This window comes from Trematomus bernacchii, unplaced genomic scaffold (genome assembly GCF_902827165.1).
Source record: "Trematomus bernacchii unplaced genomic scaffold, fTreBer1.1, whole genome shotgun sequence".
Lineage (NCBI taxonomy): Eukaryota > Metazoa > Chordata > Actinopteri > Perciformes > Nototheniidae > Trematomus > Trematomus bernacchii.
The window spans coordinates 9,740-81,828 of NW_022987725.1; the positions used below are offsets into that span (position 1 = coordinate 9,740).

A 72,089-nucleotide genomic window follows, 5' to 3' on the forward strand; every position below is an offset into this window, starting at 1 on the left:
TTATAGCCCAACATTAGCCACCTTTACCTTAGCGGTGGTGACGTGAAGTCATGTGACCGTGCTGTAGTTCCTTTATAGCCCAACATTAGCCTCCTTTAGCTTAGCGGTGGTAACGTGAAGTCATGTGACCGTGCTGTAGTTCCTTTATAGCCCAACATTAGCCACCTTTAGCTTAGCGGTGGTAACGTGAAGTCATGTGACCGTGCTGTAGCTCCTTTATAGCCCAACATTAGCCACCTTTAGCTTAGCGGTGGTGACGTGAAGTCATGTGACCGTGCTGTAGTTCCTTTATAGCCCAACATTAGCCGCCTTTAGCTTAGCGGTGGTGACGTGAAGTCATGTGACCGTGCTGTAGTTCCTTTATAGCCCAACATTAGCCACCTTTAGCTTAGCGGTGGTAACGTGAAGTCATGTGACCGTGCTGTAGCTCCTTTATAGCCCAACATTAGCCACCTTTAGCTTAGCGGTGGTGACGTGAAGTCATGTGACCGTCCTGTAGTTCCTTTATAGCCCAACATTAGCCGCCTTTAGCTTAGTGGTGGTGACGTGAAGTCATGTGACCGTGCTGTAGCTCCTTTGTAGCCCAACATTAGCCACCTTTAGCTTAGCGGTGGTGACGTGAAGTCATGTGACCGTGCTGTAGTTCCTTTATAGCCCAACATTAGCCGCCTTTAGCTTAGCGGTGGTGACGTGAAGTCATGTGACCGTGCTGTAGTTCCTTTATAGCCCAACATTAGCCGCCTTTAGCTTAGCGGTGGTGACGTGAAGTCATGTGACCGTGCTGTAGTTTCTTTATAGCCCAACATTAGCCGCCTTTAGCTTAGCGGTGGTGACGTGATGTAAAGTGGTGTTAATATGTGGTGATTTTTTATCCAAAATCATATGGAGGAATCCCATTGGACCAGGGAGATGCTGCCTTCAGGGACCAACACAGAAATACATACGTCCACTTTTCTGGCACACCAACTGGCAAATTAGTGGGTATACTGCATGAAACAGTATATGCTTTGTAAGGGCAGCTGCAGTACATACTGAAAGTAAAAGTAAGTGTGTGTGTGTGTGTGTGTGTGTGTGTACCTCTGAGGGAATGTCCCAGGTGTGTGTGTGTGTGTGTGTGTGTGTGTGTGTGTGTGTACCTCTGAGGGAATGTCCCAGGTGTGTGTGTGTGTGTGTGTGTGTGTGTGTGTGTGTACCTCTGAGGGAATGTCCCAGGTGTGTGTGTGGTTGTGTGTGTGTGTGTGTGTGTGTGTGTGTGTGTGTGTGTTTACCTCCGAGGGAATGTCCCAGGTGTGTGTGTGTGTGTGTGTGTGTGTGTGTGTGTGTGTGTTTACCTCTGAGGGAATGTCCCAGGTGTGTGTGTGTGTGTGTGTGTGTGTGTGTGTGTGTTTACCTCTGAGGGAATGTCCCAGGTCAGTTTCTGAGGGAGGGGAAGTGACCGGTCCACGTCTCCTTTACAGTGTCCGTCCTCAGTGTATCCCAGCTGGAAGGCATCGGTGGCCAGAGTGTACTGCAACACACACACACACACACACACACACACACACACACACATTATCACACACAATTAACATTAAGCTGTTTTTGGCTCTTTTTTTGCTGTAACAAATGTAAATGTCCCCTCTGTGGGACGAATAAAGGTATTCTGATTCTGATAATACAGGCTAGAAACCAGGCAGAAATGGGCATTTATGACACACACACACACACACACAACTCACTTTAATTTGCTTCCTATTGTTTGTACAGCGAGGTCAAACAAAATCATGCATTTCTGCACTTCAGAGCACATTTTCTGTTGTTCAGAAGGAAGCTACTTAATTCATTTCGTATTTTAAAGTTACTAACTATACATCATTTTAATTGCATCTTTGATTTTATCTTTGATTGTATTAATCTCTAATCTGTGTCGTCCTGTTTTTCATTCTCACCCTGTTGCTGTTTATTTAATTTCCCCACAGGGATTAACAAAGGTCCATCTTATCTTATCTTACACAACCTTACATTAGTTTGTGCATAAGCTATCTATGATGGGAAGTGATTCAATATGTATAGAGGTTTCCTGGCTTCAAAATGTTCTCAGACAGAAGGTTGTCGCCCTGACCAGTCTCATGAAATTATCCTATGGATTTTATGGTTTGTAATTAACATGCTGCACTTCCCCTTCTGTCTGCCCCCCTTGGACTGTAATGTGGGTTGCCTTCCTTCCTGTGACTCATCTCTCTAATGGCGCATTTCCACTGCCAAACCCGGCCCGTTTTTGGTTGCGTTTTCACTAGGGGTAGTTCCGGCTAACGGGGACTTTTACAGTTTTTCTGGCCCTCCAAAATCCAGGTTTTTTCTGGGCCAACAACCGGGCTGAGTCGGGCTGAGTTTGCTAAACTAGAGAGAGAATCGCTGGCAAGGGGGCTACAACTACAACTGTGATGAATGAACATATTTGACCGTGATTTAATTGTAATACACGTTTCAAAATGATGCCGAAGTAACAACATACTGATACAGGTTAGTAAAAACCATGAATTAATGCTTTGTCAAGTCTGCAGACAGACGGCAGGCGAAAAACCTTTTAAAATGCGTGTTTTCTGAATGGAGATCGGCTAAGCTAACGCAGTATATGCTCCGACCGTCCACACTCACAACAACGGTGTCAAAAGCTCCCTCACACACCAAGCCGATAGATGTCGGGCCGTCGGTGAGCGTCCTATCGCCCTACTCAGATTGGTGTGTCCCGCACCGTCTTGTCTTTTCGGCCGTGCTGACACCTTCCGCCACCGATTCGACTTGTTGAATCGGGAGGCCGTCTTCCAAAGAAATCACTCTGATTGGCTGTTCAGCTTAGCGAATCAGAGCATGAGAAGCGAAAGGGAAGTGAGGGACCCAAACAAACTATTAAGAAGGCAAATCTGAGACTTCATTTAACTCCAGCTCTCGACACAGGTTCGGGAAAGCCCCGTGAGCTTCTGGCTGTAGAGTGAACATGGAACGCACGCTATTTGTTGTTTGTTTATATCACGCAGTCTGTTCTTCTTCTCTCGGTGTACCACGCAGTCTGTCTTCCGGTTGCCTCTTTTGAATGACGCATACACACTACCGCCGCCTGCTGGTAAGGAGAGTTATTGCCACTCACGCATGCGCAGTTCGTACATGCTACTTGGACGTCGGCTGAAGTCTTTGCGGTGTGTTCCAGTGCGACACATGGCCAAGACGCAGGAGACGTGAGGACGTGTTCTTTGGTGTCAGTTTGGTGTCAGTTTGGTGTCCGTTTGGTGTCAGTCTGGTGTCAGTCTGGTGTCAGTCTGGTGTCAGTCTGGTGTCAGTGTGGTGTCAGTTTGGTGTCAGTTTGGTGTCAGTGTGGTGTCAGTTTGGTGTCAGTGTGGTGTCAGTCTGGTGTCAGTTTGGTGTGTCAGTCTGGTGTCAGTTTGGTGTCAGTTTGGTGTGTCAGTCTGGTGTCAGTCTGGTGTCAGTGTGGTGTCAGTGTGGTGTCAGTTTGGTGTCAGTGTGGTGTCAGTGTGGTGTCAGTCTGGTGTCAGTGTGGTGTCAGTGTGGTGTCAGTCTGGTGTCAGTCTGGTGTCAGTTTGGTGTCAGTGTGGTGTCAGTGTGGTGTCAGTCTGGTGTCAGTCTGGTGTCAGTCTGGTGTCAGTCTGGTGTCAGTCTGGTGTCAGTCTGGTGTCAGTTTGGTGTCAGTTTGGTGTGTAAGAGGCTAAACTCAAGGGCGCAACTTCATTTGATGTGCTTGCAAAGAATATAATACGTTTATTATACGGTTACATGCCGCTTTACTAAAGCACGTAGCCCATAAACTACATGTCCCACAATGCATCTCATTTTGTGACATGAAGAGTCTTGCAATTATTTGCCCTAGACTTCTGCTTTCAGACTAAGTTAATTATGAAGTTATTACCCTATCAGATAATAATCCAATGCAGAGGCAATCATGTGATATAATACATTATTTTATATATGTATATTTATATAGTCTAAAAGTTACAACCGGCCCTTTGAGTGCAACCTTAATGCTGATGTGGCCCGCCATGAAATTGAGTTTGACCCCCCTGCTGTAGATGATCTATATGTGATGAGTGCATAAGGGCTAATGTGCAGCGAGGCGGTCATTAAGGGCAAACGAACACCCGCCAGGCGGACCAGGAGCCCGACGCAGATCACGGCCACATTCACAACAGAGTAACGATATGACTCCCAATATTAATTGAAATGTTTTTATTGATTTAAAAAACTGAATACAGTTCAATCGATCGGACTTCTTTCTGCAGATGTGAGCGTCCTTAACAACGGTCAATAGGTGCTGGACAGCGGTCTGTCTGTTCTGGATTAACAACGTGTCACGTGTTCTGAATCGGCCAATCAGAATCGAGTATTCAACTAAGCCATGTAATAAGTAGAGTGTAAAGTATGTTCGAATGCACTCTGAGAACCACATGGTGCTCTGGTGTCTTCTCACACTCAGCGACTAACATCTGGGCGACGAAACGCAGCTTAGAGTGATTTGGGTTTCTCTAGTGAACAAAGCACTAAATAAATAAATATATTTAACCAAACTGAGGATGAAAGAGGACTTTTATTTGGACAATTGAGCAGTCTTTGATGATTTTGTATTGAGAACAATTACATGGCCTGCCTGCCTGCTAGCTATCAGCCCCTCTGACTACTTTTAAATCCAGGCTGAAGACTTTTAATTGAACTATTCATATCTTACACGGCACTGTAACTTTTCTCCGGGAGGCTTAAAGACATTTCTATAAGTTTAACGTCCAGATTCTGGGAGTCTCAAAGAAATATGTTTAAATATCCTCATCCAAAAAAGAAAGGGTGTTTTTGGGAAAGGCAAAAAGGTCTCTGGGAGGATTTAAGAGAGAGAGGTTCATTCATGTATTTTAAACAGTGTTTCAGCGGCACTAGTTCCCAATGTCTTTGGCGTTTGTAAAGCACTTTGAGTTGGCTTGTGGTGATGGCTTCTATACATAAATAAACTCGCCTCTAAACACAGCCATGTGTTTGGAAAGGCAAGAATCAGCTTTACATTTGGTTTGAATGATCATTGTTTACGCGACAAACAGGCAGAACTACTCCATCCTGACTGTGTAGTTCACTTTCACAAACATGACACACACACTAGGGCTGTGCAATTAATCGTATTTTAATCTCGATTACGATTTTGGCTTGCAACGATTACGAAAACAATGTAATCGAAATAAAACGATTATTATTTTTATAAAAAAATTTTTTTTTTAAAAATTAATTTTTTTTTTTATTGGTTTTTCAGTTTAATTATACTTAAAGTTCAGGGTACTCAACTGTTAAAAACATACTGTTTTTTCAATATATGGATGTTTTCAAAGTAAATGGATAATCGTTTTTAATAATCGTGATATCAATTATTGACCAAAATAATCGTGATTATGATTTTTGCCATAATCGCACAGCCCACACACACACACACACACACACACACACACACACACACACACACACACACACACACACACACACACACACACACACCACACACACACACACACACACCACACACACACAACACACACACACGACACACACACACACACACACACACACACACACACACACACACACACACACACACACACACACACACACACACACACACACACACACATCACACACACACACACACACACACACACACACACACACACACACACACACACACACACACACACACACACACACACACACACACACACACCACACACACACACACACACACACACACCTCCCACAGGTGAGCCACAGTAGGTGCGTCGGCCCAGGAGTGTTCTGCGTTGAGGCCACTCTTCCCGTTCTTGTAGATCACGATGGAGAAAGACTTATCGAACCACCTGAGCGGAGGAAGATGGAGAAAATATTTCATGCATTTACAAATACAAAAACCCTCAGAAATGTAAGAGGTTAATGATTTAAACATGCAGATATCATCCAACAATTACATCACTCTGTGGTCTCAACCACAGACCAAACGTTTCCTCCTCCCTCCGTTCGTCAGTAAATGGCGGTTTAAAGGTAAGACTTTAATCTCTGAAGTCTTAGAAAATAACACTTAACGGTTCATTCAGACATTTTCACGTGCTTTAACGTTACCAAATAATGTGTTGAATGCCATTTAAATATTGCACAATTACCGTTTACTTCGGATTTCAAAGCAGCTAAAAAGTTAACGTGTTGTGCTTTTTCTGGGTTCAGTGAGAGATATTGATCCCTGTTTGCGACCCCTTCTAGACGCCAATTTGTTTTATTTCTCGTGTGTCATTCCTCACCGATCGCAGCACTTTCCGTAAGAATACTTAAATCAGAATTCCAACTTATTTTCAAATAAATCTGTCTTTTTTAGTTAAATTTGACTTTTTCCAAAAAATTCTGACTTTTTCTTACATTTGATTTATTTTCCCAGAATTCAAGATTTTCTCTCAAAATTACGACTTTTTCTCAGAAATGTTTGGGAAAAAGCACTTTAGGTCGATATTTTCACATATTTTTAACAGTGGACCTATCATGCTATATTATAATAATATAGTGTAGGACCATACCTATATAAGGCATATTTATACTTTTTTCTTTTCAAAATACCAAACAGATCATGCATTTTAGCCATGCCTCATTTTGCTCAATTTGACATTTTTTAGCTCTGTTTTAGCAAGGGCTGATTCAGTGAGAACAGCACCACCTACAGGCCTGGCATATGTACTACAGCGTCTCCAGCGCTTTCTAACGGCAATGGCCGTGGCTGTCTCCTCCTGATTGGTGGAGTTGGCCCAATAGCCGTAGCGCCACCGTCCTGACGTCAGGACAGTGTTCAAATCTGGATCAGTTTTTATCAGATCCGTTGCAGCCCCTTTTTTAGAGATTTGGGTATGGAGGAAAATAGAGAGGGTTGTGTTTTCTGACACTTGGTGAGTTCCCTGGAACACCGGGGACACATATTCATGTAGAAAAGACGTACACAAGTGCATTTTGCATGATAGGTCCCCTTTAACAAATAATGTATTTAATGCGATTTAAATATTTCACAATTCCCGGTTAACTCGGATTTCAAAGCAGCTAAAAAGTTACGTGTTCTGCTTTTTCTGGGTTTGTGACGAAGGTAACTTTGTCACTGTGGACTGACGGCTTCGGGCCTTGTAATATTGCACATGTGGTTTAGTTTGAAAGTGTTCCCCCTCCCGTTTTGTCTGTGGCTGGTGATTGTGTTCACCTGGTGCCCTGTGTTGTCTCCTCCCCCACCTGTGTCTTATTGGCCTGATTAGTGTGTGTGTATTTAGGCTGTTTTCCCTGTCAGTGGACAGGTAGTGTGTGTGAGATCCTTGTGGCTGCTGACTGTGTTCAGGTGGACAGCAATATTGAGGCTGGATGAATAAATGCCCACACCGGGTTGTATTTGAATTCTCTGCCTCTGCCTCCTTGCTTGGTCGGGCTGCTCAACGGTCAGCTTCACAGGGTTCAATGAGAGATATTGATCCCTGTTTGCGACCCCTTCTCTAGACGCCAATTTGTTTTATTTCCCACGTGTCGTTCCTCACCGATCGTAGCACTTTCCGTAAGAACACTTAAATCAGAATTCCAACTTATTTTCAAAATATTTTTTTGTTAAATTTGACTTTTTTTGTTAAATCTGACTTTTTCTTACATTTTATTTATTTTCCCAGAATTCAAGATTTTTTTCTCAGAATTCCGACTTTTTCTCAGAAATCTTAGGGAAAAAGCACTTTAAGTCGATATTTTCACATATTTTTAACTTTAACAAATAATGTGTTTAATGCGATTTAAATATTTCACAATTCCCGGTTAATTCGGATTTCAAAAAGTTTACTACTATTTAGCTTTTTCTGGGTTCAATGAGAGATATTGATCCCTGGTTTGCGATCCATTCTCTAGACGCCAATTTGTTTCATTTCCTCACCGATCGTAGCACTTCCCGTGCAGAATAGATTTGGCGTATCGGTCCAGATTTCCCACGGGATCGTCTCCCTTCATGCCTTGTTCTTCATCGTCCAGCGTCACGAAGAAGGCCGACCTCTCGATGATATCCAGAGATCGCTTATTGATCCCAGAGCTGAAATACTGCTTTCTGATCTTAGCCCAAGGAACCCTGAGAGAAACACAAAGGAACACTATTAGATATCAAACACATTATCAGACACACAGATGTGAATTTGTTACCAACTCAAACAAGATCTGTCAAAAAGTTCAAACTTAACTCAAGTGTGTGAGTGTGTTTTCTGCTTCATGCTTTGTGTATCTCCCCTGTCCATCAGCATGAACACACTCCAAGTTAAACAGCACAACTGTTGGGGAATAATTTACTTAGGTATTCAACCTTTGACACAGTTCATCATTTTCTCCTCTCACTGTCTCCTTTCCCACGGCATAGGTCTACGGCCTGGGGCTCTCTTAAGGACAAGCTGACATGAGGTAGTTTACTGTTCAGGGACGTAGGTTCCCTGGCGCACATTCTTTTCTATGGACGACAGCTCTAGTTAGATTCAGGGTCCATATTGCTTTAGTCTCACTGATGAAGAATGCTGATTATTACACTCTGAACTAGTTCAAACCTGGAGCTACAGAAAGAGTTCTTCAGAATTGATTTGGCATCTCAACCTGTGTCAACTCGTGACACACCACATGTCTTGTGAATTCTCCGGCCGTAACTTCAAATAAACCGTCAGTGTTTGCCATCCAGCTCTCCTTGTGTCTATCTGAGTCCTGTTTCCAATTGCTTCAGAAGTTTCCCCCACAACACCCACCCACACAAACACACCCTCATTTCCTCCTCCCGGTGGCTCTTTGTTACAGAAGCATATCTGTCATTATTTCCTGATACGAGTTTCCTTTTTATCCCTGACCTTCTTCATTTTGTCTCCATTTCTAACTCTGTGAAAAACAACTTGCAAAATTCCAAAAAGTCAAAATTCCAAGGAAAAAAAAGGTTACAGTATTTGAGTACTGAGAACGTTTTCAGAAATTATTTTCACTGAATTCCGACTTTTTCTCAAAACTTTTTTTCTAAAAATTCTGACTTTTCCTCAGAATTCTTAGGGACATTTATTTTTAGATCTGACCAAAAGTCATATATCCAATCTGACATTTAAAGTCAAAATCCTGACTGTAATCTCAGAAAAATCCACTATTGTTTAGATCTGAATTTGGGATCCCGTGTGGGTCAAGACGTCAAAAAGCTTCCAACGTCTTCCGTTAAAAGATAAGTTATACTTCAGTGAACAATGCACAGCGTCCTCCAAACACCCCTTGAGATGAAGTGACACATTCGACAGTATTTGAACATCCGAGAGCTTTCCAGAGCTTATCGGAGTTTCCTGGCTTTTAACCTTTGAGCCCATTTGTTCTTTAGATTGCGCAATATCCTGAACCCAGGGCTCAGATAGGGAAGTGTGGTTCAGAACATGACCAGGGTGTCAGGCTGTGTGTGTGTGGTCATTATACTGAAGAGGAAGTGTGTACTCTGCTGCCCCCCAGTGGTTACAGTCTATAATCCTACAACATGCTGAGGAGTGGGGAGAAGATTTATTCTGTTGTGTTGAAAAAAAATGTAAACGTATTATTTTTTTCACATATTCTGATTTTTTTTTCTCAAATTCTGACTTATTTCTTATATATTTGACTTTTTCTCAGATTTCTGACTTTTTTCACAAATGTCTATCTTTTCTCAAATTTAAATGTTTTCTCAAATTTGACTTTTAGCAGCAGTGTGTCCTCTTGCTGCCCCCTAGTGGTCCCAGTCTATAATCCTTCATGCTGCTGAAGATTGGGGATGGTGGCATGTCTCTGTACAGATTGATACTGTTGTATTGAAATGTGACTTTTGTTATACAATACTTTTTTTTAACAAATTATGACTTTCTCTTTTACAAGTTCTGACTTTTTTCTCAAATGTCACTTTGTTCACTAAATTATTAAATGTATTTCACATTTCTGCATTTCTTTCACAAATTTCACTCTTTTCTCAAATTTCCCTGTTTGCTCAGATTTCTGACTTTTTTCACAAATTCTGACTTTTTTCTCAAATGTCACTTTTACTCAGAGACTCATTCCTGCACCTCTCCATGTTTCCCACCTGTCTCCCGCAAATCTCAATTTTTCTCAGATTTCTGAATATTTTCACAAATTCCCACCTGTCTCCTGCAGAGTTTAGAGACTCATTCCCACCTGTCTCCAGCAGTTTAGAGACTCATTCCCACCTGTCTCCAGCAGAGTTTAGAGACTCATTCCCACCTGTCTCCTGCAGAGTTTAGAGACTCATTCCCACCTGTCTCCAGCAGTTTAGAGACTCATTCCCACCTGTCTCCAGCAGTTTAGAGACTCATTCCCACCTGTCTCCTGCAGAGTTTAGAGACTCATTCCCACCTGTCTCCAGCAGTTTAGAGACTCATTCCCACCTGTCTCCAGCAGAGTTTAGAGACTCATTCCCACCTGTCTCCAGCAGAGTTTAGAGACTCATTCCCACCTGTCTCCTGCAGAGTTTAGAGACTCATTCCCACCTGTCTCCAGCAGTTTAGAGACTCATTCCCACCTGTCTCCTGCAGTTTAGAGACTCATTCCCACCTGTCTCCAGCAGTTTAGAGACTCATTCCCACCTGTCTCCAGCAGTTTAGAGACTCATTCCCACCTGTCTCCAGCAGAGTTTAGACTCATTCCCACCTGTCTCCTGCAGAGTTTAGAGACTCATTCCCACCTGTCTCCAGCAGAGTTTAGAGACTCATTCCCACCTGTCTCCTGCAGAGTTTAGAGACTCATTCCCACCTGTCTCCTGCAGAGTTTAGAGACACATTCCCACCTGTCTCCTGCAGAGTTTAGAGACTCATTCCCACCTGTCTCCAGCAGTTTAGAGACTCATTCCCACCTGTCTCCAGCAGAGTTTAGAGACTCATTCCCACCTGTCTCCTGCAGAGTTTAGAGACTCATTCCCACCTGTCTCCAGCAGAGTTTAGAGACTCATTCCCACCTGTCTCCTGCAGAGTTTAGAGACTCATTCCCACCTGTCTCCTGCAGAGTTTAGAGACTCATTCCCACCTGTCTCCTGCAGAGTTTAGAGACTCATTCCCACCTGTCTCCTGCAGAGTTTAGAGACTCATTCCCACCTGTCTCCTGCAGAGTTTAGAGACTCATTCCCACCTGTCTCCAGCAGAGTTTAGAGACTCATTCCCACCTGTCTCCAGCAGAGTTTAGAGACTCATTCCCACCTGTCTCCTGCAGAGTTTAGAGACTCATTCCCACCTGTCTCCTGCAGAGTTTAGAGACTCATTCCCACCTGTCTCCTGCAGTCAGCGCTCCCAGCTTCTCCTCTCCAGGCAGAGGGACAGATTGATCCTCCAGGATTCTCTGGATCTGAAGCTCTATTTCTCGGGGGGAAAGCAGACGACCCGCTCGATAAACCCAGAGGCGGAAGTAGCGCCCCCGGTGGTAGACGGCGATAAACTCACTGTCCTGCCAGTGCTGCAGAACATCTGAGGAGAGAGGAGGCCAGGTTATATATCTGTTTTTATTACATGACTTAGTTGAATACTCGATTCTGATTGGTCGATTCAGAACACGTGACACGTTGTTAATCCAGAACAGACAGACCGCTGTCCAGCACTTATTGACCGTTGTTAAGGACGCTCACATCTGCAGAAAGAAGTCCGGTCGATTGAACTGTATTCAGTTTGGCCGAAAAGCAAACTGCATACAGATTGCTTTTCAAACTGGGACAAGAAAACAGCGGAGAAGTAACGGGGCAGAAACCCTCCTTTTTACGCAACGGTCCAGACATAGACATCAAACGGCAAAACATATTGAGTTGCCAGTTCCTTTGGCATTAGGGCAGGGGTATCTAGATACTTCCCAAGGTTTGACATCATGAAGTGTGCTACTTTTAAAGCAAGCAACGATGTTTTCAAATCTGTAATCAAACGCTATCGAAGCAGTTCCTGCCGTTGCTACGTAGTTCAAACGGTAACAACGGACTATTTTTCTTAGCGGATGCATGTCATTTAAAATCAATAATAGCCTACTATTTTTTAAATCAATAATACTATTTTTTAAATCAATAAAAGCATTTAAATTAATATTGGGATATCGTTACTTTGTTGAGAATGTGGCCGTGTAATAAGCGGGAAAATGTGCAGCGACTTGGTCGTTATGGGGAAAACCCTTCATGCAGATCAAGATCCCTCCGCTTCGCCTTGGGCTCCTGATCAGCCTGTCGAGTGTTCCCATAATGACCGCCTCGCTGCACATTATCCCTTACGTATTCTATCGTACCTATACTAAACCAATATTCAGACTGACTGATACATGCTTTGGTGTTTAGGGTTGGATTAGTTTTAGTAGATTAGTGTTATAGACTACTTGCCAACAGTGGGTTCCCAGACATTTTGAGTACCTCAAGTTTAAATGTTTCTCAAAATGTTACTTTTTTCTCAAATTTAGATTTTTTCACAAATTCTGACTTTTTTCAAATGTCACTTTTGTCAACATTTTAAACCAATATTCAGACTTATTGATAAATGCTTTAGTGTTTAGGCTTAGATTAGCATTTAGAAACTGAAGGGTGCTAACTTATGTTGGGTAATTAGCACGATTAGCACAATTAGCATAATCACTCCTATGGACCATATAGGCAGATTTTGGAAAGGTTTTTCGGGGTTATGGGGGAAGCTGAATCCATTTCTAAACTTTGAGGATCCAAGATTAAACTTTAATCAATGGAGTGGCGAGACTCTCAGTCCACCTATTTTTTGATTTTCAGGTTTAAAGATGGACTGGATTGGGCAGATAGCTCACTTATTTGAAATGGTTGTAATTATGTCAGTCCATAAAGGTGATTATGCAAATTTGCTTGTGAATGTTTCCGTATAATGCATTTAAAATACGGGACTCATTGTGGCAATGAAATGTGTGTGTGTGTGAGCATGTGTGTGTGTGTGTGTGTGTGTGTGTGTGTGTGTGTGAGCGTGTGTGTGTGTGTGTGTGAGCGTGTGTGTGTGTGTGTGTGTGTGTGTGTGTGTGTGAGCGTGTGTGTGAGTGTGAGTGTGAGGCGCCGTTTACACGAGGACAAAACTGCTTGTATCTGCATAGTTTCGCGTGCGTATAGCCCTATTATTTACACGAGGCCGATAGAAACTGACCCCACAAACGATAACGGGTCCCAAGGTGGATAGATTTGCAAACGAAACGCTCTGGGGGGTCAACCGAGTCCGTGTAATCACCTCTATACGAATATTTCCTGAAAAAATAACCTCTCCTGCTCACTGCTGTAGCAACTATCAAAAATAGCTGTGTTAATTAAACGCACAAGGGGTTCTTGAATGAAATAATATTATAAAAGGCAAACCAGAATTGTTAACGCCCAATATACTCCTTAAACAAAATAAACAGAGTCAGATTTCATCAATTGATCCATTATATTGACAAAGGTGCATCTCACCCGGTGTTTGTAGAGAATATCTCTCTTTCTGAGCCGTCCTCTCCATAGAGACGTGCTTCTTGGTCGGTCGATGCAATATCCACAGATTCGGTTTCTTTCAGTTAACTTCCCCGTTGCATTTATCCATATATTTACATGCTGAGGAAATGACTATATCCCGCTGAATACCAGCAATCGCCACACACACTTCCTCCTGTCAGTAGCTACTGCTAGTGCTACTGCTACTGACCATGCTACAGATATTAGTGCAAAATCTACAGCTCCTCTACCACAACCATCAGCAACAAGTGGACATGGAGAATTACATGAACTACATGTTGCTAAATACACCGCGGGGCTTAAACAGAAGGGTAGCCATGGCAACATTGTGGCGGGGCTGCTCGGACTGCTCTTCTGCTCTTCTTCGCGGCTTTTGGTGTATTTTGGCGGAAGTTACAGCGCTACTTACAGTCCCGGCATATGTACTACAGCGTTTCCAGCGGTCTCGTTTGAACAGACACGTTAAATGAAACGAATGCATGTGAACGGAAGACTTTTTTGAATACGCATACTGTGCATAAACGCAAACGGTCCCGTGTGAGCGGGGCCTGAGTGTGAGTGTGAGTGTGAGTGTGAGTGTGAGTGTGAGTGTGAGTGTGTGTGTGAGTGTGTGTGTGTGAGCATGTGTGTGTGTGTGTGAGAGCATGTGTGTGAGCGTGCGTGCGTGTGTGTGTGTTACCCGTCTCCTCTCCAGGTGTTCTTGTTGTGTTGAACATCCTCTCACACTGGGCGGCACACAGAGGGATGACGGTGCCTGGAACTCGACTCTGAAACACAAAGAGAAACACTTCTATTATTAATATCATTTCATATTTATTTTCTTTATTAAACCAGTCATTTTTCAAGAAGAAGCATAAAGTCAGAAAAAATATTGACTTTTTCGTCAAATTTGACAGAATTCAATTTTTTTCTCAAATTTGACTATTTTCTTTCTAATAAAAAAAAAAAATTGGAATTTTTTCTCAGAATTCCAACTTATTTCTAAAATTTCACTTTTTCCCCAAATTAGACTTTTTTTTAAATATGACTTTTCATGGCGTCACCGTTTCCTTCCAGACACTTTGCAAACATGCTTCTCCACCCACAAAACCCCCAGAATGCAGCATTGCTCACCGGTTTGAGTTCCTCGCGGTTCACTTTGCGTCGGTACAGCAGCAGGGCGGTGATGGTGTTTCCGGCCCGAGCCGCCTGCACCGAAGTGGGGGAAACGTAGAGGAAGTCCTGCGGAGAGAAGGACGTTAGAACACTGAGGAGACTCTGGAGGGTCTTAGCATAGAGACACAGGACGTTAGAACACTGAGGAGACTCTGGAGGGTCTTAACATAGAGACACAGGACGTTAGAACACTGAGGAGACTCTGGAGGGTCTTAACATAGAGACACAGGACGTTAGAACACTGAGGAGACTCTGGAGGGTCTTAACATAGAGACACAGGACGTTAGAACACTGAGGAGACTCTGGAGGGTCTTAACATAGAGACACAGGACGTTAGAACACTGAGGAGACTCTGGAGGGTCTTAGCATAGCGACACAGGACGTTAGAACACTGAGGAGACTCTGGAGGGTCTTAGCATAGAGACACAGGACGTTAGAACACTGAGGAGACTCTGGAGGGTCTTAACATAGAGACACAGGACGTTAGAACACTGAGGAGACTCTGGAGGGTCTTAACATAGAGACACAGGACGTTAGAACACTGAGGAGACTCTGGAGGGTCTTAACATAGAGACACAGGACGTTAGAACACTGAGGAGACTCTGGAGGGTCTTAGCATAGAGACACAGGACGTTAGAACACTGAGGAGACTCTGGAGGGTCTTAACATAGAGACACAGGACGTTAGAACACTGAGGAGACTCTGGAGGGTCTTAACATAGAGACACAGGACGTTAGAACACTGAGGAGACTCTGGAGGGTCTTAGCATAGAGACACAGGACGTTAGAACACTGAGGAGACTCTGGAGGGTCTTAACATAGAGACACAGGACGTTAGAACACTGAGGAGACTCTGGAGGGTCTTAACATAGAGACACAGGACGTTAGAACACTGAGGAGACTCTGGAGGGTCTTAACATAGAGACACAGGACGTTAGAACACTGAGGAGACTCTGGAGGGTCTTAGCATAGAGACACAGGACGTTAGAACACTGAGGAGACTCTGGAGGGTCTTAACATAGAGACACAGGACGTTAGAACACTGAGGAGACTCTGGAGGGTCTTAACATAGAGACACAGGACGTTAGAACACTGAGGAGACTCTGGAGGGTCTTAGCATAGAGACACAGGACGTTAGAACACTGAGGAGACTCTGGAGGGTCTTAACATAGAGACACAGGACGTTAGAACACTGAGGAGACTCTGGAGGGTCTTAGCATAGAGACACAGGACGTTAGAACACTGAGGAGACTCTGGAGGGTCTTAACATAGAGACACAGGACGTTAGAACACTGAGGAGACTCTGGAGGGTCTTAACATAGAGACACAGGACGTTAGAACACTAAGGAGACTCTGGAGGGTCTTAACATAGAGACACAGGACGTTAGAACACTGAGGAGACTCTGGAGGGTCTTAGCATAGAGACACAGGACGTTAGAACACTAAGGAGACTCTGGAGGGTCTTAACATAGAGACACAGGACGTTAGAACACTAAGGAGACTCTGGAGGGTCTTAACATAGAGACACAGGACGTTAGAACACTAAGGAGACTCTGGAGGGTCTTAACATAGAGACACAGGACGTTAGAACACTGAGGAGACTCTGGAGGGTCTTAACATAGAGACACAGGACGTTAGAACACTAAGGAGACTCTGGAGGGTCTTAACATAGAGACACAGGACGTTAGAACACTGAGGAGACTCTGGAGGGTCTTAACATAGAGACACAGGACGTTAGAACACTGAGGAGACTCTGGAGGGTCTTAACATAGAGACACAGGACGTTAGAACACTAAGGAGACTATTATTTGACTTTTTTCTCGTAATTCAATTTTTTTTCTTTCATATTTGACTTTTTTTCCTCACATTTGCCTCTTTACTGAAATTTGACTTTTTTCTCAGAATTCTTTAAAAAATCACAGAATTCTAACTTTTTTTCTCGTAATTCTATTTTTTTACTTAAATTTCACTTTTTTTCCTATAATTTGACTTTTTTTCAGAATTCTAACTTTTTTTTCCTCAGAATTCTATTTTTTTCGCAAATTTGTATTTCCTCTGGACATTTTCTTTTCCCCTCAAATTCAGATATTTTTCTCAAAATTCAGAATTTTTTTATGACTTTGTTTCTCAGAATTCTAATTTTTTTTCTCAAATACAACAGAGGACGACAGAGGGACGTTTAAACTGATAAAACTCTGGAGGGGTTTCACAGAGGAACAAATGGAGGAAGAGTAAATCCCTAAATTAAATACAGAGATGAATCCCAGATCAAAGGTCCGTCAGAGGCTCTCGGACACACCGCCCTCAGAGATCAAAGGTCCGTCAGAGGCTCTCGGACACACCGCCCTCAGAGATCAAAGGTCCGTCAGAGGCTCTCGGACACACCGCCCTCAGAGATTGTGATATTGTGTTAAATGTCTGTTTTCTGTCTTAATGATGAAGTATTTTAATATATAAGTGCTGTGTGGAAGTTACCATGCCGTAGTAGTTGCTGTTGACCATGATTGGTCCTCGGCTCCTCAGGTAGATGTACTCCTCCCACCAGTCGCTCACCTGGAACACAGACAGTTACTCATTTATCATAAACAGGACGAAAAACAGCCATTGACTTCCACTAAATATCAGAGATTTCTCGGGAAAAATTACATAGACATTTTTTCAAGCATTGATCGTTTGTATTATTCAAATTTGCTATTTTTATAAAAAATGTGCCTTTTTTTTTAATGTGTTTATTTTTTCTTCTAAAATTCCGACTTTTCTCAACAAATTTGTACTCAAATGTCACGTGTGTGTGTGTGTGTGTGTGTGTGTGTGTGTGTGTCTCTCACGTAGTTGGTGGCCCACAGAGCTTTGAGCTTCAAGTATCTCTGCAGACGGTTCCCCAGGTTGTTTTCAAACTGAGCCGCAAGTTTAGTCATCCGTTCGTAACCTTCGTCCGTCAGCAGGGGGCGAGCAGACAGCAGGTACTGAGGAGAGAACAGGTGGGTACTTAATGAGCAGGTGAGGTCAACACTTAATGAGCAGGTGAGGTCAACACTTAACGAGAGAGACAGAGAGAGAGAGAGAGAGAGAGAGAGAGAGTGAGTGAGTGAGTGAGTGTGTGTGTGTGTGCTCACCCTGTTGAGAGTCTCTTTGATCACAGGAACTGGAAGGTGAGGTAGAGACGTCTGATAGCTGTAGAGCAGAGGCTTCCTGCTGGATAACAGCCTGAGGAGAGTCTGAGAGAAACAAGAACATTGTGACATCACTACGTAACACTAGCGCTCCTATTGGCTAGCGCTCCAACACATTGTACGCGGGGCGGGTCATCTCTAAGCTGCTCTAAACAGAGCCGGCCAGCTGACCAATCAGAGCAGACTGGGCTCTGGTTTCAGACAGAGGGTGAATATTCAGTAGATGTTCACATGTGTATTTTATTTTAAAAAATGTGAATAAGTCGGTTTAAAAACTTCCCTTTTTGCCGATACTTGAATGCAGGACTTTCTCTATGTGTGTGTGTGTGTGTGTGTGTGTGTGTGTGTGACTGACTGTGTGTGTGACTGTGTGTGTGTGTGTGTGTGTGTGTGACTGTGTGTGTGTGTGTGTGTGTGTGTGACTGTGTGACTGTGTGTGTGTGTGTGTGTGTGTGTGTGTGTGTGTGTGTGTGTGTGTGTGTGGTCTCACCACCCAGATCTTGGTGGTGTTGGAGACTCGTCCGTGCTGCTCGAACATCCACTGATGGTATGAGAGCAGCAGCTTCAGACAGAACCTGAGAGCCAGGATGAGGCTGAGCCAGAGCAGCGTGCTGAAGAGCAGAGCCGACAGCATGGTCTGACCCTGAGAGCTGAGGGACACGTGGAGGCTGGAACACACACAGGACATATATTAGAGTTAATACAGACGGGTTATTTTTTCCTAGAAAGAAATCTGAAAAAGAGGGGTGGTCTTATATTCTGGGTCTAGACTTGTTGATGTAATTACAGTCACAACAACAGATGGGGTCAAAGGAGTGTTCCCTAAAGCCAGACTCGGTCTTTAAGTAACAGTTGGTACACACATGCACGTAATGCAGCGTTACAGCCAGCAGAGGGCAGACTGTGAACTACTGAGTTAATCTCAGTCATATCTTAAAACTGCAGAAGAGCAACAGCGACCTCTGCTGGATTAGCACACACACACACACACACACACACACACACACACACACACACACACACACACACACACACACACACACACACACACACACCAATGTTAAGGATATTGTCACGCCCTGACGGACAAAAGAAGGAGACCACACGATTCATTTACAATTAAAGTACATTTATTTAAAGAAACTAAGTAAATTGTGAAGTCAGTTAATCAATAATGTGTGTGTGTGTGAACATGCATCAGTATATAAAGCAAATATGATAATAATAAGACTTACTTATTTAAATGGAGTTCTCTCTTGGTTAAATGACATGTAGTGATACATAATTAGGTTGTCTTAATTGATAATAACAATCATTATTACATGGCTTAGTTGAATACTCGATTCTGATTGGTCAATTCATAACACGTTGTTAATCCAGTAGTACAGACCGCTGTCAAGCACTTATTGACCGTTGTTAAGGACGCTCACATCTGCAGAAAGAAGTCCGGTCGATTGAACTGTATTTGGGAACTGGGACAAGAAAGCAGCGGAGAAGTAACGGGGCAGAAACCCTCCTTTTTACGCATCATTTTAAAGCGCAGCTGGATGAAATGTGATGAGGGTGCGCAAATATGACCACATCACCCCCATCCTTAAAGCACTACACTGGCTACCCGTGGAACTGAGGATCGAATTCAAGGTCTCCGTCCTCACCCACCAGTGTGTCCATGGAACTGCCCCTCCCTACCTCAAGGAACTCCTCACCCCCCATACCTCCTTGCGGACCACCCGCTCCAGCAACTCCTACCTCCTCAGACCCCCCCCAGGACTAAGCTCCGTACCATGGGAGACCGGGCCTTCTGCTCGGCTGCCCCCGGTCTGTGGAACGCTCTCCCCGACCACATGAGAGCACCACAGAGCGTGGAGGCTTTTAAAAAAGGCCTCAAAACCCATCTCTTCAAAAGAGCCTTTGCCTAGACCCCTTTTTACCACCCTTTTATTTTTATTTATTTTTTATTGCTTTTTATTTAATTCTACCGTGTTGTGTCATGTCTATTTATACTGTTCCTGCTCACTGCTTGTAGCACTTCGGGATTTGAATTAGAATATGAAGTGCTTTATAAATGGAACCCATTATTATTATTATTATTATGTTATTGGATACCTGTCACTGTGAATAGGTTGCTAATGTGTACCCCTGTAATTATGTTGTGATGTCCTTTTTGTTTTCTGTTGTTTTCATGTGTAACTAATGTACCGCAGGTCTCCCTTGAGAAAGAGACCGTTGATCTCAATGGGATTCACCTGGTTAAATAAAGGCTACAAACAATCAATAAATGTTTGATTTATTTCTCATTGATTTTTTTACCTTAATTTTGTGAGTTTTCTTGATCAGATAATTATGAGTTTTTCTTCTTCAAATGCTCCTTCTTTGAGATGTTACTTTTAGGATTACTTTCCCAGTGCATCAGCCACGCATTTATTACAGCTTTATTTTCCTATTTGTATTTCTTTTATCAACTCCTCTAATTAGTCTATAGTAAAACCAATCAGCCCCTTCATGGCAGAAATGTCCACATGTTGAAATAAGACAAAATATACTTTGACCCCAAATTGAGTCATGTTTCCATAGCAGCAGCAGCAGCAGCATGTAAAACAGGTATTACATTAAGTCAAGTATGTTCTCACGTTTTTACTTAAAGGGGACCTATCATGCAAAATGCACTTTGTGATGTCTTTTCTACATCAACGTGTGTCCCCGGTGTGTCAGGGAACTCACGCAGCGTCAGGAAATAAAACCCTCTCTCTTTTCCTCCGTACCCACATCTCTAAAAACGGGGGAACAACGGAGCTGATCCAGATTTGCGTCCGATATGACGTCATATCTGAAATGTGCCTAAAAATAGCATGATAGGTGACCTTTAAACTCGCCTTTAAGTGTTGGTGCAGCTGCAGGTTTTTTTTATTGACAATTATTTTTCAAACCATCCAAGGCTCATTGTGAAACATGGTGGTGGTGTTGATGAAGTGCAAAAATACAAATAAAATGTTTTTGCTTTACGAAAGTGTTCATAAATAAGTCCAATAATGAGAAAAGTCTCTGGGCGTTTTTGCATCAAAAAGGTTCTCCTGTGTGTCAGAGTGATGTAACCAGACTGTGAGTAGGGATGGGTATCGTTAAGGTTTTAATGGTACTACTACTGTTATCGATACCGCTTATCGGTCCGGTCTTTTAACGGTACTCTTATCGGTTCTTTGGAGAGAAAAATGAGGTAAACTAACTATATGTTGTATGTCAGGGACTACGGATGGAAATTAGCTCAAAGCTAAAATCCGGCATATTTACACTTGAAGCATTATTTGTCTAAAGTGTTCATTAATGTGCATTGTCCCTATTCAAATAAATGATTAAATGAAAATTAACAAATTGTGAACAAAACTAACATTGCTTTTTATTTAAATGAAATACATAATATTTCACATCAACAGAAACAACAACGTTTTAACAAATGGTATTAAATAATGTGATGACAGAACTGTGAACAGAATGGCTGAAACTTTAACAAACTAAATAACTCAGTTCCCTCTAATCATTAACCCATGTTTGAATCATTGAGTTAGCTCCGTGTGTTGCTGCTAGCATACATAACACCTGACGTGGAAACGTTACTCGTGGATGGGGCTACAGAGCTACTAGAGAGACAGTCCAACCCGGTGCATTTCTCCGTCTGGATGTGGTGCAAGATGTTTAGACAAATTGCTCGTGTTACCGCCCTAACATGCTAAACTCTTATTGCACTTTAGGCAACGAGCGAGACGGGTAAAGTTTAACCACACCTCGGAGCGCGTTCTCTAGCCATATCCTCCGGTGTGTGTGATGATGCATGTAGCAGAGTGTGTGGTGTGTGTGTGTGTGTGTTGCTGCATGTAGCAGTGGTGTGTGTGTGTGTGTGTGTGTGTGTGTGTTGCTGCATGTAGCAGTGTGTGTGTGTGTGTGTGTGTGTGTTGCTGCATGTAGCAGTGTGTGTGTGTGTGTGTGTTGCTGCATGTAGCAGTGTGTGTGTGTGTGTGTGTGTGTGTGTGTTGCTGCATGTAGCAGTGTGTGTGTGTGTGTGTGTGTGTTGCTGCATGTAGCAGTGTGTGTGTGTGTGTGTGTGTGTTGCTGCATGTAGCAGTGTGTGTGTGTGTGTGTGTGTGTTGCTGCATGTAGCAGTGTGTGTGTGTGTTGCTGCATGTAGCAGTGTGTGTGTGTGTGTGTGTTGCTGCATGTAGCAGCCGTGTGTGTAAACTTAACGGTACCACGGTCTTTAATAATTCAGCCCCGGGGCCCGTTTAACACCGGGGCTCGGTACCCATCCCTAGCTGTGAGTCACTGTGAGCAGGTGGAGGTGTGTTTCTGTGAACTCTCACCTACTACCAGTTTATTCACTAACTGTAAACACTAACCACTCCTCTGCCTCTCCCCGACATATTTACTGAGGCAGAAGTGAAGCGTGAGCCAAAAGGTGGATCAAAAGGAACCAGGGTGAAGGTTAAAGCTGCGTGAAGAATCCAAATGTTATAGAAATCAGTATTTAACGGCAGAAATTAAGAAATAACGGATTTATTTTGGACTAAAAGTGACGCTGAGGCTCCAGGAAGTGCAGGGAGAAACCATCAATTCTCAACACTAGAATGTGCAGTTTGTTTACTAACAACTGTTTACAATAATCCAACAGAACAACAACTTCTCTTTACCTGTGCTTTAAAAAAACATATGCTCCCACCTCCACCTGTGCCCAATATATAATAATCAACCAGTGCCAAAACCGCCGTCAAAATAAAAGCACAGAATGAATGAACTCACATTACATTAAGCTCAATATTTGTTAAAGGATTAATATGATACAATATCTCAATGAAGAATAGAAGTGGCGATATGATTCCTGATATCACATGGAGGATGTATTCACATATTTGACCTTTAAAGAATGTGGTGCTTGATGACATTAATGCATTAGTTCATGTTGTGATTTCAGTTGAATATCAATTTAAAGTGCAGCCATACAACCAGGGTTGGAGTTATGTGGGAGCCAATGGGAGCTGAGCTCTCATGAGGGTCTGAGCTCCTATGAAAGCAGTCATCTGTGGGGGTCGCTAATACATTACCAACAACCATTATTAATAATCACAAATAATGCATGTGTTGATGTCACGAGTATTATTTACGTTAACGAGGTAAATGGGCTAAAAGAAAAACATGTTTTCCAAAAGAAGCGCGTGTGTGTGTGTGTGTGTGTGTGTGTGTGTGTGTGTGTGTGTGTGTGTGTGTGTGTGTGTGTGTGTGTGTGTGTGTGTGTGTGTGTGTGTGTGTGTGTGTGTGTGTGTGTGTGTGTGTGTGTGTGTGTGTGGTTACCTGAGTGGCAGGTGCTGCTGTATCTTGGTGATCAGACCCATGCTGGGGTCAGAGCGCATGTACATGGTGGCGAGTATCGCTATGACGACGAACAGCCAGGAGGAGGGGCTGGCCGGGTACACCCCCTTTATCACGCCGTTCTGAAACCACAGAATCAATCTCAATTTATTTATATAGCACATTTAAAACAACCTTCAGTTGACCAAAGTGCTGTACAGGGAATACATATTGAGGAGGAACCACCAACATATTCTGCTGAGCTGATCGCAGTGCTCTAGCTGGAGCGTGGCGGTGCAACCACTCAGACAGGTAATGTGGTGCCAGTCCATGCAATGATTTACAAACAACAAGTAAGTACATGAACTGGATCCTGTAGCTGACAGGAAGCCAATAAAGGTCTGTGTGTGATGTGGTCATAACGTCTCTTCCCAGTAAGAAGGCGTGCAGCCGCATTGTGGACCAGCTGCAGGCGACGGATCAAACACTTATCAACACCGATATACAGGGAGTTACAGTAGTCTAAACGAGACGTTATAAATAGCTGTTCAAATTCCTTACTAGGAAGAGAGACAGAAGAAGAAAACGCATCAGAAAAATACGCTTCCCCATCCTGTACCAGAGTTTATAATGTAGTACTTCCTCCACCTCTGCAAAGTGTGCATAGTGACTCCAGATGTTTTATCAATGGTGTCATTTTTGAAAATACAGAGTTAAAGGGGACCTATCATGCTATATTGGAATCATCTATTGTAGGGCCAGACCTATACACAACACGTCTGTGAAGTGTTTTGATTAATACACCAAACAGACCCCCCGTTGTAGCCATGCCTCATTCTGCTCAAACCCCTCTGTTACAGCTGTTAGAGAAATACGGATTTTGGGTCCTTAGCTTGAAAAAAAAAAAAAAAAGAGGAGGCGGAGCTAATGCCTGATCAGAATTCTACCGGAGATAAAGTTAAATTCTGCTGTGATAAAACGCCATCCTGTTCTAAACCACATCAAGGATTATTTCTGACATAGTATGGAGCTCAAATGCTTTAAGTGCATTTTGCATGATAGGTCCCCTTTAACCAAAAAGGTAAAAGGTGTGAAATTATTAGATTTTCAAATTCAAATATTTTCCTATAAATTTGTCTTTTTTCACGTATATTTCTGAGTTTATTTTCTCATACCTTTTCCAATAATTTTATTTTGAATTTCTATCGTAATTTGGGATGGTAAAGTTTACAGTTTTTTCCTAAAACATTGTGACGTTATTTTATACGTTTAAAAAAAAATCGTATTTCAAGTTGTTATTTTTCTATAGATGTGAATACTTTTCTCATACATCTTCTATCTTAAATGTTAGTTATTTTCTTATCAAACATTGTTTGGTCAATTTCTGGACTCAAACACAACGTGCGTGTGCGTGTGTGTGTGTGTGTGTGTGTGTGTGTGTGTGTGTGTGTCGCTGCAGACATCCTGTCGAGCACGTTAGACCTGCTTCTCTCCAGGTGGGAATGTAACCCTGTCATTTAACACACATGACATCCTTAAACCCCTCCTCCCCCTATCTTAGAGATACAGGTATTTCCCCTCATGCTCACCCTCATTCTGCTGACTCTCTTCTTCCAGGACCGAACCCCCGACCGGAGGATCAGGTTCAGAGCCTGGTATGAGAGCTGCAGGTCGATCCCCTCTGGAGTGATGGTGAACTGGAACGCCACCGCCTGGTGAGCCTCCGCCATGCTGCAGAAGAGAGAACATACTTAGAAATCACCAGTGGTGTTTTCTCCTGGAGGCCAAGTGAAGCCAGGCTTCCCCTGTTTTTTCAGATTGTAGTCTTGTAACCTTGATAAGACTGAACTGCTTTTCCTTCCGGGAAAAGATTGTCCCACTCTTGACCTAACAATCAACATTGGCAGCTCTATTGTTTCCCCGACTCAGACTGCAAGGAGTCTGGGTGTGACCCGAGATAACAACCTGTCCTTCACTGCAAACATCGCTGCAACAACCCGCTGCTGCAGATACACTCTTTACAACATCAGGAGGATACGTCCCCTCCTGACCCAGAAAGCAGGTTCTGGTCCAGGCTCTCGTCATCTCACGCCTAGACTACTGCAACTCCCTCCTGGCTGGTCTACCTGCATGTGCCATCCCACCTCTGCAGCTCATCCAGAATGCAGCGGCTCGTCTGGTCTTCAACCTTCCTAAATGTTACCACATCACGCCGCTCCTCCGCTCCCTTCACTGGCTTCCAGTAACTGCTAGAATCCACTTCAAGACACTGGTACTAGCGTATCATGCTGTGAATGGATCTGGCCCTTCCTACATCCAGGACATGGTTAAACTGTACTGATAGCTTACACATCTTCCAGAGCAGACTGAAAACTCATCTCTTTCGACTCCACTTTGAGCAATAACATTACTAACAAAGCACTTACTAACAAAGGACTGGCTTATCTAAAGCCAGTTGAGTAGCACTTGAAATGTGTTGGCTCTATGAAACCTGATGTACTTATAGGATTCTGTTTTCTTCAAGTTTGTATCTTCCTGGTTGAATGCACTTATTGTAAGTCACTTTGGATAAAAGCGTCAGCTAAATGCAATGTAGTTATAATTTAAATAAATAAATAAAAACACTTCGTTTAGTTTCGGTCATTCTCCTTTGCTGTGTGTTGCTGCCGGCCCGTCTCTCCCCCACTCTCATTGAGTATTTTACAAAGAGTGAAACAGCGCCCCTCTAGATGTTATGGTGAAACAGTAGATTGCACTCTCTGTTGCGAGAGGAGGCCAGCCGAAATTGGCTTCCCTTGGTGAAAAAAAATGGAAGGATTGACCAATCAGACGAGGCTCACGTCATGTCCCTGCCAACCTGTGATTGGTCAGGGCCATGCCAAGGGAAGCCAGAGGCGGCTGGCTTCCCTTGACTCACAATCCAATCAAATCGCATCAACGTAGTGGTGCAGTGACGCGTCCTAAAACCCGGAAGTAAGCTGCGCTCGGGTTCCCTCCACAAAAAAGCAATGGGATTTCTCCATAGGATTTTGGAAAATAAGGTCTGTGGAAAACGAACCTGTTTGATAAATCCAGCCGGATAATATCCACATGACAGGGGGGGGGGTTGTTAGTGAATTGTCAACGGGGGGAGACATTCTACAGATGGCCAGTCCGCCCCTGAAAAAGGTCTATGCACACGTTATTATTAATAATAGTAATACAAATAACAGTGTTTCCCTTACATCGACCTACAAACCCCACAGATCCTCCACTCCGGTGTGTCTCACTCATGAAGGCGAGACACGGCAGACAAACACATCGTTTTTCAGGCACTGGTCAATTTTAATATGTTGTGCTACTTTGATTCCATAACATGTTTTCTTTCAGGCTTTTGGAAGGAAAATGTACAAAATACACATTTAGGTGTTTATTTGACGATAGTTTGTCTATTTGCGTCTGTAGGTTTCTCCTAAATTCACCAAAAGTTAGCATTCTAACGTAACATGAAGTACCGCGACCGCTGTTTGCACCATGTAATCAGAGGTATCGTTGGAAAGCTCTGTCTCTCCTACACAATCTCATCGGATCCAAATATGGTCATTTCCTTTGTATCAGCAACCAATCGTGAAAGTGCAAAGGGGTCTTAAACCAAAAAACGAAATCTCATTGGCTGGTGAACGTGATTCGTTCAGATGCGTCACGTGGTGTGCTAAAACACTTCCTGGTTTAGCTTTCGCTGGAAATTTAAATCTCAAAATGGCAAAAGAACAGCGATAAAAACGTTCACAGAGAAGACGACAACAATTGTCACTTGCACGAAGCAAGGTTAGACAAAAAACAAATGACCCCGAACATGAAATACTTTCACGGAGTGCGTCGATGCGCAGGCTATCATCCAGAGAACAGCAGGGTTTAGCTAGCGCCACACTGCTATCTTTAAAGGTCCTTTTCTCAAAATGAGTTTGTTCTCCTCTTCCGAGTGAGAAATGTCCACTTCAGTAGCAGTTACATACACCAAACCTTCCAGTTATATTCCTATCAATATTATGAAGGTTTTTACAGAAGGGTTTGTTCATATATCATTCATAGCCTGAGTTATATATACCTAAAAACATGGCGAAAATTGATATTTTAGAGCCGTTTAGAGCTGTTTTAGAGATATCCAAAATCCCTTCTGTAAAAACTTTAGATTCTAACATGACTACAAAATGAAACAAGAATTTAGAACCTGACTTTATCCAATGTTCAGAATTGTGTTCCTGAAAGTATTAAAATATGCACATATCTAATGAGATTATGGCTCATTTGCATGGGGGGGGGCGTTAACTTCCGACAAACAGTGTGTATTTTGTTTGCTTGTAAATAACTACGACTTCCTCTGCGCTGCTGCAGACTTTGTAAACAGACACAAATAAGCAAGTTTTAATAACCGTGTTTTATAATTAGGTTTCTGAGCCAACAGGCAGCGCGGCGTGGTTTTGTTTCGCTCTGTGTGAAAATACCAGAGTGATGTAATGTGTCCCAGGAATGCTGCCTCGTTCTGAGTTACGTCTCTGTTCTCTTTCTATTCTGGTTTCATGGAGTCTTTGAGCATGAGGGAAAGCGCTATAACAAATCCAATGTATTATTATCATAGACTCATTTAAAAACATGCAACTTCAATCACATGTTGAACAAAACAAAACATTGAGCAAGTATCTGAGAAATATGAGGTGTGTCCTTCATCGTTGTGTGAATATAAATAGGTTTTATTCAAAGAGTCAAAGCTTTATTGTCACAAAGGCTAGTTGTTGGCAATACAATTTAAAGGTACACTTTTTTAAATGGTTAAGGTTGGGTGATTATAAGACGAGGACACACACACAGTACGAGGACACACACTCAGAACGAGGACACGCACACTCAGAACGAGGACACGCACACTCAGAACGAGGACACGCACACTCAGAACGAGGACACACACACTCAGAACGAGGACACACACACTCAGAACGAGGACACACACACTCAGTACGAGGACACACACACTCAGAACGAGGACACACACACTCAGTACGAGGACACACACACTCAGTACGAGGACACACACTCAGTACGAGGACACACACACTCAGTACGAGGACACACACTCAGAACGAGGACACACACACTCAGTACGAGGACACACACTCAGTTTGAGGACACACACACTCAGTACGAGGACACACACACTCAGTACGAGGACACACACTCAGTACGAGGACACACACTCAGAACGAGGACACACACTCAGAACGAGGACACACACACTCAGTACGAGGACACACACTCAGTTTGAGGACACACACACTCAGAACGAGGACACACACACTCAGTACGAGGACACACACTCAGTTTGAGGACACACACACTCAGTACGAGGACACACACTCAGAACGAGGACACACACTCAGAACGAGGACACACACACTCAGTACGAGGACACACACACTCAGTTTGAGGACACACACACTCAGCAGGAGTACACACACTCCGTAGGAGGACACACACACTCAGAATGAAGACACACACTCACTCAGTAGGAGGACACATACTCAGAACGAGGACACACACAGAACGAGGACACACACACTCAGAACGAGGACACACACACTCAGAACGAGGACACACACACTCAGTACGAGGACACACACACACTCAGTAGGAGGACACATACTCAGAACGAGGACACACACAGAACGAGGACACACACAGAACGAGGACACACACACTCAGAACGAGGACACACACACTCAGTACGAGGACACACACACTCAGAACGAGGACACACACACTCAGAACGAGGACACACACACTCAGAACGAGGACACACACACTCAGTACGAGGACACACACACTCAGAACGAGGACACACACACTCAGAACGAGGACACACACACTCAGTACGAGAACACACACACTCAGAACGAAGACACACACACTCAGAACGAGGACACACACACACTCAGTACAAGGACACACACTCAGTACGAGGACACACACACTCAGTACGAAGACACACACACTCAGAACGAAGACACACACACTCAGAACGAGGACACGCACACTCAGTAGGAGGACACACACACTCGGTTTGAACTCACATCTCTGCCAAATACACCTTTATTTAAATAGACCATGAAAACTTGGAGAAACCTGATCTCTCAGCTCCTTTGGTACTTTGAGACTCTTTAGGGGCTACTGTAATACTTTGGTACTCTGAGACTCTTTAGGTGCTACTGTAATACTTTGGTACTTTGAGACTCTTTAGGTGCTACTGTAATACTTTGGTACTTTGAGACTCTTTAGGTGCTACTGTAATACTTTGGTACTCTGAGACTCTTTAGATGCTACTGTAATACTTTGGTACTCTGAGACTCTTTAGATGCTACTGTAATACTTTGGTACTCTGAGACTCTTTAGATGCTACTGTAATACTTTGGTACTCTGAGACTCTTTAGGTGCTACTGTAATACTTTGGTACTCTGAGACTCTTTAGATGCTACTGTAATACTTTGGTACTTTGAGACTCTTTAGATGCTACTGTAATACTTTGGTACTCTGAGACTCTTTAGGTGCTACTGTAATACTTTGGTACTCTGAGACTCTTTAGATGCTACTGTAATACTTTGGTACTCTGAGACTCTTTAGATGCTACTGTAATACTTTGGTACTCTGAGACTCTTTAGATGCTACTGTAATACTTTGGTACTCTGAGACTCTTTAGATGCTACTGTAATACTTTGGTACTCTGAGACTCTTTAGAGTGCTACTGTAATACTTTGGTACTCTGAGACTCTTTAGATGCTACTGTAATACTTTGGTACTCTGAGACTCTTTAGATGCTACTGTAATACTTTGGTACTCTGAGACTCTTTAGATGCTACTGTAATACTTTGGTACTCTGAGACTCTTTAGATGCTACTGTAATACTTTGGTACTCTGAGACTCTTTAGATGCTACTGTAATACTTTGGTACTTTGAGACTCTTTAGATGCTACTGTAATACTTTGGTACTTGAGACTCTTTAGGTGCTACTGTAATACTTTGGTACTCTGAGACTCTTTAGGTGCTACTGTAATACTTTGGTACTCTGAGACTCTTTAGATGCTACTGTAATACTTTGGTACTCTGAGACTCTTTAGGTGCTACTGTAATACTTTGGTACTCTGAGACTCTTTAGATGCTACTGTAATACTTTGGTACTCTGAGACTCTTTAGATGCTACTGTAATACTTTGGTACTTTGAGACTCTTTAGATGCTACTGTAATACTTTGGTACTCTGAGACTCTTTAGGTGCTACTGTAATACTTTGGTACTCTGAGACTCTTTAGATGCTACTGTAATACTTTGGTACTTTGAGACTCTTTAGATGCTACTGTAATACTTTGGTACTTTGAGACTCTTTAGATGCTACTGTAATACTTTGGTACTCTGAGACTCTTTAGGTGCTACTGTAATACTTTGGTACTCTGAGACTCTTTAGGTGCTACTGTAATACTTTGGTACTCTGAGACTCTTTAGGTGCTACTGTAATACTTTGGTACTCTGAGACTCTTTAGGTGCTACTGTAATACTTTGGTACTTTGAGACTCTTTAGGTGCTACTGTAATACTTTGGTACTTTGAGACTCTTTAGGTGCTACTGTAATACTTTGGTACTTTGAGACTCTTTAGATGCTACTGTAATACTTTGGTACTCTGAGACTCTTTAGGTGCTACTGTAATACTTTGGTACTTTGAGACTCTTTAGATGCTACTGTAATACTTTGGTACTCTGAGACTCTTTAGATGCTACTGTAATACTTTGGTACTTTGAGACTCTTTAGGTGCTACTGTAATACTTTGGTACTCTGAGACTCTTTAGATGCTACTGTAATACTTTGGTACTTTGAGACTCTTTAGATGCTACTGTAATACTTTGGTACTCTGAGACTCTTTAGGTGCTACTGTAATACTTTGGTACTTTGAGACTCTTTAGATGCTACTGTAATACTTTGGTACTCTGAGACTCTTTAGATGCTACTGTAATACTTTGGTACTCTGAGACTCTTTAGATGCTACTGTAATACTTTGGTACTCTGAGACTCTTTAGGTGCTACTGTAATACTTTGGTACTCTGAGACTCTTTAGGTGCTACTGTAATACTTTGGTACTTTGAGACTCTTTAGGTGCTACTGTAATACTTTGGTACTTTGAGACTCTTTAGATGCTACTGTAATACTTTGGTACTCTGAGACTCTTTAGATGCTACTGTAATACTTTGGTACTTTGAGACTCTTTAGATGCTACTGTAATACTTTGGTACTTTGAGACTCTTTAGATGCTACTGTAATACTTTGGTACTCTGAGACTCTTTAGATGCTACTGTAATACTTTGGTACTCTGAGACTCTTTAGATGCTACTGTAATACTTTGGTACTCTGAGACTCTTTAGATGCTACTGTAATACTTTGGTACTCTGAGACTCTTTAGATGCTACTGTAATACTTTGGTACTCTGAGACTCTTTAGATGCTACTGTAATACTTTGGTACTTTGAGACTCTTTAGGTGCTACTGTAATACTTTGGTACTTTGAGACTCTTTAGATGCTACTGTAATACTTTGGTACTTTGAGACTCTTTAGGTGCTACTGTAATACTTTGGTACTCTGAGACTCTTTAGATGCTACTGTAATACTTTGGTACTTTAAGACTCTTTAGATGCTACTGTAATACTTTGGTACTCTGAGACTCTTTAGATGCTACTGTAATACTTTGGTACTCTGAGACTCTTTAGATGCTACTGTAATACTTTGGTACTCTGAGACTCTTTAGGTGCTACTGTAATACTTTGGTACTTTAAGACTCTTTAGATGCTACTGTAATACTTTGGTACTCTGAGACTCTTTAGATGCTACTGTAATACTTTGGTACTCTGAGACTCTTTAGGTGCTACTGTAATACTTTGGTACTCTGAGACTCTTTAGATGCTACTGTAATACTTTGGTACTTTGAGACTCTTTAGATGCTACTGTAATACTTTGGTACTTTGAGACTCTTTAGGTGCTACTGTAATACTTTGGTACTCTGAGACTCTTTAGATGCTACTGTAATACTTTGGTACTCTGAGACTCTTTAGATGCTACTGTAATACTTTGGTACTTTGAGACTCTTTAGATGCTACTGTAATACTTTGGTACTCTGAGACTCTTTAGATGCTACTGTAATACTTTGGTACTCTGAGACTCTTTAGATGCTACTGTAATACTTTGGTACTCTGAGACTCTTTAGATGCTACTGTAATACTTTGGTACTCTGAGACTCTTTAGGTGCTACTGTAATACTTTGGTACTTTGAGACTCTTTAGATGCTACTGTAATACTTTGGTACTCTGAGACTCTTAGGTGCTACTGTAATACTTTGGTACTCTGAGACTCTTTAGATGCTACTGTAATACTTTGGTACTCTGAGACTCTTTAGATGCTACTGTAATACTTTGGTACTCTGAGACTCTTTAGATGCTACTGTAATACTTTGGTACTCTGAGACTCTTTAGGTGCTACTGTAATACTTTGGTACTCTGAGACTCTTTAGGTGCTACTGTAATACTTTGGTACTCTGAGACTCTTTAGATGCTACTGTAATACTTTGGTACTTTGAGACTCTTTAGGTGCTACTGTAATACTTTGGTACTCTGAGACTCTTTAGGTGCTACTGTAATACTTTGGTACTCTGAGACTCTTTAGGTGCTACTGTAATACTTTGGTACTCTGAGACTCTTTAGGTGCTACTGTAATACTTTGGTACTCTGAGACTCTTTAGGTGCTACTGTAATACTTTGGTACTTTGAGACTCTTTAGGTGCTACTGTAATACTTTGGTACTCTGAGACTCTTTAGATGCTACTGTAATACTTTGGTACTTTGAGACTCTTTAGGTGCTACTGTAATACTTTGGTACTCTGAGACTCTTTAGATGCTACTGTAATACTTTGGTACTCTGAGACTCTTTAGATGCTACTGTAATACTTTGGTACTCTGAGACTCTTTAGATGCTACTGTAATACTTTGGTACTCTGAGACTCTTTAGGTGCTACTGTAATACTTTGGTACTTTGAGACTCTTTAGATGCTACTGTAATACTTTGGTACTCTGACTCTTTAGATGCTACTGTAATACTTTGGTACTTTGAGACTCTTTAGATGCTACTGTAATACTTTGGTACTCTTGAGACTCTTTAGGTGCTACTGTAATACTTTGGTACTTTGAGACTCTTTAGATGCTACTGTAATACTTTGGTACTTTGAGACTCTTTAGGTGCTACTGTAATACTTTGGTACTTTGAGACTCTTTAGATGCTACTGTAATACTTTGGTACTTTGAGACTCTTTAGATGCTACTGTAATACTTTGGTACTCTGAGACTCTTTAGATGCTACTGTAATACTTTGGTACTCTGAGACTCTTTAGGTGCTACTGTAATACTTTGGTACTCTGAGACTCTTTAGATGCTACTGTAATACTTTGGTACTCTGAGACTCTTTAGGTGCTACTGTAATACTTTGGTACTCTGAGACTCTTTAGATGCTACTGTAATACTTTGGTACTTTGAGACTCTTTAGGTGCTACTGTAATACTTTGGTACTCTGAGACTCTTTAGATGCTACTGTAATACTTTGGTACTCTGAGACTCTTTAGATGCTACTGTAATACTTTGGTACTTTGAGACTCTTTAGATGCTACTGTAATACTTTGGTACTTTGAGACTCTTTAGATGCTACTGTAATACTTTGGTACTTTGAGACTCTTTAGGTGCTACTGTAATACTTTGGTACTTTGAGACTCTTTAGATGCTACTGTAATACTTTGGTACTCTGAGACTCTTTAGGTGCTACTGTAATACTTTGGTACTTTGAGACTCTTTAGATGCTACTGTAATACTTTGGTACTTTGAGACTCTTTAGATGCTACTGTAATACTTTGGTACTTTGAGACTCTTTAGATGCTACTGTAATACTTTGGTACTTTGAGACTCTTCAGATGCTACTGTAATACTTTGGTACTCTGAGACTCTTTAGGTGCTACTGTAATACTTTGGTACTTTGAGACTCTTTAGATGCTACTGTAATACTTTGGTACTTTGAGACTCTTTAGATGCTACTGTAATACTTTGGTACTTTGAGACTCTTTAGATGCTACTGTAATACTTTGGTACTCTGAGACTCTTTAGATGCTACTGTAATACTTTGGTACTCTGAGACTCTTTAGGTGCTACTGTAATACTTTGGTACTCTGAGACTCTTTAGATGCTACTGTAATACTTTGGTACTCTGAGACTCTTTAGGTGCTACTGTAATACTTTGGTACTCTGAGACTCTTTAGATGCTACTGTAATACTTTGGTACTCTGAGACTCTTTAGATGCTACTGTAATACTTTGGTACTCTGAGACTCTTTAGATGCTACTGTAATACTTTGGTACTCTGAGACTCTTTAGGTGCTACTGTAATACTTTGGTACTCTGAGACTCTTTAGATGCTACTGTAATACTTTGGTACTCTGAGACTCTTTAGATGCTACTGTAATACTTTGGTACTCTGAGACTCTTTAGATGCTACTGTAATACTTTGGTACTTTGAGACTCTTTAGATGCTACTGTAATACTTTGGTACTCTGAGACTCTTTAGGTGCTACTGTAATACTTTGGTACTCTGAGACTCTTTAGGTGCTACTGTAATACTTTGGTACTTTGAGACTCTTTAGATGCTACTGTAATACTTTGGTACTCTGAGACTCTTTAGGTGCTACTGTAATACTTTGGTACTTTGAGACTCTTTAGGTGCTACTGTAATACTTTGGTACTCTGAGACTCTTTAGATGCTACTGTAATACTTTGGTACTTTGAGACTCTTTAGATGCTACTGTAATACTTTGGTACTTTGAGACTCTTTAGATGCTACTGTAATACTTTGGTACTTTGAGACTCTTTAGGTGCTACTGTAATACTTTGGTACTTTGAGACTCTTTAGATGCTACTGTAATACTTTGGTACTTTGAGACTCTTTAGGTGCTACTGTAATACTTTGGTACTCTGAGACTCTTTAGATGCTACTGTAATACTTTGGTACTCTGAGACTCTTTAGATGCTACTGTAATACTTTGGTACTTTGAGACTCTTTAGATGCTACTGTAATACTTTGGTACTCTGAGACTCTTTAGATGCTACTGTAATACTTTGGTACTCTGAGACTCTTTAGATGCTACTGTAATACTTTGGTACTCTGAGACTCTTTAGATGCTACTGTAATACTTTGGTACTCTGAGACTCTTTAGATGCTACTGTAATACTTTGGTACTCTGAGACTCTTTAGATGCTACTGTAATACTTTGGTACTCTGAGACTCTTTAGATGCTACTGTAATACTTTGGTACTCTGAGACTCTTTAGATGCTACTGTAATACTTTGGTACTCTGAGACTCTTTAGATGCTACTGTAATACTTTGGTACTTTGAGACTCTTTAGATGCTACTGTAATACTTTGGTACTTTGAGACTCTTTAGATGCTACTGTAATACTTTGGTACTCTGAGACTCTTTAGATGCTACTGTAATACTTTGGTACTCTGAGACTCTTTAGATGCTACTGTAATACTTTGGTACTTTGAGACTCTTTAGATGCTACTGTAATACTTTGGTACTTTGAGACTCTTTAGATGCTACTGTAATACTTTGGTACTCTGAGACTCTTTAGATGCTACTGTAATACTTTGGTACTCTGAGACTCTTTAGGTGCTACTGTAATACTTTGGTACTCTGAGACTCTTTAGGTGCTACTGTAATACTTTGGTACTCTGAGACTCTTTAGGTGCTACTGTAATACTTTGGTACTCTGAGACTCTTTAGGTGCTACTGTAATACTTTGGTACTTTGAGACTCTTTAGATGCTACTGTAATACTTTGGTACTCTGAGACTCTTTAGATGCTACTGTAATACTTTGGTACTTTGAGACTCTTTAGGTGCTACTGTAATACTTTGGTACTCTGAGACTCTTTAGGTGCTACTGTAATACTTTGGTACTTTAAGACTCTTTAGATGCTACTGTAATACTTTGGTACTCTGAGACTCTTTAGGTGCTACTGTAATACTTTGGTACTCTGAGACTCTTTAGATGCTACTGTAATACTTTGGTACTCTGAGACTCTTTAGGTGCTACTGTAATACTTTGGTACTCTGAGACTCTTTAGGTGCTACTGTAATACTTTGGTACTTTAAGACTCTTTAGATGCTACTGTAATACTTTGGTACTTTGAGACTCTTTAGGTGCTACTGTAATACTTTGGTACTTTGAGACTCTTTAGATGCTACTGTAATACTTTGGTACTTTGAGACTCTTTAGATGCTACTGTAATACTTTGGTACTCTGAGACTCTTTAGATGCTACTGTAATACTTTGGTACTCTGAGACTCTTTAGATGCTACTGTAATACTTTGGTACTCTGAGACTCTTTAGGTGCTACTGTAATACTTTGGTACTCTGAGACTCTTTAGATGCTACTGTAATACTTTGGTACATTGAGACTCTTTAGGTGCTACTGTAATACTTTGGTACTTTGAGACTCTTTAGATGCTACTGTAATACTTTGGTACTTTGAGACTCTTTAGGTGCTACTGTAATACTTTGGTACTCTGAGACTCTTTAGATGCTACTGTAATACTTTGGTACATTGAGACTCTTTAGGTGCTACTGTAATACTTTGGTACTTTGAGACTCTTTAGATGCTACTGTAATACTTTGGTACTTTGAGACTCTTTAGATGCTACTGTAATACTTTGGTACTCTGAGACTCTTTAGGTGCTACTGTAATACTTTGGTACTTTGAGACTCTTTAGATGCTACTGTAATACTTTGGTACTTTAAGACTCTTTAGGTGCTACTGTAATACTTTTGTACTTTTACTCAAGACATTGAATTACTTGTAAGAGAGTATTTTGACAGTGTAGTGCAGGGGTACTCAAACTTTTTTATTAAAGGTCCAGTTGTGAACTTTATACAAGGTCACTGGTCCGGATCAATGCCAGTAAAGTCCACCCCCCCCCCGAGCGGAGAAACGAAACTGAAATTAAGAAGCAGTTTCTTGGCGCTCTATGCATGGGGCCCCTTGAGGGGGTTTCCCGACATGTCGTTGCAGTAAATTAAAGGGTTTTCATGTTGTCGTTGCTGTGGACCTTCTTAATCTACCTTCTTTGGGGGCCCCCTTCTGGTCCAAGCACTTGCCTGCCTTGCCTGTCGGTAAACGGCGCCCCTGTAAACACACACACATTCAGTATGTCAAGGTAAACTTGCGGTTAACTTGCGGTCTGCTATGTGTGTCACGCTCGCACACACAAGTAAATATATATGCACGTTCATTCTCACAACGCGTCAGACACAAGACGCGCATACATGATGATGTACATTAATTTATCAGAATCAGATTTTTTTTTTTTTTTATAATAATTTAAAAAAAAATATATAATGGGACACAGGGTTCGGTCCGGATTGATTTGCAGTTCGGTCCGGATCCGGACCTTGGTCCGGAGTTTGAGAAGCCCTGCTGTAGTGCAACCACTTTTACTTTCACTTGTAGATCTGAGTACTGTTGGCCTTCCGCACAGCTGTGAACGATGACATGACAAATACACAGTTACAGTCAGACGTCCTATAGATAGTAGGTCAACATGCAGTGTGTGTGTGTGTGTGTGTGTGTGTGTGTGTGTGTGTGTGTGTGTCAGCTGTGTTAAGACCTCTGTCAAGCGCAGAGTCATTGATTGCTGAATATTTCACACTTCCTGAAGCTATTTCACATTAATGAAGCTCAGCGCAAGTTCAACCAGGAAGACCTTCTTTACTCATTCATTTACTATGTCCATGTTACTACTCTCTCTCCTCTCAATAAGTGATCGGGGGCGTCACTCCCCAGCTTAACCAATCACTTTGCTCTATTCTCACAAGCCTATCACAGCACTCCGCAATACCTTTTAAATCTGCTCTCCCCCCTGACAGCTGTCATTTCAGGTGACTCAACGCAACCCTCCTCCACCCCTTTTCACCTCCTGTCCCTCTGAATCCAGGGTCAAGCTAAGCCCTTCCCCTTCAGACCGACCCCAACTATCCATTCACCACCACCAGGGTCAAGCTAAGCCCCTCCCCTTCAGACCGACCCCAACTATCCATTCACCACCACCAGGGTCAAGCTAAGCCACTCCCCTTCAGACCGACCCCAACTATCCATTCAGCACCACCAGGGTCAAGCTAAGCCCCTCCCCTTCAGACCGAACCCAACTATCCATTCACCACCACCAGGGTCAAGCTAAGCCCCTCCCCTTCAGACCGACCCCAACTATCCATTCACCACCACCAGGGTCAAGCTAAGCCACTCCCCTTCAGACCGACCCCAACTATCCATTCAGCACCACCAGGGTCAAGCTAAGCCCCTCCCCTTCAGACCGACCCCAACTATCCATTCACCACCACCAGGGTCAAGCTAAGCCCCTCCCCTTCAGACCGACCCCAACTATCCATTCACCACCACCAGGGTCAAGCTAAGCCACTCCCCTTCAGACCGACCCCAACTATCCATTCACCACCACCAGGGTCAAGCTAAGCCCCTCCCCTTCAGACCGACCCCAACTATCCATTCACCACCACCAGGGTCAAGCTAAGCCCCTCCCCTTCAGACCGACCCCAACTATCCATTCACCACCACCAGGGTCAAGCTAAGCCCCTCCCCTTCAGACCGACCCCAACTATCCATTCACCACCACCAGGGTCAAGCTAAGCCCCTCCCCTTCAGACCGACCCCAACTATTCATTCACCACCACCAGGGTCAAGCTAAGCCACTCCCCTTCAGACCGACCCCAACTATCCATTCACCACCACCAGGGTCAAGCTAAGCCCCTCCCCTTCAGACCGACCCCAACTATCCATTCACCACCACCAGGGTCAAGCTAAGCCCCTCCCCTTCAGACCGAACCCAACCATCCATTCACCACCACCAGGGTCAAGCTAAGCCACTCCCCTTCAGACCGACCCCAACTATCCATTCACCACCACCAGGGTCAAGCTAAGCCACTCCCCTTCAGACCGACCCCAACTATCCATTCACCACCACCAGGGTCAAGCTAAGCCACTCCCCTTCAGACCGAACCCAACTATCCATTCACCACCACCAGTGTCTAGACCCCGGGGGGTTTCATCTGATCGGGTCTCCCCTCCCGAATGATACTCCCGCACAACGGGGCCTAATCGCCAAAACTCCATTACATTCATTTGTGTATTCCTGGCAATAAATATGTTTTCTTATCAACACCGTCTCTCCTGATTGAACTGTTGTGGGCACATTAGCGTGTTAGCATGCTAACGAGCACTAGGTCTGCGCTTCTGGATTTTTAAAATAGTTTTCGTAACACTTTATATTAAGGTACACGTATTCACCATCAACTAGATCAGGGGTCGGCAACCTTTTTGATATGAAGTGCCATTAAAAAAAAAAATTGTTATCGGCGTGCCAACGATCGAGAATTATCGACGGGGGGGGGGGTTGAGGAACTTGACGCTGGTGAACTATCAACAGGAGGGCGGGGGGAGCCTCGTGTGTGTACCTGTCAGCACAACTTACATGATGCCATTTAAATAATTGGTTTAAACGGCATAATAATAAGGACGATCGTCCGTTCTGTGATTCTCCAGAACACACATGTTATAATATTAGGGTCATGCAGAGTGAGATGAGATCGCTGTCCCTTTAAGAGAGAGAGAGAGAGGGGTGTGGCGTGTGAATGTGTGTGTGTGGATGGTAGAGCGAGAGTGAGCGAGCGTGTGTATGTTTCTGGAAGTGAAACGAGGCAGCAGAAAAACAGAGGTCTGTGATGTATTTTGTGAAACAGAAGAACAGCTAAATAAATGCAACGGCCTCCCAAGAAGAGCTCACCTCTCTCCAGTCATTTAAGCTAAAGTGGGTTATTGAACCTGAAGCTTGTTGCTTCTGCCCTCCTCGACTACGGTCTGGGAGCCGACAGGAAAGTTCAACACACAGATGGCCAGTCCGCCCCTTTGTAGCATATTATTTCAATGAGAGATGAGCAGATCGCCACTGGGCTTTCAACTAAAGACACAGCCACGCAAAAACTGTGGTATTTGTACAGCTCCTTATGGGTACTGCAATTTGTGAAGTGCTTTCCTCTGTGGTGAAACGATCAGCACTGTGGAGTTAAAGAGAGCGGGGCTGCGCTGCGTGCATGGCTTCCTTCTGCAGGTAACGGGGAGACGCGCTCTGGCGGCGATCTCGTTCAGGATCCGAAAATACAATTTAAATATTTTGCACACTTATTCCACTTATTCCTAGTGTGCCACTGGTTACGGTGCCGCGTGCCAATGTTGGCACGCGTGCCAGGGGTTGCCGACCCCTGAACTAGATGTTAATTAACATAATAATAATAATAATAATAATACATGTTATTTATAAAGTGCTTTTCCTGGAGCTCAAAGCGCTTTACAAGCAAGTAAAGAAGATTAATAACAAAATGCATATCAGCTTATTGGTTATGAACAACATTTAGGGAATAGGGAACATAGTCTGAGTTAGAAATACCACATTTTTATTATGGAGACTATTCTTGTGGTGCTACTGCCTTATTAGGCCCATATTGAGCAGAGCATATTAAGACCAAAACTCATGGACAACAACTCCCTTACTTGCAATAAATCAGCACTAATTAGAGGGTTATTGAGGAAAAACTCTCAACTAATGACTTATTACTTGTAGAATACGGTCATGCAGAATAAGGCATTAATAAGTGTTTTATAATGACTGATAAAGAGCCAATAAACTGCTAATATGCATGTTAATTAACAACTAGTTGATGGTGAATACGTGTACCTTAATATAAAGTGTTAGCATTGTTTTAATCACAGGATGTTCAAAGCTTCTAGGTTTTGGGCTAACATTTAATATCTGATGATTGAATCACCTTAAAGAATGAGACAGTATAAATGTTTTTTGTATGGATTCAGATTACTTTATCGTGAATTAAAATTGTGTCTTTGGGAAACACACAAAACACAACCATTAAAAAAGGGACTAAGAGGTATGTTTAAGAGCCTTGGTGTCATCCTGGACAGCTCCCTCTCATTTTCACCTCACATAAATAACATCACCCGGACTGCCTTCTTCCATACGCAACATCTCCAGACTCCGCCCATCCCTTTCTCAATCAAACACTGAAGCCCTGGTCAATGCATTTGTTACGTCCCGCATCGACTACTGTAACGCCATCCTCTCAGGCATTCCCACCAAGCTCATCAATAAACTACAAATCATACAGAACTCTGCAGCCCGGACCCTCACCGGCACCACGGCCTCAGGACACATCACCCCCATCCTCATCCAACTCCACTGGCTCCCCGTTCAACCACGCATCAACTTCAAAAACCGACTGCTCACTTACAAAGCCCTACATGACCTGCCCCCCCCCCCCCTATCTGGCTGACCTTCTTCAGGAGTACACCCCCTCTCGCTCCCTCTGCTGGTCTGCTGACCCCCCCCACCCCACCCTCGGGCTTTTAGCTGCACTGCTCCCAGACTCTGGAACTCCCTCCCCCCCGCACATCCGACAGTCAGACACAATCACCACATTCAAATCCCAATTAAAAACCCACCTGTTCAGATCTGCCTACTCACTGTAGTGCTCCATTATATGTTTCATGTGTGTCCACTTGTCTCCTCCATGCTTTCCTGTTTGTGTTTTTATCATGTTCTGTTGCCTAGTAGCGTTTTCTTTTTTAACTAATTGTACGGTGTCATGAAAGGCGCCTAAAATAAAATGTATTATTATGTTGATCCAGTCAAATATCACCAAATAATACTCAGTATATAAACAATAAATACATTAAAATGAGTGATGGTGTGCTCAGTAACAGCACGTCACATGACCAGCATGCAGCAGGATGTACAGTCTTTATGAATACAGTCTATGGTGCGTTCAGGTGTGGGACTTTGTGCAGGATGTTTAAGTGTCTGCAGAGAATAGGATATACGCGCTCTCGCTAAACTGTACTACGACGCTGGTTATCAAGTGGATCGCTCAAGCCAGCCGTGTCCTATCTAGTTAGGTGCGCGTTCACATGAAAGGGGTGGTATCTGGAGCATTCGACCAATCACAAACATGGACAAGCATACTGACAGCGCAGCGTCATACTTCCTGAATGAAAAGTGAACTTTAATATTAGTCAAATATGAAGAAGTTAAACTTTAAACATCCATGACTTAAACACTTTATCCAGGATAAAAGCCACATAGCTGCACCTGCAAGGTGAATACAGCTGGTAACAGAAAAAGCGTTTGAATGCGTACATTAACAGGTTTATGATATCACTGCCCCGTCCAAGACACGATCTGACTTTAATTACATTTGACTCGAGTGTTTCGTCAACTTAATGTGTTGCTTAAAATAATACTTCTGCATACAGTATGTGACACTGTGAGTGTTGCACGGCCAGATACGGCTCAGCTGACTCAGATAAGGAGATATATGATACATTATGATGTGATATGATATGAATGATAATGGGACACATCTACGTCTGCACTCACAGTGCCGCGGACTGTACTTAATGTTACTCTGATCCGGTTACTTATGTTGTGGCAGATATTTAAGTAAGCTTTCTTAACGCTAATGTTATAATAGTCAGATTGCTCTGAAGATGGGAGGGGATATTCTATTAATGTTCACGTTCACACAGTCAGTTGATTTTTGCCGGCCGTCTTTCCTGCAACGGCAGTTTTTCTGTATTTCCTCTATCCTGTAACATGACTTGATATCTTTAAACTCCGCACACGGAGCTCTGATTGGTCAGCAGGCGGTGCTTTCACTGAGTTGATCTCTTAGCCTGCAACCTAACCTCTTCCCGAGGAGGTTAGCCGCTCAGCATAAGTTACCATGGAGATCTAGCCCGCTAAAAAGAGAACCAGCGTCGTAGGACCGGAAAGCCCGAGTTTTCCCTGAAGTTAGCTAATGGCGCATTTCCACTACACGGTCGGCCTCGGCCACACTCGGTACGGCTCGGTACGGCTTGGCCGCGTTGGGCCTTAACAGGGCCGACTCACTTCATGCTGCGCTTCCATTACAGTTTAGGAACTGGGGTAGTTACTATAGTAACGCAGTGTAGGCGGAGCCGTGACGTCATCTTCAATGAGAAATCCAGAAACACAACACAGCCGTTAGCTGTTAGCACTCAGAGCTCACAGCTCCTCATATATGTTCAGAAACTGGACAAAAGTTAAACAAGTACAAACCACAGACTGCCTGTGTCATGGTGAATACAGTCGCTGCTTTATTTATGTCTGTATAGGCCGTTGTTGTGAGTGTGGACGGTCGGAGCATATACTGCGTTAGCTTAGCCAATCTCCATCTAGAAAAACACGAAAAAAAGTCTGCAGACTTGACAAAAGTCTGCAGACTTGACAAAAAAAGTCTGCAGACTTGACAAAGCATTAATTCATGGTTTTTACTAACCGGTATCAGTATGTTGTTACTTCGGCATAATTTTGAAACGTGTATTACAATTAAATCACGGTCAAATATGTCCATCTTGTTGTAGTTCTAGCCCTCTTGCCAGCGCTCCTCTCTCTAGTTTAGCATACTCAGCCCGACTCAGCCCTGTTTGTTGGCCCCGATAGAACCACAATTTTCTAGGGCCAGAAAAGAGGGGAAAAAGTGGCCCCGCGCCGTGCCGCGCCGGAACGAGGCCTAGTGGAAGCACAACCAAAAAAGGGGACGGCACGACACGGCACGCTTAAAGCGAGCTACGCGCTGCAATGGAAATGCGCCATAAGAGAACATCCTGCTTCGTAGTACAGGCCTCTGGAGAAACACCACAGGCTCACATCAGGTAACTAACACACCAGTGTGATGTAAAGATGTGTTTTCATCTCAGCCATAATCCTATAGGTTGGTTAAGGACACGTCAACAAACAGCTTATTCTAAACTAGCTATTATGAGAGCTATTATGTCTTAAAGTCTTTATCTGAAACTGTGCAGAAAAACCAGCTTCAAACACAACGAGACATACAGAAAATAAACTACTCTCTAATTACTGCCTCCACCACCCAATTAGAGTTACAGTTAATTATTATGTTCGTCCCAAACGTCACCCCTTTTGTGTGGAATTGTCGTCATTAACATACCCTAGGAGTTCCTGATTTATAGCCAAAAACCTGTTTTGTGAGGTCAGAGTTCACTTTGAAATCAGGTCTGTGGTTAACACAAGCTGAAGAGAGACAGAAAATACCCCATTTTAAAACTGAGGTTGCTATCAAGTGTCTAATTGAGACGACTAAGCGTTAGCACGCCCAACATTAGCCTCCTTTAGCTTAGCGGTGGTGACGTGAAGTCATGTGACCGTGCTGTAGTTCCTTTATAGCCCAACATTAGCCACCTTTAGCTTAGCGGTGGTGACGTGAAGTCATGTGACCGTGCTGTAGTTCCTTTATAGCCCAACATTAGCCACCTTTAGCTTAGCGGTGGTGACGTGAAGTCATGTGACCGTGCTGTAGTTCCTTTATAGCCCAACATTAGCCACCTTTAGCTTAGCGGTGGTGACGTGAAGTCATGTGACCGTGCTGTAGTTCCTTTATAGCCCAACATTAGCCTCCTTTAGCTTAGCGGTGGTGACGTGAAGTCATGTGACCGTGCTGTAGTTCCTTTATAGCCCAACATTAGCCTCCTTTAGCTTAGCGGTGGTGACGTGAAGTCATGTGACCGTGCTGTAGTTCCTTTATAGCCCAACGAGTTAGCGCTATTGACAGGAAGTTGTTGTTGCTATGGAAACAACGTGACGGAGATTAATGGAGAAAAAGTCATATCTACATTATAAAGACGGAGAAAGTAAACGATGACGTTTATGGTTAAGTGTTAGCACCCCCCGAAGAGGCACAAGCTCTTATTAATAAAAAAATAAAAAAAAACGAATATCCGAATAACGAAATTGAAACCCGAATAGTACTCCAACTAACGAATATTTAGGTACAGCCCTAATATCTTCACTGTAGCTGCTGAGCACATGATGATGAAGAATTGAATCTTGAATCAGACTAAACCCTGAGTTAAAGGTGGGGTAGGTAAGTTTGAGAAACCGGCTCGAGATACACTTGTTGTTATATTCCATGGAATGCTCTTAACATCCCGATAGCAATGAATATCTGAAGTGCTTTGACAACAAATCCATAAATAAATATCATCTGTGGAAGCTGTAGTACTGTAAAAAGCACGACCAATCATCTGAGCCGGCCCGGCTAAAATAACTGGATGGCCTACCTGCCTGTCAGCCTTCCATCTGTGCACAAACTTATCTCGTGCCCTCATTGGTCATGTGCGCGTTCGTGTGTGTTGGAGGAGGGGCTCGGTAAGGAAGTGGCAGATTTTCTCCGGTTGTGTATTTTCAAATTCTAGCGATCTCGAGCCGGTTTCTCAAACTTACCTACCCTACCTTTAAGTTGTAGCAGAAGCAATAGAGCTGAACCTTTAATAGCTCAAACTGCCACCTTTAAATTCACCAACCATGCCTCAAACAACATCAATATTTTAACCAGATGTGTTTCCGTAGCTAAAAACCATGACTCTTTGAGGTTAGTTAAGTTTGAAGAGGAATGCAGTAAAGCAGGGGTGTCAAACTCAAGGCCCGGGGGCCAAATCCGGCCCATGACTTCACTTCATGTGGCCCCACAAGAGCTTGCAAAGAATATAATATGTTTATTATACGGTTACATGCCGATTTACAGAAGCACGTTGCCCATAAACTACATGTCCCACAATGCATCTCAAATGTTGCCTTTTTCTCAGAATTTGACTTTTTTTTCAAAATGTCACTTCTTTTTTTTCTCTCCAGAATTTGGCTTTTCTTTTTAAATCATTTTGTGACATTCTCACTGAAAAGACTTGCCCTAGACTTCTGCTTTCAGACGTAGTTAATTATGAAGTTATTACCCTATCCGATAATAATCCAATTCAGAGGCAATCATGTAATATAATACGTTATTTTATATATATTAAAGTGGACCTATCATGCTATATTGAATAATATAGTGTAGGACCATACCTATATAAGGCATATTTATACTTCTTTTTTTCTTCAAAATACCAAACAGATCATGCATTTTAGCCATGCCTCATTTTGCTCAATTTGACATTTTTTTGCTCTGTTTTTGCAAGGGCAGATTCTGTGAGAACAGCACCACCTACAGGCCTGGCATATGTACTACAGCGTCTCCAGCGCTTTAGAACGGCAATGGCCGTGGCTGTCTCCTCCTGATTGGTGGAGTTGGCCCAATAGCCGTAGCGCCACCGTCCTGACGTCAGGACAGTGTTCAAATCTGGATCAGTTTTTATCAGATCCGTTGCAGCCCCTTTTTTAGAGATTTGGGTATGGAGGAAAATAGAGAGGGTTGTGTTTTCTGACACTTGGTGAGTTCCCTGGAACACCGGGGACACATATTCATGTATAACAGACGTACACAAGTGCATTTTGCATGATAGGTCCCCTTTAAATATTTATATATGTATTTTTATATAGTCTTAAAGTTACAACCGGCCCTTTGAGTGCAACCATAATGTTAATGTGGCCCGCCATGAAATTCAGTTTGACACCCCTGCAGTGAAGTTTCAACTCAAAGCCACATGGTGATAAACTGGATTTACCTGAAGGACAGGTGAGGCAGGAAGTCTATACAACACAGTCTATATTGAATTAGACACGCGGGGAAAAACCCTATAAACGGGTGTATATATATATATTACATTTAGTAGTAGATTAGATGTTGTGTATCTTAGCGCTGCTCAATTAATCGTATTTTAAATCGCAATTACGATTTTGGCTTGCAACGAATATGAAAACAACATAATCGAAATAAAACGATTTATTTTATTGGTTTTTCAGTTGAATTCTACTTAAAGTTCAGGGTAATCAACTGTTCAAAACATACTGTTCAATAAATGGATGTTTTCAAAGTAAATGGATAATCGTTTTTAATAATCGTGATATCAATTATTGACCCAAATAATCGAGATTATGATTGTTGCCATAATCGAGCAGCCCTAAGTGTATCTTAACTTACTCTGTAGTTTCTATGTATTGTAGATATGCAAATATTTAATGTATATGTTTATTGTTATTGCATTTTTAAACTTGTGCGATGACTTGTCAACAAAACAAATAGGGATCAATAAAGCACATTTAATCTAATCTATTAATCACAGTAAACACACAGTAGCTACAGCTAGGCGTGGTATATAATAAATGGCTTGATTTTAGATTGTACTTCACAAATTGGTTAATTACAGCAGCTTGCAAAAAAGGCATTGCACGAGTTTAAAATATAATAAATATTCACACATTCACTGTATATCTATAGAATACACAATATAAATAAACAACCTACTACTTAAAATATAATCAAGAGCTGAGTACTTCTACTTTTACTACAAGACCTGAGTACTTCTACTTTTACTAAAGTACAAGATCTGAGTACTTCTACTTTTACTCAAGTACAAGATCTGAGTACTTTTACTCAAGTACAAGATCGGAGTACTTTCACTTTTACTCAAGTACAAGACCTGAGTACTTTCACTTTTACTTAAGTACAAGATCTGAGTACTTCTACTTTTACTCAAGTACAAGATCTGAGTACTTCTACTTTTACTCAAGTACAAGATCTGAGTACTTTCACTTTTACTCAAGTACAAGACCTGAGTACTTCTACTTTTACTCAAGTACAAGATCTGAGTACTTCTACTTTTACTCTCAAGTACAAGATCTGAGTTCTTTTACTTTTACTCAAGTACAAGACCTGAGTACTTCTACTTTTACTTAAGTACAAGATCTGAGTACTTCTACTTTTACTACAAGACCCGAGTACTTCTACTTTTACTCAAGTACAAGATCTGAGTACTTCTACTTTTACTACAAGATCCGAGTACTTCTGCTTTTACTACAAGACCCGAGTACTTCTACTTTTACTACAAGACCCGAGTACTTCTACTTTTACTACAATACCTGAGTACTTCTGCTTTTACTCAAGTACAAGATTTGAGTACTTCTACTTTTACTCAAGTACCAGACCCGAGTACTTCTACTTTTACTACAATACCTGAGTACTTCTGCTTTTACTCAAGTACAAGATTTGAGTACTTCTACTTTTACTCAAGTACCAGATTTGAGTACTTCTACTTTTACATGTGGTGGAGTAGAAGTATAAAGTAGTAGAGATACTCAAGTACGTCATATTTACAGTACTTGAGTTACTTAACGCCACTTCTGTAAATACACAATTAGCTCATATGCTATGACATCATTAAGCTTGGCTGTGTTTAGCATTAGCTTTGTGTATAAATACAGACAACACTTGTTTGAATGTGTTGCATTAAGGAAGTCTAGCGATGCTCTCATCAGTGTTCTCATGTGGGTGGAAACACACTGCTCAAACTACTCATACAAAGCTACTGTACAGTGTACACACCCTTTACTTATGCACAAGTACACAGTATTAGTACACATTGTTAGTGTGTACACGAACATCACACAGTGGTGCATTCAGGCTCCGAACATCTCCCACGCCGCGCGAAGCACAAAGCCGACACACATCACAGGAAACGTTTTAAAAACATGAAACAGAAACACAGAAGAAGAAGGGAGGCTGTGTAAAAGAGTGTAAATGTACCTGAGGAGTGTTTATGGAGAGGTCTGTCGCGGAGAATCCAGAAGAATGTGTGTGTTAACACCCCTCCCTTCTTCTGCACACTGAAGTTGAACACTGTGCGCACGAGAGACTCGGAGAGAGAGAGCGCGAGGAGGGTCACTCCTCCGAGGAGTGCGAGGCGGTAACTCTGCGCATGCGCTGTAGCTTTGACCAGGACGACTCTTCAGAAATACTTATTTTTCTATAAAGTGAAGATTTGTTTACTTGCGTTTGATACATGCTCTGATCGAATAACTGGATGCTGTTGGAAAAACCCAAGAAACAAAGAAACAAATAAATAAATACTACTGAGAAAAAAAAAATAATAATAATACATGCGATTTTGATAGCGTTTTTCCTAATCCTCCAAATCAGAATCAGAAACGGGTTTATTGCCCGGTAGGTTCACACATACGAGGAATTTGACTTGAAATATAAAACCAAAACTCTCCATATAAAACAACAAATCTAATATAAAAGACGCTTTACATAAAATCAGAACAGAAACATTACAAAGAAAACATAAAAACACAAACAGTAGTTAGTAAAATAGTGGGGTGGGGGGTTTGACAGCTGAGTGAATAAGTGAGTCTTTATGAAGGATTGGTCCCACAAGAGGTTTCATATCTTTATTATAATTAATCATATTTTATTACATTATTATCTTTTTTTGTTTTTTTATGTGATTCGATAGATTTTTTGTTTTTATAAAACCTTTGGAGTGCGGGGTGCAGACACATGTACAGCAATTTAACTTCCTAAAAATACAGTTGCATTGTTGCTTTTCAACATTTCGTTTCGTTTTCAAACTTGATCTGAGTCAGAGTGAGACCTCACTGTGTTCCTCTCTCTGCAGCGACACTCCCACTCCTCACATACACCACCAGTACATCTCGGGTTCAAAAAGAGGAACCATACATGATGAACATGCATTCCCAGAAGAGGTGTCCCGCCCTGACCCCATGCCTGACCCGCCCTGACCCCATGCCTGACCCGCCCTGACCCCATGCCTGACCCGCCCTGACCCCATGCCTGACCCGCCCTGACCCCATGCCTGACCCGCCCTGACCCGCCCTGACCCCATGCCTGACCCGCCCTGACCCCATGCCTGACCCCATGCCTGACCCCATGCCTGACCCCATGCCGGACCCCCACAGCCACACAATGCAGGATTTCTACACAATTGAACACACTGAAACTAAAACTAACATTTAATTAGACTTTGTTTCTCTAAATGTCTTTATGCTGCCACTCTATCTCTGAATATTGTTTCCTTTGTTTCCCGTTTAAACTCAAAAACACGAACAAACAAACAAGAGGGGCAAATAATAAAGTAAAAGTTGAATAAATAGCAGTAGGACTGTGATGGGTTAGGGGTCAAAGGTCAAAGGAGAACACACTGTAAAAACAGTTCCGATGGTGAAGTCAACAAAACTCAATTTTTTTATGTAATTTACTTGCCCTAAATTAGTTTTTTTTCAATGTGCGTTTAAATAAGTAACACGTAAGCAACAATGAGAACATGTTTTAAGAACTCATTAATTTGTAAATTAATATCACATTTTCTGAACTTTCTTTAAAAAGACGTTTTGGAAAACGTAATAAAAATGCTTTTGTCAACGCCACGGTCATGCCACGCCCTCAAACGAGAATACCGCGGTGTGAGACTTCCTGTTCCTCTTTGCAGCGGTTCTTCAGCAGTTGGACACGTGTTTACGTTGGATCCTCCTCAAACCATCATAAAACAAGTAAGCATGCCACCTGAGTTATTAATTACTGCTTTTTAACTAGCAAGTTATTTACTTTTCTTGTATTCACTGTTTTGAACGAAACATCGACATTTGAATGCATGCCAGCGCCATTACTGCTGTTAAAGTTAGACTCAGCCCTGTCGTGCTCATGTAGTCTATTTCTTCACGCAAAGTTGTTGGGCAAAGTTTGCATCAAGTGCTTACCGACGCAATTCTGTTAAAAGTGGTTAAGTTAAGAGCACATTAAGAATCAACTCCGCAAACTGTTCCCCTATGCCGCTCTAAGCGTTGGCCCGGGCACCGTGATGCGGCCGCGGGGCTCAGAGGCTCTCCTGCCGTGCATGCTGTGCGGTAAAATACCTCCGTTAAAACTATTCCCTACTACTTTATAACCCAGCGGTTATGTAAGAGTAAGTTACTAATGCGCCGATTTGATATTAATTCCTCTGTATGTATTTCGCCGTTTGTTTTACTGTGAGCAATGAATTATCTTTCTACAATCTTAGTGTACCCAATTTAAACTCATAGTCTGCAGTTACAGCATCGAGTTGTTATTATACAAAATTAAGTGCAAACTATATTTTTCATGCTTATGCAACGCTATAGATGCACATCCATGTTGGAATCTGCAGGAGAGTTAACGTTAGCTCTCAGTAGAAAGAGACGGAGGTGACTTCAGTTAAGGTGCATTCAGGCGCAATTCAGTAAAAGTGTGTATTGGGCGAGGAGGCATGTATAACGTCAGCAAGATGTGTTCAATGTAGTCCAGTAAAATGCAGTCTTTAGCGAGAAATATCAATAAATACAGTTTTATTAAGGAGATGTTTTACTACAACATAAAGTAGATATTAGACAGTATGCAAACGAGATAAAGGAGTGTATATTGAAGTTATTAGGATCTGCTGTGTAGAGAATCATGGAATTGTACTGGTATCTAACAATGCCATCCTTATAAATGTATATAAATACAATACCGTTTTAAATGATAATTGTGTTTTAATGTTTGATTCCATTAATTTAATTAAATATGTTTTGATGAATTCTACTGAAATGATTGTTACATTGTCATCATGTAACTATTTTGTTCTTTCATTTGCCTCACCAGAAAACAGTCACACCTCCTCTTGAAGACATTTAGCCTCCTGCTATGGACTTCAGGCTCACATTAGGTAAGCCCTTGAGTGTGTCAGACTAGTTGTTGTTTCAGAGGTTAATTCAAGACGTGTTATGTTTGCATACCAATATAATGAGCATCAGGTAAATGTACCCATTTCTATTTTTTGAATCACAGATGGGATGGAGATGTAAACTATGCAGCACTAGTGTCATCACTCAAAGTGATATTTTAAAACATTATCGACTCCATCATGGAACCTTTGGACAGAAACGTGCCTTGCCCTGCATTCATGTAGACTGGCCTGCGCTCTCACTTATCAAGATAAAAGTTGAAATAATCGTCTGTTCTTTTTATTCTAGGACCCATGTGCCACTTTCAGGGTGCGTACGGGTGCTGGAAATCCTTGAAAATGCTTGAAATTGTACGAGGTGTTTTCAAGGTTTGAAAAGTGCTTGAATTTTGGGAATGGTGCTTGAATTTGGGATAAAGTGCTTGAAATTGTAAATGCTTTACTTCGCTTTTTAGATTAAAAGAAAATAAAGAAGTCGGAGCGCTTAATTGCTTCGCTTTTACATAAAACAGCTCCGCTCCGGCCTTCCCGCGCAATGCGCGTGACCGGCAAGTGTTTTTGTTACGTGTGTGACCTGGGCATTCTGATGAGAGTGATAGATGACAGTATGCCAGGAGGTTGCCGTGTCAACGAGCGTTGGCTAGCAGAAGACAAATACAAGCCATGGCTAAGACGAGGGTCAAGCCCAAGAGTAGCCTCCTGCAAAGTGTGCAACAATAACGATGCAAGAGTCTGCGCTGACGAGCCACACCACACGAAAGGTACGCCAGAGTAGAGCATTTTAGATTAGGCTATCGTTGCATGTAAAATACATGACACTTTTCTCTGTGCGCGGCAAAACAAGCTCGCCAAAATGGCTTCACTAGTCTGGCAGTATTTTAAGTGTCCGAAAAAGACAGTAAAATAGCGGTATGCAACGTGTGTGTGAAGCAGAAACCCTGCAGCTCCACCCGCTGTGACGGACCGGTGAGCGGAGCAGAGCACACATTAAGAGTTAGACCTAACACTCTTAGCTATTTTATCTACCTCTGGAACAAGATAAACTAGTTATAAATATATTTATTCTTCACTGTCGGGTCACTCATTACTGGATCAGTGAGCTGCAGGAGATACTGACGGGCTGTCAGGAGAGAGAGAGAGGGGGAGAGAGGGGGAGAGAGGAAAAGAGAGCGGTATCGGTATCGGCCGATACTGATTCCGGCGATCGGCCCCAAAATTGGCGATCGGAGCATCCCTAATAATTGTATATATGTTTTATAATGATTGATCATGAAAGTGTTCTCAAAGCTGGTAAAGGTGCAGCTAGTTTGAATGACTTTGTATACTACAGAGTAGCTTGTGGATTTACTCCAGGTGGAACTAAAGTCTGATTTAACACTTGATTATATTTCACATCATTCATCCACATCTGTGAAGTAACTAAAGGTATTAATACATGTAGTGGAGTCAAAGTACACCATTTACCTCTGACTTGTGTTTACTGCCAACCTAAAAGTACCTCAAAAATAGTAATCAATAATATATTGAAAAGTTATTTGGCTGATTGTTTTATATTGGCTCAGCCAGGTTATATGGGATGCCCAGTCTACGTACAGATGGGTCACTCGTTTTGAAATATTAAACTTAGTTTCTTTTCTAACATTTTTAATTGTTCATCCTCATGTAGAATGCTATTATGAAACACACATTTGGTTGTTTATAGCATAAAGAACATCTGATTTAATGTGAGGTAGGGAAATAATCATTTGAGTATAAGTATGTGTATATAAATACGTAATTTACAACAGCTGTAAGATGCTTGAAAAGCTTGAAAATGCTTGAAAAGTGCTTGAATTTGACTTTGGAAAAGGTGTAAGAACCCTGCACTTTATATAAATCTCTGAGCATGAGGTGGGGTTAAAAAGAAGTAGTTGGACATTTTATGAACTATATCAATATCATGACTATTTGGTTCATTTTCTTGCAAACCAGCCTTTTGTTGATGGCTTAAACCCCTTGTAATGCATGTGAATAGCACCTCTGTTACCGTCTGTTAACAGCTAATGTAAACTGGCTCGTTATGTTTTCAAGACGGATTTGATTTTTGTTTTGAGGAAAACACATGGTGTGTCCTGATTTGTACTCAATTTAGTGTTTTGTTTGTATTTACAGGGAACAGCAGAGGTCGAAGTGCAACAGAGGCTCGTGATGCACAGCATGAAGTGATACGTTGCCCAAGAGCCAGATGCAGTTATAACCATCAAGTAATAACCATGTGTCTCCATGTATGTTAATGTGTTGTGCTTTTAAACAAACTTCTTACTCTTTTATGACAACTGTTTTGAAATAATCACATTTTAATAAAATGTATTAACATGTCCATAACGTTCCCAGGGATGCAAACTGGTCACCTTTCGGCGAAATTCGCCGTTTTGATTCCAAAATAGGTCGTTTGTGTGATTCATGTAGATCTGCAATAAAAATATGTTTGGGGTATGGGGGGGGTCTGGGACCCGGAGTAATCTGCGGCCGCGAGCTGTTATGTGCCATCATGACACGCATGGTGTTCTTTTTGTATATATTATAATGAAGCGCGAGCTGTGTGCTCGAGTCTTCCTGCCGGCTCTGCTCATGGATGTAGAATAAGGCTCTGCTGCTCCGGGATGAGGGTCTAGCTTCAGCAGCTACATTACCTACGGGTGCGTTCGTTAATATTAACTGTGCGGTCCGGAGTCACTGTGGCACAGACTGGACCGCTGGTTAGAACGGGGTGTTCAGAGCAGAGCTCCCTGTCGGAGCGGCAGAGCGTGATGTGCACTGAAAAGTGTTCCTGTCGCAATATTATTTAATGAATCGTTGAGCTAGCTAACTAGCATACATTGTCACTATCTGCTAACGTTAGCTTTAGCCTTCGTTTTCAAATAGTTTCTTTCATAGGCTATAAACGGAGGTGGTATAAGTATCTTGTACTTGAGTAAAAGTAGAAGTACTCAGATCTTGTTCTTGAGTAAAAGTAGAAGTACTCAGATCTTGTACTTGAGTAAAAGTAGAAGTACTCAGATCTTGTACCAGATTTGTACTGAGTTAAAAGTAGAAGTACTCAGATCTTATTCTTGAGTAGAAAGTACTCAGATCTTATTCTTGAGTAGAAGTACTCAGATCTTGTACTTGAGTAAAAGTAGAAGTACTCAGATCTTGTACTTGAGTAAAAGTAGAAGTACTCAGATCTTGTACTTGAGTAAAAGTAGAAGTACTCAGATCTTGTACTTGAGTAAAAGTAGAAGTACTCAGATCTTGTTCTTGAGTAAAAGTAGAAGTACTCAGATCTTGTACTTGAGTAAAGGTAAAAGTACTCAGATCTTGTTCTTGAGTAAAGTAGAAGTACTCAGATCTTGTACTTGAGTAAAAGTAGAAGTACTCAGATCTTGTACTTGAGTAAAAGTAGAAGTACTCAGATCTTGTACTTGAGTAGAAGTAGAAGTACACAGATCTTGTTCTTGAGTAGAAGTACTCAGATCTTGTACTTGAGTAAAAGTAGAAGTACTCAGATCTTGTACTTGAGTAAAAGTAGAAGTACTCAGATCTTGTACTTGAGTAAAAGTAGAAGTACCAGAGTGTAGGAATACTCTGTTACAGTAAAAGTCCTGCATTCAAAATGTTCCTCAAGTGAAAGTAGAAAAGTATTTCTCATCAAAATATAGTGAAAGTAGACAGTAAAAGTAGTCATTGTGCAGATTGGTCCATTTCAGAATAATATATATGATATGTTTTATAATGATTGATCATGAAAGTGTTCTCAAAGCTGGTAAAGGTGCAGCTAGTTTGAATGACTTTGTATACTGCAGGGTAGCTTGTGGATTTACTCCAGGTGGAACTAAAGTCTGATTTAACACTTGATTATATTTCACATCATTCATCCAGATCTGTGAAGTAACTAAAGGTATAAATACATGTAGTGGAGGAAAAGTACACCATGTACCTCTGAACTGTAGTGGAGTAGAAGTACACCATGTACCTCTGAACTGTAGTGGAGTAAAAGTACACCATGTACCTCTGAACTGTAGTGGAGAAGAAGAACAAAGTAGCAAAACATTGAAATACTTAAATAAAGTACAAGTATCTCAAAATTGTACCCAAGTATAGTACTTGTTGAGTTTATGAACTTAGTTACTTTACACCACTGGCTATACAGATAGAAAGACAGCCTTGCACAGAGGCATGAAAATACATTTTCAAAATTATAAACTGACTGCTACACAATTAAAATAAATGCTTTTATACATTTCTATTAGATGTGACTCTTTGGCGTTTCTGTTATTATTAACTGCTTTAGTTGTTCTGACTGCTAACATCCTGTTATTCCTCATTTTAAACCTGTTCCACTCTGAGCCTGTTTTTCAGGTCTCAGGCTCGAAAATGACATTCCCAGAACAAATGACCATATCTTCCCTTCTAAAAGGGTTAAATTAATAATCTTTTTTCTCAAAGTAATGATAAACCTGTGAGTTGGATGTAGAAGTGTCAGAATCAATATAAATGTTTTTTATTTTAAAGAAAATTCAGATTTTACATAGTAAAAAACTGTAAATTATAGTGTCCGTCCAAAAATTATTTTTTACAGATAGTGAAAACTACCCTTGGATGATGGGTTAGTAGACTAAAAGCTTTAGGAATCCAAAGTACAACATATAATAAGTACCCTGTATCAAGATTGATGCAAAACAAGTGAAATTTGACCTTTTTAGAGAGATTTAGCCAAAAACTGGGCCATCTGGGGTCATTTGGGTGGATTTGACCTATCTCTGGCCCCCCTTGCTCGATTTGGTTGGTTGACATACCCTTGTGACCGTTAGAGCCAATAGAATCGAAGGGGGAGGACAACACCCACACAAGCTGTAAAGAAAAAATGTGGGCGCTTCGCGTGTGGAAAACGAAACCAAACTGGAGGAATGTCTCCTTCTGGAGTTTGGAAACTAAAACGCAGTTGTATTGCTTATGGATTATCAGAAATAATTTCAAAGAAGGCACAGACACATAGGATGAACCTATGGATTAACTGCAGCATCGTTTTTTTATCGTTTTAATGCCATTGAAGACCACTTTTGACCAAGGTAAGCCATATTTACGTGTTTAGCTTCTTAGCTCCACATGTGATGATGTACGCTTTCGTTTAGAGCGTCGCGAATGTTTATCACTGAGTGTTGAGGTGGGCACCGTTAGATTCAGTGTCTCCAGGACACCAAAAAAGAGTGGTTGGTTGTGCATCTAGGATAAGTAATAAGGGAGTTATGAGTGAGTTTAAGTGCCTTTGTAGGTCCCGTTTTTTCGCTTGAGGCTAATTCAGAGGCTGAGTGCTAGCATTGTGGGTTTTTTTTTGAATTTTTTTTTTAAAAAGATCAGTTAGCTGAGTTTCTTCCCGTTACATGGATATAACACATTCATAGTTTTATTCAATATTAAGATTCCTTAGACGTTGTTTCCTGCAAATGACGCGTTTTATCCGCCCCGGTACCGGGGGAAGGCGTGAAACAGGTTTTTAAAGCCGATATTCCGTGGGGTCGGGGGGCTCGGATCCTTGTCACCTTTTTCATACCTGATGAGTTTGCATCCCTGCGTTCCCTTTTTTAATTTATTTGTTTAATCTGCGATGTTTCAATGCTATCAAATATTTAAAGGGTTGGATTGAAATCAGGAAGAGTTTGTCGTATATAGGTTCCGGCAACTCAATTGTGTTTTATAATTTACTTTATTCTCGTGTGGTTCTTAGCAGATTGTTATTTGCATTGGTTGCACTTAATATCTGGGCTTTTAATTGTAGGCTCATCTCATCTTTTCATATGCAGAGAAAATCACATTAGTGAGTTTACCCAACTCCTATAATTGCTTGGAATCGCTTGACACATATTTTTTAAGTTTTAGCAAAGTAACACATTCTTGAGTAGAGGAAAACTAAAGAAAGTACATTTCACCAACTCAAAAAATGCAAAAGTTGACTAAACTCTTAAAATTGCTTGGAATCACTTGACACATATTTTTTAAGTTTTACCAAAGCAACAGTTTTTACAGTGCAGGCTGTGATGGGTTAAGGGTCAAAGGAGAACAGGCTGTGATGGGTTAGGGGTCAAAGGTCAAAGGAGAACAGGCTGTGATGGGTTAGGGGTCAAAGGTTTAAACTCAAAACACGACAACATGACGGTTGAATTTGAAGGATATAGGGTTTTGGAGTTGAGTCGTGGATCTGAGTCTACATAAATACACTTTGATTGATTGAACATCAGGGCCCTTTCTCATTTCTCTAACTCCCCTCCTCGACTCCTATCCTCGTGTCTTAGTCCCGCCCACAGGAGATGCGAGCCGAGGAGTCGAGGAGGGGAACCGAGGAGATGGAGAGAGGAGAGGAAGCGGAGGAGAGAGGAGAGAAACCGAGGAGAGAGAGGGGAAACCGAGGAGAGAGGAGGGAACCGAGGAGAGAGGAGAGGGAAGCGAGGAGAGAGGAGGGGAACAGAGGAGAGAGGAGGGGAACAGAGGAGAGAGGAGGGGAACAGAGGAGAGAGGAGAGGAACAGAGGAGAGAGGAGGGGAACAGAGGAGTGAGGAGAGGAACAGAGGAGAGAGGAGGGGAACCGAGGAGAGAGGAGGGGAACAGAGGAGAGAGGAGGGGAACAGAGGAGAGAGGAGGAGGAGAGAGGAGAGGAAGCGAGGAGAGAGGAGGGGAACAGAGGAGAGAGGAGAGGAAGCGAGGAGAGAGGAGGGGAACAGAGGAGAGAGGAGGGGAACAGAGGAGAGAGGAGGGGAACAGAGGAGAGAGGAGGGGAACAGAGGAGAGAGGAGGGGAACAGAGGAGAGAGGAGGGGAACAGAGGAGAGAGGAGGGGAACAGAGGAGTGAGGAGAGGAAGCGAGGAGAGAGGAGGGGAACAGAGGAGGGGAACAGAGGAGAGAGGAGGGGAACAGAGGAGAGAGGAGGGGAACAGAGGAGAGAGGAGGGGAACAGAGGAGAGAGGAGAGGAAGCGAGGAGAGAGGAGGGAACAGAGGAGAGAGGAGAGCGAGGAGAGGAGGAGAGAGGAGGGGAACAGAGGAGAGAGGAGAGGAAGCGAGGAGAGAGGAGGGGAACAGAGGAGAGAGGAGGGGAACAGAGGAGAGAGGAGAGGAACAGAGGAGAGAGGAGGGGAACAGAGGAGAGAGGAGGGGAACAGAGGAGAGAGGAGGGGAACAGAGGAGAGAGGAGGGGAACAGAGGAGAGAGGAGGGGAACAGAGGAGAGAGGAGGGGAAGCAGCAGGCGGTTAGAGAAATTAGAAATCCTCTCGTGGATCTGAGTCTATATAAATAAACTTTGATTGATTGATTGATTGATTGATTGATTGAACATCAGGAGTCAGGACTTCTCCCCAAAATGTTCCAGATTAAAATGTTTGCCATTTCATTTACTTATTTAAGATGTTCTCTTTCAGGATGGATATCTTTATTAGTACTAATACACCAATGCCACATATTGTTAAACACACATGTATGTTATATAAAGTACGTTGTGCATACTTTTACTTTCATTTCTCATGTTTTATGTATTTTATATATTATATATATATATTATACGTTTAGTTTAACTTTAAAATTGTATACAAATAATTTTTTAATTATTGACTTTTTCCATTTTTTGCACAATTTTACTTTTTCATTGATAGAAATATTTGTATTTATTCCTCTAACCTTATTTTTTATAAATTATTTTTTATTTAACTTAACTTTATTCTTATTTGAATATTTAGTATTTTAGTATAATATCAGACGCAAATCTGGATCAGCTCTGTTGTTCCCCCGTTTTTAGAGATTTGGGTACGGAGGAAAAGAGAGAGGGTTTTATTTGCTCACACTTTGTGAGTTCCCTGATACATATTTATGTATAAAATACATCAAAAAGTGCATTTTGCATGATAGGTCCCCTTTGAGTATATATTTAGTAAAAAAATATTATTTTATTGACATTTCTTAATTGATTTTTGATGTTTATAGAAATATTTAATACCGTCACAAAACCCAATTTTCACGAGTTCCCAATAACACTGAACACAAACACCCGTGTATATTTTCATTGTTGTTTATTGGTCAGTATTTCTCACAGGCAATAATAATCATTGTCATAATAGTGCACTTTTCCTTTTTTGTAATTATACTACAGACATTTCTCTTCGTCGTCATCATTTCGCTGTTTTTCTCGACCCACCCCCCCCCCCCCAACACGCCTCCCTCAAATTTCATTTTTATTTTTTTTCAACGCCACAAATTCCCCTTTCTAAGGTGTGGAGTTTCAGGAGTTTGGGGGTTAAGGGTGGAGGGTTAGGGTAGTACGGGTGTAAGGGGAATAATGGCAGGAGATTATAGTCGTACAATTGTAACTGCAAGAATAACGATGAGAGGAACGGTGACTACAGTGTCGATAAAAGATAGTGAACGCTACATAGATATGGATGGAATACAATGGAGACAAGCGTACAGTGTATACAAATGAATATAAATGTATACATCGTCTGCGTAGAGTATAAAACAAGGGGAAGGTTATATGAGGGGTGAGATATGTGCACATACAAAGAGGAGGAATCGGGATGGGGGGGGTGTAGAAAAGTGAATTGGGGGAGATAAAGGAGGGGGAGATTTATTTCAATAGGAGCCATGGGTGCAAAGAGTCCCGTACTGAGTGGATTTTGATGCAAAGTTTGATTAAAATACAGCAAAATCCTGCAAAAATTCCTCTCTATCATTCAACTCGCTCTGTCTTTCCCTAAAAGCCAATGACATAACTTTGTTTCATGTATGTGTGTAACTTTAAACCCCCTGAACTTACAGGTGTGAGGGGCCTCGCAGCTGCTGCTGGATTCTGCTAAAAGGCCCACTGTAAACGCCAGGAAGGAAAAAGAAAGCCTCTGATTACATAATAAGGGGGGGGGGGGGGGGGGGACACATTGAAGTGTTCTGTGAAACCAGATGGAAAACTGTCCTGATGACACTGAACAAGACAGTAGTTTTCACAGAGCTTTCTCGTAGGATATAAACCTGGGAAGTTTTGTTTGCAGTTGGATGTTGATGAGTGTAAGCAGACAACTGCAAACCACACTTTCCAGTTCTTCCAATAGAAACTGGCTCTTAAATCTACAAATAAAAGCAGTTTCAGTTGAGGGTGCAGAGTGTGAAGAGACCAGTGAAAGTCGACTACAAACGTGACGTGGTTTCAGTGGATCGGTTGGTTGGCAAAAAGTCTTCAAAAGGGTGAATGAATTTGACAGGAAATGCAGTTACTGTTGTTGTTATCGAGCATTCAGCAAGTCTGCAGCCAGGCTAGCTCTGTGATGCTACTTTGAGCTACATGCTAACTGATGTACAGCTAAAATATGGAGACTTTTCTTCCCTTTCTCTTCCGGCTTAACAGTATTTACTCTAGCTAGCTTTGTATTTTACTAAAAGTGGATGTAGGGAATGAATATGACCCACAATGCAAGAGTCTGCAGACATGCTAGCTCTGTGAGGCTTTACTGTGAGCTGAATGCTATCTGACGTTGAGCAAAGAAGAACAAAAATATGGAGAATTTTCGTTCTTCCCTCCTCCTGATTAACGGTATTTACTCTAGCTAGCTTTGTATTTGACTAAAAGTGGATATGAGGTGAGTTTGTCTGTAATAAAATAGACTAACAGTCTGCAGCCATGCTAGCTCTGAGAGGTTGTAATTTGAGCTACATGCTAATTGATGGTTAGCAGGTGTCATGTTTGCCATGTGCTTGGTTTACCTCGTTAGCATGCTAACAGTTGATAGTTAGCTCTAAACCCAAAGCAGAGCTCAGGATCAGGGAATGTTTTGCAGGTGTTTTACCATAAAGCAAAGTATTTTACCTGTTGACTTACAAGTCAGAGGATAACTATTTATTTATTTAGCATTCTGAAATATAAAGACACTAGAGTCTGCAGACATGCTAGCTCTGTGAGGCTTTACTTTGAGCTGAATGCTAACATCAGTTAGCATTCAGCAAAGTAGAGCTACAATATGGAGAATTCTCCGTTCTTTCCTCCTCCTGTTTAACGGTATTTACTCTGACTCGCTTTGTATTTTACTAAAAGGTGAGTTTGTCGGTAATAATAGAGACTAACAGTCTGCAGCCATGCTAGCTCTTAGTTGACCTCGTTAGCATGCTAACAGTTGCCAGTTAGCTCTAAACCCGAAGCAGAGCTCAGGTTTAGGGAATGTATTGCAGCAAAGTATTTGATCTGCTGATTTAGCTGGAAAACAAGTCAGAGGATTTCTAAAGTGACTTGGGTTCATTCTCTAAGATCATGAATTACAATATTTCAGTTTGCACCAACAACAAGCCATCATTAGCCAAGTTTACATCCAAAGTTATCCCAAATGTTGTTCGATCCACTTATGTAACGCGTTTAGCAGCGTAGCATTCTGCTCTCTTTCGCCCTGAACAAATAAAGGAGTGAATACATTTCCAGTGTTGAGACTCTTTTGTCCTCGAAGCTTATCTCTATCTGTGTGTGCATAACGTGTGAACATGGTGCTAAACAAACAGGGAGAAACACAGTGTAAAAATGCATGGTATTTTTGCAGCATTAATTGTCATAATAGAGAAAAAGGAGAGGAATTGTTTTATGTTTTTTTCAGGGAAAGCTTGTTTCTCAAAAGAGACATTTCCCGTTCTTAACCCATCTCCTGTTTTTCCATTCATGAAACACTTTTAACAAATACATGACAAACAAATAGATAAATAAATACACTTTCAATAAATATATGTGGAACAAAAATAAGTTAACACTTTCAAAAGAGTTTTTCACATTCACATTGTTGGTGCCGCCCTCATAAACAATCAAAACAGAACGACAGGTGCAGAAGTAGAAAACAAGGTATGGAAAATATAAAAGAAAACAAGATTAATTTCATTCTTTATGTGTGGCTTCACTTTTCCTCGTCCAGGCAGATTGTGTGCAGTGTTTCTATAGCAAGTCTCAGCTATTTCCTTTCCCTTCTTGTAAAAAGTCCATCATTTGTTCGTTTCTCCATCGAAGAAGACTTTATTTGGGGCTTTGGCGTCGCCCTGCATCCTTTTGCATCTATTGTCAAACTAAAAGGAACTTAGAAAGGGTTTCGGTGGCTCTAATTGTGGCTCTAAAAAGCCAGTTTGACCAGCCTTTTTTATTCTAATTTCACTTTCCTATCATGTTGTACTTTCAAGGACTTCTCAGGAAAGATTTGGACTTAATTCAATACAATATTCACATGCTAATTTCTTTGTACATTGAAAGAGTTATTAGTCACTGTAATGCACCCTCCTATACATACTGGTTGTTCAGTAGTTCCTCCACCGTGAGAGATAGAACACAAAATCCCCATCACAAAAATGCTTTCTTGAACTAATCTGAAGCTAACATGAAGATTTAGTCATGTGAGACAAGCCAAATCAGTGTCTTTCTCCTGGCAATCATGAAGGCTTGTGCCTTGTTTACATAATATAATACAGATTATAAATTAGCCTTGTAGTTTTAATGTTTAGGGACAATTATGAGAGTTACAATCTCGTCAACTTGATAAAAAGAACTGCAAAAATGTCCACAGATTGCTGGCAAAGAGGCCGCATAGCAACAATAGCAACCAGTTAGCTCTGGATTAAAGCACTGATGCTAATGCTAATATTTTAGCTAATTTAAAAGCAGCTATGATAGGCTTACACTATTACTTTGTATCTGGTGTCATTTGTTAACAAACCATACAAATGTGACAGGCAAAAGTAGTTAAATGAGTCTTTTTAAAGTATGTGACTACAAGGCTAGTTTTGGGTTAGCCATCTCAAAAAACCACAACACTAATGCTAACATTATATTTAACATCTAACATTTTCAGCAACTTTTGAAACTATCAGTCCATATGTTCAGTTAGAAGTAAAAGTATTGTCTAATTATTTTTTATCAGGCAAATATAAATTGTGCCAGCTAAAATGACAGCTTTAGCTAGCTAGATTGTTAGGCTAACAGTAGCTCAATGAGTTGGCAGAAAACTCAAGCTAACTCCTTTTAAAACAATAACCTTTAAAAGGGTCTTAAATATGAGTGTGATAGCTATCATGTATATTATATTATGCCTTAGATGCAGAATGAAAAGTGAGCCTATGACTTGTATGTAGCATGTTGAGAAAACCAAATAAGCCTATTAATGGTTGCTAAGCTATGCTTTGAGAACTGCTTTTCGAGGCAGGGTTTAACTAATGTAAGTTAGGCTAACTCCGACCGCTAACGCCTCTTTTAGCTTCTGCTAACATTAGAATGGAGAGACGTAAAAGCTCAATGCTATTATGCTAACAGTAAACAGTACAACAGTAATGTTAGCACAATAGTACTGTTAGAGTACAAAGTATGCACAACACTTCAGCTTTTTGAGGAATCCAAAGTTAGCTAGTTTGGTTTCTAAGCTTCACTTGAACAATGTAAGCTTTGGCTAACGTTAGCATTCAGACTGTGGACTTTGTATCCCATCTTTCAAGGTAGAGTCGCACTTGGGAGGAATTACAGGAGAAACAACGGCTTCGTAAATGAATATTGTATTTATAAAGACTTGGAAAACATTCCTCAACAAACAGACCCAGCTTTCAGTGCCATTTCTACGTCAGCTTAAATTCATGCGGCTACTTTTTTCCTTCCTTTGCTACCAAATGAATACATCTTGCTAGCTACTCTCTGTTTAATCTCCATCTATCTATCCCTCTCTACTCCTCTAGTGTGAATTTTCACTTGTGAGACATTCTAACTGTGGTGTGACGACTAGTGTCCTCTAAATCTAACTAGCTATCCACTTTTTCTCCTCCGTTAAAGGCAATACGGTATCATAGCTTTATCAGTGTAATTCAGAAATAACCGTGGGAAATGTATGTTTCTCAAACACTCAAGGAAAATCCGATGTTAAGCTAGCTAAAGGGCTACGTAGATCCATTTTCCGTCATTCTTGCCCTGCTCTCAGACTCCCTGATGGTTAAAGAACAGCATTATGTCTGCTAATTATCTTTAGAGAAATCCACTTTAACGATCAAGTATATTCCTGTAACTCTTTCTCGTAAGACATCCTTATTTTGCTTGAGAACACACATTTGTCTTCATTTAGAAAGTGAGGAGAGCGGGTTTCCTGTCTCCACACGAGGAGGTGTTGATGATCCAGGTGTCAGAAAATAATAAAAGACGTTTGAGTGACGGATGGAGGTTTCCTGGTGGATTTGAACCACGTGTTGTGAGTGCAGCTTTGTGAGAAGGTCGTGTGCTTTTTGGATTTGTTGAGCGGATGAACAATGTTTTTCCATGGCTGTCATCTTTTCCTGTATAGAGTGGTGCAGGAATGAGTCCTAAAGCCCGGGAATGAGTCAGCATTTTAGCACCTGGTCTGGAGGTCAATGGTTTCTGAATGTGTTTTTGGTTGTTGTTGCTATCAAGTGTCTAAATGATACGACTTAACGACTAAACAAAGTCATGTGACCGTGCTGTAGTTCCTTTATAGCCCAACATTAGCCGCCTTTAGCTTAGCGGTGGTGACATGAAGTCATGTGACCGTGAAGTCATGTGACCGTGCTGTAGTTCGTTTATAGCCCAACATTAGCCACCTTTAGCTTAGCGACGGTGATGTGAAGTCATGTGACCGTGCTGTAGTTCCTTTATAGCCCAACATTAGCCGCCTTTAGCTTAGCGGTGGTGACGTGAAGTCATGTGACCGTGCTGTAGTTCCTTTATAGCCCAACATTAGTTTTTTACTTTAGAAATCATAAAGTGGTGTTAATGTGTGGAGATTATCCTGCTGAACTAAATGTGTAAGTATTATAAATGTTAAGAATATTTTCTGCAATAACCCAAAATCACATGGAGAAATCCCATTGGACCAGGGAGATGCTGCCTTCAGGGACCAACATAGAAATACAACATTACGGCACCACTCTATTTCTCTTGTTTGTTGGGACTTCTTGCACCATCTTGTCTTCAGGCTCTGATGAGAAGCTTTTGTCTCTGAAGTCTGACACACTTCTGCTAAAATCCGGGAAAGTTCTCCGTCATTTCCCAAGATCAGCTTCAAGGAAAATGTCCCCTTCCTCCTTTACATTGCTTTGGAATAATGGCAAGAAGCAAGGAAGGAAGTGAGGAAAGTAGTCTAGTTGCAGCTCATAGAGTCCTGTCGTGAACCCGGACATGTTGAGTACCCCAAAGGTTTATGTAGGAGCCAAAATGCTACTTAGCCTGAGTTTATTATTTGTATTATCATTACTTGTTTGCGTACATTTTATTTGTATTTGTTGAGCACTTCCACATGGGTGTGGTTTGTGTTTTTAGGTCACCTGTTACCTTGCGCTGACATAAGTTATTGTGTGTTTGATTTTGTTTATTAAAGTACTGGCAACCCAGCTTGAAGAAAACTGCCGGATGCCAGAAGTGGGAAGTAGTGGAGTACAAATACTTCGTTACTGTACTAAGTACATTTTTCTGGTATCAGTACTTTACTCCACTACTTATTTTTCTGACGACTTGTTACTTTGACTTTTTACATTTTGAACTCAAATACCTGTACTTTCTACTTCTTACATGTTGAACTCAGGTACTCTTTAAAACAGCTGCTAGTTATGGGTACTTTTTACTGAAGTACATTTCAAAGCCCTCTTTACTTTGACTTGAGTAAAGAAGTTTAGTCAGTACTTCTACTTTCACCAGAGTATTTTTAAACACGAGTATCTGTACTTCTACTTGAGTAAAGGAGGTGTGTACTGTTGTCATCTCTGCCGGATGCTAACCTGCATATGATGGGACATTTGCCAAACTTTTGGAGGTACTCAACATTTCCCAGATTCTCACCGCTGGCAACTAGACTGGACTAAATAGGAAAAGGATGAGGGGAGGACTGAGGGAAGGAGGAGAAAAAGGCCTTTTAGGACGACCCTCTTCCCAGACATTCGTTCAGGGGTGAGACTGCGTCCCGTTAGACGCCGACAGGAGTCTGGTCTTGTCTTTTCCCGACTCTTTTCTCTGTAAAGTCGTCCCGCTGCTGCTTCCCTCCGCCGGACGATCCTTTTCCACCCGATCTCGCTCAGAACCGCTTTCGGAGCGTCGGGAATTCTGCCGGGAAGGAGTGGAGGGCCGGGAGATCTGACAGCCGTTCTTCTCATCTGAGGGGCCAGAGGTGGGACAACAGAGAGAGGAGACTTGAAACAAACAATACTGGAGGAAGGGGAAGAAGAAGTACTCTGATATTTAATTAAGTAAAGTAGCAATACTACAGGGAAGAAGTACTCTGTTACAAGTAAGAGTACTGCATTCAAAATATAGTGAAAGTAGCGACAGTAAAAGTAGTCGTTGTGCAGATTGGTCCATTTCAGAATAATATATATGATATGTTTTATAATGATTGATCATGAAAGTGTTCTCAAAGCTGGTAAAGGTGCAGCTAGTTTGAATGACTTACTGCTGATGAATATCTGAACCTATAATTATAGGTTCATGTTTATTTATTAGTGTATTTATATTTTATATTAGCTAATCATCTGAATCTCTAAAAAGCTGTAAAAAAAAAAGCAAATCATAAAAGACTCAGGTAAAGAACCCCAAAATCTTAGTTGGGTACAGTGTGTGTGTGTGTGTGTGTGTGTGTGTGTGTGTGTGTGTGTGTGGTGTGTGTGTGTGTGTGGTGTGTGTGTGTGTGTGTGTGTGTGTGGTGTGTGTGTGTGTGTGTGTGTGTGTGTGTGTGTGTGTGTGTGTGTGTGTGTGTGTGTGTGTGTGTGTGTGTGTGTGTGGTGTGTGTGTGTGTGTGTGTGTGTGTGTTTCTTACCAGCCAGTGCCTGCACAGAGGGCTGATCATGAGAGCTCAGCAGCTGAGCCTGAATCGTCTCCACCACTCTCTTAAATCTGCGACTCGGACCTGAGAGCAGAGAGAGGAGCAACAGTGATTCATTTATTGTGTTTTTTTTTTTTAAGCCTACAAAAAAATGGAGATGTTGAATTCATGGAAGACATCCTCATGAATAGAATAAGGGGGACTGTGGCTTCAAAATACAAAGACAGTCTAAAGTGGGAGAACAGGGATCACACTAGAGGCACACAATACTAATATGAACCTGAAAATGCACATATTTCCACAAGTTTGGTAAAAATACTTCATTCAAAAGTACTATTGAAATTTGAAGTGATGTTCCTGGGGAAAGTAGATATAATGGATAATGACAATAAGTACATTTTTAACATTTTATAAGTTGGAAGTGGACGAGCCAAGAGGTTCCAACGGAGGGAGAGTGGATGGACGTGATCCATGAGACATATGTAGTGGAAAAGTTACTACAGAGCACATGGGTCAAACTCAAGGCCCGGGGGCCAAATCAGGCCCGTGGTGGATTTAATTTCGGCCCGCAGGATAATTTCTAATTACTATTAGATCTGGCCCTCCGGTATATTGCACGCACACCTTCACTCCATCCTGAGGGTCTCCTCAGCTCAGAGCCTGACCCCAAACATTGATGACCTTGCACCCAAGATGAGATGCCAAGTATCTGAGCTAGCATCACAGAGCAGCACACTGAGTTTACATGGATGTTTCCTTCTGCACTTTCTCTCTCACGACAACAGGGCATGTTTGGTTTTCTCTTTGAGGGAAATAGTTTTGTTGAAGCTGTTGTTGGCCTGTGGAGAAATGTAATCATAAGAAATTACTCAGAGCCATAAGAAATGAATGCAACTGATTATTTAATGTTTCATGTTGTTTTTATAGGCAATCATTTAAGCTTTGTTAGTTCCAGGTTTAATATGTGCAATAAGTTCATTTCAATATGTTTGGCAATAAACATTGAACCAGTCCGGCCCTCGACTAGTACCCATTTTTTAATGTTGGCCCACTGTGTATTTGAGTTGGACCCCCCTGGTACAGAGGGAAAAGTTTGAGAAGAGGTGGAAGGGACGGCGGGATTTGGTGAGGCCCACAAGGCCAGATTTAGTTGAGCTTAAAAAAGGAGGGTTGCTGAATGACTGAGAGCTCTTGCCCGTCTATGAGTCTGTTTGTTCCTCTGCTCGTTAACCTGTAAAGAAAGGAACAAAATGAACACATTACCTGCGATCAGGCTGAAGGTGACGCTGTAGATCCCCAGCTCTCTCTTCCCCTCCCTCTCTCTCTCTCTCTCGCCCTCAGAGAAACCAATGTCCACCTGAAGAGAATATCAGAGATTAGAGATCATAATAATAATAATAATAATAAACAGGTTATTTATAAAGCGCTTTTCATGGTGCTCAAAGCGCTTTACAAGCAGATGGTGATTAATATCAGTTTGTGTGTTTCTTTCTATCCATCTCATCAGTGTTCCTGTAGTGTTACATGCCACCACCAGGGGGCAGTGAAGATGGACACACTGCTGCTTTATGGAAACTACAAGATAAATGAAATATTGTGAGCTCATCTATGTGTCTGCAAATATAAATACAACATGCAATATCAAGTACAAAAACACTACGTGATGTATATTAGTTGTATTATATGTACAAACATAATACATCAATATCTTACATATTAAAGGCTCAACAGAATATATTTTTGAATATAGGGAGGGCCCTTTAATATTGGACTACTTGCAGTAACAGTGCATTTTATTATAATTGTTAACAAATAATCTACTCTACTGAGAACAACATTTCTTTTTACCATTTTGATATTTTTCCCCACAATTGTAGGTCCTTCATTTTACACTTATTTAGTTTTTTTTTTTTGTTTTTTTTTTTTTCATGTTGTGTGTGTGAGCGAATACAGCAACCCTGTGCTGTGATATATGCAATATGAATTCTGCCTAAACGCAGGCTAAAGCTGCTTGAAGGTTTTAGATTGTATACTAGCATTAAATATGAATGTTCCATAATTAAATATTTGTTTATATGATGCTGATATTACAACATTTAAACTCTTCACAGGGAGCATTTGCATATCGAAATAATTATATCATTATCCACATGATATACTCTGCATGTTTTAATGTTACTGGCCAGGCCACATGGGGATGGATAGTTAATAAAAACGCAGAAATACCTGGAACTTGACGGGCTTCTGGAAGACAGACGGGCCGCCGGAGGACTTGTACTCTGCCCGGAAACTATTCTGAGAAACAACACTGTGGCTGAGGGACGGGATCTGAGAGGAGAGAGAGAAACACTCAGAGGAACTAAACGCCATAAATACAGCTTATATAAGGGACTACAGCACGGTCACATGACTTCACGTCACCACCGCTAAGCTAAAGGAGGCTAATGTTGGGCTATAAAGGAACTACAGCACGGTCACATGACTTCACAACACCACCGCTAAGCTAAAGGAGCTAATGTTGGGCTATAAAGGAACTACAAGCACGGGTCACATGACTTCACGACACCACCGCTAAGCTAAAGGAGGCTAATGTTGGGCTATAAAGGAACTACAGCACGGGTCACATTGACTTCACCGTCACCACCGCTAAGCTAAAGGTGGCTAATGTTGGGCTATAAAGGAACTACAGCACGGTCACATGACTTCACGTCACCACCGCTAAGCTAAAGGTGGCTAATGTTGGGCTATAAAGGAACTACACCACGGTCACATGACTTCACGTCACCACCGCTAAGCTAAAGGAGGCTAATGTTGGGCTATAAAGGAACTACAGCACGGTCACATGACTTCACGTCACCACCGCTAAGCTAAAGGTGGCTAATGTTGGGCTATAAAGGAACTACAGCGCGGTCACATGACTTCACGTCACCACCGCTAAGCTAAAGGTGGCTAATGTTGGGTGTGATGACGTTTAGTCGTCTCATTTAGACACTTATACGATATGAAATCCACCAGTGGGGTATTTACTGACGTATCTCTTCAGCTTGTTGTTAAAACCACAGACCTTCCTTTCAGACCTAAAAACACATTCAGAAAACCATTGACCTCCAGACCACGGGACAGGATAGTGATGAAATGCTGACTCATGCCAAGGGTTTAGGACTCATTTCCTGCACCTCTATATATATATAGTATCATATATGAATGTTTAAACTCACGGAGAGGAACGCGTGCACGATGTCCGCCTTGATGGAGCTGAGCGGTTTGTCTCGAATCATCACGAAGATCTGCTCCTCTTTTCTCCAGAGTGATGAAGTTCCCGAACCCATGACTTCTTAGCCAGTCTGCAACAAGCAGGGTTGCGATACACATAAGATAAGATAGGATAGGATAAGATCAGATAGGATAAGATAGGATCAGATAAGATAGGATAACAATAAGATAGGATAGGATAGGATAGATAACATAAGATAAGATAGGATAAGATAAGATAGGATAACATAAGATAAGATAGGATAGGATAAGATAGATAACATAAGATAAGATAGGATAAGATAAGATAGGATAACATAAGATAAGATAGGATAGGATAAGATAGGATAAGATAAGATAGGATAAGATAGGATAAGATAAGATAGGATAACATAAGATAGGATAGGATAGGATAGATAACATAAGATAAGATAGGATAAGATAAGATAGGATAACATAAGATAAGATAGGATAGGATAAGATAGATAACATAAGATAAGATAGGATAGGATAAGATAATATCAGAATACTTTTTTTAGTCCCAGAGAGGGGAAAAGTACATTGTTACAGCAGAAAAGAGCCACAGACAGCTTAATGTTACCAGATAAGATAGGATAAGATAGGATAGGAAGTACTTTATTGATACCAATCTGAGAAATGTTTGCGTTGCAGCAGCATAACAAAACAAGGCATTGTACATAAGAGAAATTAAAAGAGTAGAAATAAACAATTCTAAAAATGAAAACATCTCAAATAGAAATAAAACAGCATTAAAAAATTAAAACATATACATTTTTATCAATTGATTATAATAAGTTCGGTGTTGGTAATTAACAAAATAAATGGACTCTTGTACTTAAGACCAACTTTGAGATACTTTTACTTTACGTATTTCCATCTTATGTTATTTCATGTATGCATTTGAACATGTTTTGCATTTGGACGCAGTAAAAATAACACGTTAACAGAGAGAAAATGCAAATTGAGGCATAGCGTAAAATGCATATTCACTATATAGCTAACCCATGCTATTATGCTATACTAATTGAATTATTTCCCGCACTTCACTTTGTTATTACGACATTGATGTATGTATGAATGCTAGCTTTACCTCTTCTCTTGTACTTGTGTAACGACAATAAATGCTTCTATATTATTATG

The 72,089-nt window shown here is 41.5% G+C and overlaps 2 protein-coding genes across 2 annotated transcripts in view; both read right to left on the bottom strand.

Moving 5' to 3' along the window:
* Positions 1–1,390: 1,390 nt before the first annotated feature.
* Positions 1,391–49,014, bottom strand: LOC117493933 (carnitine O-palmitoyltransferase 1, liver isoform-like; the record flags this gene model as incomplete). Its single annotated transcript, XM_034144532.1, has 14 exons — positions 48,907–49,014; positions 37,393–37,456; positions 24,764–24,905; positions 23,178–23,317; positions 18,331–18,508; positions 17,784–17,885; positions 17,496–17,633; positions 17,143–17,220; positions 14,627–14,734; positions 14,193–14,280; positions 11,318–11,513; positions 7,952–8,140; positions 5,771–5,876; positions 1,391–1,507 (listed from the first exon to the last, which is right to left on the bottom strand). Coding segments are annotated over exons 3-14 (1,581 nt in total), but the record flags the coding sequence as incomplete, so codon positions are not given.
* Positions 49,015–66,569: 17,555 nt separating this feature from the next.
* The window catches only part of LOC117493926 (serine/threonine-protein kinase BRSK1-like), a 50,117-nt gene continuing 44,597 nt past the window's right edge, over positions 66,570–72,089 (bottom strand). The window contains 7 exon segments of the mRNA XM_034144528.1: positions 66,570–67,020; positions 67,671–67,760; positions 68,940–69,033; positions 69,903–70,004; positions 70,895–70,975; positions 70,977–71,000; positions 71,002–71,020. Coding sequence (XP_034000419.1) covers positions 66,803–67,020; positions 67,671–67,760; positions 68,940–69,033; positions 69,903–70,004; positions 70,895–70,975; positions 70,977–71,000; positions 71,002–71,020 — 628 coding nt within the window. The 3' untranslated portion in view covers positions 66,570–66,802.